The sequence below is a fragment of the Leptopilina heterotoma genome, unplaced genomic scaffold (assembly GCF_015476425.1).
Source record: "Leptopilina heterotoma isolate Lh14 unplaced genomic scaffold, ASM1547642v1 Lhet_47, whole genome shotgun sequence".
Lineage (NCBI taxonomy): Eukaryota > Metazoa > Arthropoda > Insecta > Hymenoptera > Figitidae > Leptopilina > Leptopilina heterotoma.
The window spans coordinates 2,107,507-2,178,870 of NW_025111098.1; the positions used below are offsets into that span (position 1 = coordinate 2,107,507).

At 27.0% G+C, this 71,364-nt stretch overlaps 1 protein-coding gene across 3 annotated transcripts; it reads left to right on the plus strand.

Moving 5' to 3' along the window:
• The first annotated feature begins 6,691 nt into the window (after window positions 1-6,691).
• LOC122507376 lies at window positions 6,692-57,783 on the plus strand. 3 transcript variants are annotated; one of them, XM_043620045.1, is made up of 3 exons: window positions 6,692-6,780; window positions 7,198-7,310; window positions 9,112-9,974. In XM_043620045.1, the coding sequence occupies exons 1-3, from the start codon at window positions 6,729-6,731 to the stop codon at window positions 9,337-9,339; spliced, it is 393 nt and encodes a 130-aa protein (XP_043475980.1). In that variant the 5' UTR covers window positions 6,692-6,728; the 3' UTR covers window positions 9,340-9,974. The 3 variants fall into 3 exon arrangements, with proteins under 3 accessions (XP_043475980.1, XP_043475981.1, XP_043475979.1); XM_043620046.1 differs by lacking the exons at window positions 6,692-6,780; window positions 9,112-9,974 and adding exons at window positions 6,953-7,029; window positions 57,589-57,783; XM_043620044.1 differs by lacking the exon at window positions 6,692-6,780 and adding an exon at window positions 6,953-7,029.
• The last annotated feature ends 13,581 nt before the right edge of the window (window positions 57,784-71,364 follow it).

Genomic DNA, 71,364 nt, shown 5'->3' on the forward strand with positions numbered 1-71,364 from the left:
TTAACCAATTTTATATTTTTAGTAAAGAAAATCAAAATGCGCAACGATTTTTCTAATAAAGGACCCACTTTTCCAACTATTTGTACAGCAGACGTTTTATTCAATATGCGATTTCTTATAATTGCCAAAACACTTAATATTTAGTTGTTTACTTAGGAATTTCCTCAAGTTCAAATAGTATTTCAAAGGTGTCGATTTCATTACTATAATCCTTCTTAGAATCCTTTAGATTCATGAAGTTTATTGAGGGTACCCACACAGCATCGAAACTTTCCTAAAAGTTGAAATTACCTTGACTGCAATGTTCGGAATCTTTATAGTTACGAGGCTCTTTAAAGTTGAAGTTATTCTTTAAATTTCGACTGTTTTCAATGTTTGACGCGAAAGTTGACTGAGCATTGCATTAATTCGAGTTAGGCGCGACCGCCCAGACCCATTTTTATGATTCATTATGTGCGAATCTTCGATCTACGAATATTTTCCCTCTTTTCAAAATTGTAACTTCGTAAAATATCGGAAAGGTTCGGGTTTTTGGAACTTCGACAACAGCCTTCTTTTAGTTAAAACCAAAAAGGGAAAATCACTATCTTTCTGACCGTAATCAGAAGTTGAGCTCTCTAAAAATGGCCAACTTATATGTTGATTAATTTGTTAAAGATTGTATGTTGTTTTTCTTGAATAAAAATAAATATGTCTGTAGTGTATTAAAATTTAAATATATAACATTTTATTTCATTGAAACCATACCCACTACTGAATAAACATTACTTCGACATTACTTCGAAAATTGGACAAAATTACTTCTTTTTGGTAAAAACAAATGATATAAAACAAAAAGACACGCAAACTATGTTTGATAGCACCTACAAATAAATTTTGTATTATGGGACTGATGAAATTTTAACTTTTCAATATTAAAGTTATTAAGGTGCCTTAATTTTTTCTTGTATCATTTAGGATCTATATTTATTCTTCATAACTAAAAATTAATAGAAATTATTTTTGACACAATAATAGTAGAACTAGTTAAAGAAATAATTACTGACGCTATAGATCAACAGAACTAAACATATCAACATAAAATGCTAACTAAAACACAACTGCAAGACAATTCCATTTAGAAAAGAAGTGCAATATGAAGTTAACTGAAAGAGTTGTGCAAGAAAATTCTATTTCAATATTCATTACAAGACAATTCTATCTGAAAAATGCGTGCAAAATAATAAAGTAAAGCTGCGTATAAAATAATTCTATTCGAATCTTGAATGCAAAATAATTATAACTTCTGCTTTAATGTAAAAAAAATTAGACAAATGCGAGTTGCGCTCACACTGAAACGGCAGACCTTTAGGTGTCTCATATTTATTATGCAATTACTCAATATATATCAAATGTTTTATAAAGAGAATTATTGTTCCATGTAAAGAATGTTTAATAATATTAAAGGATGTTAGTTTTAAAATTATTAAATTATGATTAGTAATTAATACATATTTTTTAATATTAAAAATTAAGCAAATCAGGAGAGTCCCTTTAGGCACTTTCGGAAACATAAACTAATTTTATAAGTTAGCATTTTGATGAAAACGCATAAATATTCAAATTTCCCTCCATGTTGAATTCGCCATTTTGAATTTTTCAAATCTGACGTCAAATTCTGAATCAGTGACTACAAAAACCTAAGAATACCCAATGATAAAATCAAAGTAGGTTAAGTATTTTTTCGTTAATAGCACGTATATATGCATGAAACAAAGGTTTGCACGACTTTTTATGAGCCGTATATGTACCGTGGACTTTTAAGGTGTTAAGAAATTTCAAACTTTTATGCAATGTTCAGTCAACTTTCGCGTCAAACATTGAAAAACAGTGGACATTTAAAGAATAACTTTAATTTTCATTAGCTTAGTGACTACAAAGATTCCAGAGGTTGCAGTCAAGTGAATTTCAATTTTAAGGCAACTTTCCATGCTGTGTAGGTGGAAGTACACTTTTTATTGAAAGATACCAACTAATCTTTTTTGTTCTTAAATACAAAACTATTCTATAACCAGAAACTGGTTATAATAGCAGGACAATATAATCCTTGCGTGTAGATAATATCTGTTAATTTTTCATATTATAGCTTTATCATTCTTAAGTATATTTGTTCTTATACTCTTTTAGTATTGTTCTCTTCGAATTAACTTTATTTGTAAAATAAAATACACAATTTACTGTTCTTGAGTTCATTTTAAAGAAAATTTTACATGCTATTCAAAATGTGTCATTCTTATTAAACATTAAAGCGATAATTTTATCCAATCGAGAACGTAATATTTCTGTATTATAAAAACAATACTTCCTAAAAAGGTCGAAGGTGAAAAACAGGTACTTAAAAATGTTTAATTATTTAAATGTCAATATCTACTCAGTAATAGATATAAATAATAAAATTCTTCTCCGAAATTCAATTATTTTCAAAAATTTAAAAAAAAATTCTTGTCGATATTTCATAATTTTCAAAAAGATTCCTCAATTCAATGATTTTTAATATATCTACTATTTTAATAAAATTTTCCAAATAAATTCAATTACTTTAAAATAAATTTAATAAAATTCTACGCAAACCTTTAATTATTTTCATAAAAATATTAAAATTTCACAGGAATTCAATTATTTACAAATTTTTTATAAATTTATTCGCAATCATTCAATTATTTTCATAAATAATAAAATTTTTATAGAGATTCCATTATTTTCGTAAATAATAAAATTAATAAAGTAAGATTTTAGGCCATTTTTTTTTTTAATTTTAAAAAAAAGATGGTGAAAATTAACCTTTTAAAGTTTATACCAAGTTTAAATTTATAAAATAAAAATAATAAAGTTTCTTTTTATAACGTAAGTACGACTTTTTCCAGGTTTTAATGTTAAGCAAAACGAATGTTATTTTTTATATTTATAATTAATTTTAAAATTATTATTTGCAGTGTATTTATAAACTTGATAAGGGTAGCGGCAGCTACCGAAACGTTAAAAAAAAAAAAAAAAAAAAAAAAAAAATGGCCTAAAATCTTACTTTATTAAAAATACGTATTCCACATTAATAATATCAGAATAATAAAATTCTTTTTAGGAATTCAAATATTTTCATAAATAATAAAACTCATTGCAGAAATTCAAATATTTTTAATGGAATTTTAATTAAATTTCTCAAATTCTAAACAAATGAATTTGAAAATTGTCAAAGAACTTTTTCAAAAATTATTAAAAATAATGCATTTCAATTCTGTTGAAAATAGTTTCAATTTTTATAATTTTAACGCAATTCTTTGAACAAATTCAATTATATCTTAATAAATATTAGAATTCTTTCCGAAAATTCAATTATTTTCAAAAATTTGAAAAAAATTCTCGTCAACATAGCGAAATTCTTGGACAAAATTCAATTATTTTGAAGAATTTTAATAAAATTCTATGCAAAATTCAATTATGTTCATAAATAACATAATATACATCACAAGAATTTAAATTATTTTCAAAATTAATAAAATTCTTGGCAGAAATTCAAATATTTTCAAAAAATAAAAAAATAATTCTTCAACATTTCAATATTTATAAATGAATGGCAAAATTCTTCACCAAAATTCAATTATTCTTAGGAATTTTAGTAAAATTCTTTGCAAAATTCAATTATTTTCAAAAATTTAAATAAAATTCATGTCAAAATTGAAATTATTTTCAAAAATTTTTCTTAATTCAATGATTTTTAATATTCTACTATTTTAATAAATTTTCCAAAATAATTCAATTATTGTACAAAGATTTTGATAAAATTCTTCACAAAAATTCAATTATTTTCCAAAAAAAAATAAAAATTTCACATGAATTTTTATTTAAAATTGAATTTGCTTAAATTATTTCGAAAATTTCAAATGTTTTAAAATTTGACATTAAATTCTTAGCAGTAATATCAATTATTTTTATAAATTTTAAAATTCCTTTCAGGGACTTAATTATTTTCATAAACAATAAAATCATTCGGAGGAAGTCAATTATTTTTATAAATAAGAATATTCATCACAAGAATTCAATCATTTTCAAAAGTAATAAAATTTAATTATTTTTAAAAATTGTTCTTAATTTAATAATTTGTATATCTATTATTATTATAAAATTTTCGAAAATAATTCAATTATTTAAAAACAATTTTGCCAAAATTCTACACGAATATTCAATTATTTTCTAAAATAATGAAAATTTCACAGAAGAAATTCAATTATTAAAAATTGAATTTGCATAAAGTTTTCCGAAAAAAGTCAATTGTTTGCAACTTTTTTTTATAAAATTCTTCGCAATAACTCAATTATTTTTACAAATAATAAAACTCAGAAGAATGTCAATTATTTTTAATACATATATTACATGATTTAATCACTCGGTTGTTTTATTAAATATTTTTAATACAATTTTAATCAAATTTCTCGAAGAATGTAATTATTCTTAAAAATTTTATCAAAATTCGTCGAAAGAATTCAATTATTTAAAAGATTGTTGATGAAATTCTTTATGAGAATTCAATTCGAAGAAACAATCAATTATTCAATAAAATAATTGTTTTGTATTAAAATAATTGAATTCTGGTAGAATTTTCTAATAAAAATTGATTTAAAAATGAATTTCAATTAAAATTTTAGATAATTGAATATTAAAAGCAACTTATAGTGTGAAATTTCAGAGATAATTGAATTTTGAAATTAATTTTTTTTAAAAAGTTTAATTCAATTTTTTTTTATGTAATTTTTATGGAATTCGCCATTTTGGATTTTGAAAATCTGACCCATAAACCTATGATGAAATAATATATTTTGAAAACTTTTTTAATTTGTTTTAAGCCCACAAGCGATTTTCTAACTAGACTGCAAAGGGGTTGAACTCTAATATTGCATTATTGTATTACATATACGATAAAAATGTACTGATTTATCTTGCTGAAAACATTATAATAAAATAACTGATGAAAAATTATTTTCACGACCAAACGAATGTATTTATTTTTTGCCTCAAGATAACAATAAATTAAACAAGTTTTAGTAAGAAAAACGTGTTTTTTTTCTATGATAAAGAAAATGAAACCTTTTTATGCGACACTCATTCATTACAAGTGTCATGAACTGTCAATAATCATAAAGAAACTTTTCATGGTTAGAGATTTTTCGAGTAATAGTCTCAAGTCTTTCATTTTATGTAAAGTTTTATATCATTGGAGCAGTAAACTAGATACACAGGTGCACACTAAGGTTCGTATAAGTTTGTTCGTTTGTCCGTTCATTCGTTGCTGGAGTCATTTTGCTTTTAGTCTTGAGTGGCTAACGAGTCGGGGCCTGTCATTATCTGCTCTCGGAAACACTCTTCTAGCTCCTCCACGCAGATTATCCAGGAAACTTATTGCGGTAAACTTAGACAATAACGACAGAATCGAATGTACCGTAGGCCTTCGGGCCAGTGGCCTCATCTTCATTGCACCTTTACTTTTTTTCTCTTCCACCTTTTTTTATATATACCAACGAAGAAAAAGAAAGTTTATTCAATACCAGAAGCATAAAATTTATCTCTTTTTTATCAATGTATATACGTACGTTTTAAATCGAAGTTGTATTTTAGATTTTTAATTTTTCTTTTCTTTTAGTATATACGCAGAATCTTTCATAAAGAAATATAATTAATTTTTTGTAAACCTGATACATGCATTTCACGAGATTGTAATATTTTATGACTTTTTTAAACTTTATTAATTCTAAAAGTTTTAAAAACAAATTTATATTACGTTTCCGAAATTTAAGGTGGTCAATTTAAGGGACGTTCCCATTTTGATGTTTCAAAAAACCGATTTTTTATTGCACTTTTTGGAAACCATATATGATCATAGAATTTGTAGGGGTGAAGTGATAATTAGATCAGAGAAATATTTGTTTTTACAGCGTATTAAAATAACCAGTTTCAAGTCAATTTAATAAATTTATAAATAATTCATCCGCCATGTTGAATCCGCCATTTTGAATTTTGTAAATCTGACCTCAAATTGAGTAACCTCAATATGATAATTTTTGAAAACAGAAAAACAAGTTTATTTATTTATTTTATAATTTTTTGAGTATTATAGAGTACCCACCGTTTTATTTATATTTAAAAATCACTATTTATTTGATTCAACATATTTGACAACATTCAACATATGGAGTCATATTATAATGTTTCTAAAATGAAAAAATAAGTTTTAAAAATTGAATGATGTACTTAAATATATATAAAATAACTAGATCGCTTAGTCATAATTATTTGCTGCAGAAAGTTCGAATAATATAATTCATAGTCGGTTTGATCCGCTTAAAACTTGTTGTCACTAGAATAATTCTGAAGTTGATAAAACAGATTTTATGTCAGATTTAGAAACTTCAAAATTGCGGATTATATATTGGCTGGCATCATCTATAATATTGATATTCTTAAGTAAAACTAAAGAGCACGTAATCAGAAAGTAATAAATTACTTAATTCATTGAAAAAAATGTTTAAAAGTCCTCACAAAGTACGTGGATAAATTTTTCTAAAATCAATGTTTATATCGCAGGTCTTTCAACTTTTACGAAATCTCTGGTCTTAATGCAGTATTAACATGGCGAATAATGTCTGCAACGCATTATTTACCTGTTTATCGTGATTGGAACTTTAATTATTTTGCGTTCTATGAACAAAATTATAGTATGTGTATACCAGCTGCGATACCCGTCTTCGACAGGTTCTTAGTGCCTTTATAGTATTAAAAATTGATTGGTATTTAGACAATTTTCATTGAAACTAATTTTCTTCAAGTTTATTTATTTTAATTATTGCAGAAAAAAAAATTTTTAAGGAAAATAAAAAGATAATGTTTGGAATTTGTATGTAAATAAAGAAATGTTGGTGTTAAATGTAAAAAGCATAATAATGTGTATAAACAAATTTCTCCAGATTTGCAATTTTGTTATATGGAATTTTATAGAAACTGGTAAAATTTCATTATTGTCACTAATAATAAACAATAATTATTATAATAATAATAATAATAATTATTATTTTTTTTATTGATAGCTTTCTTCTTAATATAATAAACAATAATGTTGTAAAATAATTCTACAAATAATCTTTAATTTTGAATACTTATTCTGTATTCCAGTTTTTAAGATTACGCGGTATTCATGGTATGAGCGTGCAACGAACTTATGGAGCACCACAACAATAAGATGCGTCGCACGGATCAACGCGACCGCGATCACAAAAAAACTCATAGTAATTATTTTTTACACTAAATAATTTTTTTCACCAGTTAAATATTTTCATATAGTTGTAACTTTAAGACTATGTTAGGAAAAACTCTAAAAGAATTCAGAACGTTAAAGTTTAAAAAATTTACTTCCAAAAACGAATCTAAGGGTTAAAAATGCAAGTAGTTTTATGCAAGACTATTAAAACAGTCAACTTCAGTGTTATAAAATTACTAATATTTTTACCAACAAATTTTTTAAAGCAGATTTTGTAAACATGAATAAAAGTAAAAAGTAGCTCCTTATCTCCTTATCTTTTTTTTTTTTTACTATGTAATGGAAGGTCTAACTTTAATATTGAGACTAAAATTGGATTTTTCCACCTGAAAAGATGTAAGTGATTAAAATCACAGAAAATTCTTAAAAACTCAACATTAAAAGTAGAATTTTTCTCATTTCTACATTATAAAAGTAAAAAGTCATCAGCTCATCGTACAAAATTACATTGAGTATTAAATTTTTTTTAAACATTTACAAAATTAAAAAAAAAGTAATTAGAAGTTTTAAAAGCATCATGTACTTTTGAAAACAATAAATAGACGTTATTTAAAAAATATAGATGTTTCTGGCTCACCATTCGGATTATAATTAAGCCTTCAAAAATATTTTACTTTTTACCTGTATGATTATTATTTCTTATTTTTAAAACACTAGAGTATTTTTTTAACAAGAAAAAAGTTTTCGATTTTTATAAAGGTTCACAGTAGTTTAACCCCTTAAGAAAGTTATGACCTTCTTAAGTATTTGGAACGTATATGTGTCCCGTTTGCCGTTAACTTCTTTATTTTAGGTCGCATAAAGTTTAAAAATAGGTAATAAATGTTTTTGAAGCGCCCATACAGTGAATGCAACACACCAAAAATCAAATTTTTATTTTAATACCAAAAAACCGCAGAATATAAATATCTTTCTTCAAAATTTCCAATTTAAAAAATAATATCTACTTAGGCTTGTCTGGCTGTTTAAGATTAAATACTATATTAGGTATTATAATATATTAATTCAATGCCCTAAGAAAGTAAAAAAAAACCAACACAGTTTTTAGAAAATTTTTCTTCAATTATTAAGAAAAAAATATTCTTGAAAGAAATTTAAAACGTTAAAAACATTTCAATGATATCAAGGCAATATTACAAGCAGTTTATGTATTTAAAGAGAATTAATTGAGTTATTCTTCTGAAGCACTAGTTTATAATTGGTATTCTCATTATTATATTATTTGATTTTATAATGTGATGCTTTTCCACCTTCAACAAGTCTTTTACATAAAATTGTAATTAATTTATGGGTGAGGGCCTTAAGGTGGTCACTTTTTTTTAAACAACTGTAGGATTCAAACGGTACTATATATCGAGGTCATTGATACATCCCCTGAAACCTTATTATCTTATAAGCAAACTTTGCATCATAAATTATTTTTGATATTACAATTAAAAAAATTTAAGATGTTTTGAAAAAAGTGGTAGTTTTTATTTCTGAAAAAGTGTCCTCAAGATGGTCACCCTCCAAAAATTCACTAAACATTTTTTAAAAAATCTTACAAATAAAAAATAAAAAAAATCTCATAGCATAACAACATAAACAAAAAATTTTTATATCAAAATTTGTAAAAAAAAAAATTAAGAACTATTAAATTACATTGAGCTAAGCTCGTAAAAGATGACTACTCGCAGGTTTCTGTAATCTGAAGTCAGATTTAAAAAATTCAAAATTGAATTAGGCATTTGTTTTTAAAAACTGACTTAAATGTTTCTTTTTTTGTTAAGGTTTCAGAAGAGGATGCCGTAATGAAAAGTAAAATAGGACCAACACCAACTTTAATTGTAAAAGGCGCAAATTTATATGATGAAAGAAGTCAATGTTACGTATACATCGAAAATCAAAATTTGATTAAAACAACGGTTTTTGGGGTCGCTGATTACAAATATGTAGTCAGATTTTCGAAATTCAAAATAGCGGATTCAATAAACCCCCAAGAAATAAGTTCCAAGTGAATTTGGTCAATTTAAAAAAATTAATCCGCCATATTGGATCCGCCATTTTGAATTTTGAAAATCTGACATTATATTCGCAATGAACGCCCCCAAAAACCCCCGAGTAACAAGTTTCAAGTGAATTTGAGCAATTTTAAAAAATACGTCCGCCATATTGGATCCGACATTTTGAATTTTGAAAAACTGACCCCATACTCGTAATCAGCGACCCCAAAAACTATCTAGACATGACCCTCAAAGTATATTTCATTTTGTTGGTTAGACACAATTACATTTATTGTAAAAAAAGCTGCTTTTTTAAGTTTATTTATTTATAACAATTATTTTATCAACAAAACATATTTTCTTTTTTCTTTCTTATAGTAAGGAATGTCCCCTGATACATATAGTATGCATAAAAGAGAAGAAAAAAAGGTGACACTCAGGAGTGGCACTATGCTGCAAAGGGTTAATTATTTTTTCAGTTAAATTTTAATGAATTTTAAAATCTGGGTTATTCAATTTTCAACTCTATGTTATTGAACATCCAATATAATGCTATTGCATTTTCAATTCTACGTTACTTAATTTTCATATAATGTTATTGAATTTTCATTTCCATTTTATTGAATTTCCAATTACAGTTGTTATTAAATATTCAAGTCGCAATGTTATTGAAAGTACGCCATATTAGATCCGCCATTTTGTGTTTTAAAAAACTGACCTCAGATTCGTAATTAGTGACCTCGATGATCCTTAAATAGAATGCACGATACTATTTACATTATTTTAAACAAGTCGGGCATTAAAGGATTAACGAAATGATAAGTTTGTGTTATGATTATTTTAATTTATTATTAGTAATTCATATACATAATAATAAAGTATAAATTTTTCATTCTGATTGTAAACGTTTATGGCAAATTATTATTTGTTTTAAAATATGTAATTTACAACAAGAAAGGATTTTTCTTTAAATGCTATTTTTGAAAAGAATACTTTTCAAAAATGCATTTAAAGAAAAATTTTAATGATACTCAAATGATTTCTCTTCATAGGATTTTAATGTCGAAGAATTTAATACGAATTAACTAACATTGAAAAATTCTATAAAATGTTAATTTGTGTTAAATATATGGGTGATTCTCCCGAAATACTCCTTTTTGTGAGTTACAAACAGAAAAGAAAAAAAATTATTATTTATGGATTAATGCAGTCAATTATATTGAGCTTTCAAAAATCTACCACCTCTATAGCATGATCATGCTAACTTTTAGCTTTTAAACTATATATTTTAAATTAAAATTTTCAAAAAAATTAAGAGGTTAAAATTTGGCGCCGGCGTTTTTTATTATATATATTTTTCTATTTACAAAAAATTATTTAAAAATTATAATTTATTAATATTATCTATAAATTTTATAGATTTTGAAATACTTACAGTTATCAAAAATCTTTTTAAACAATTGTCAAAAATTATTTTTCATACATTTTAGGTTCACTTTTCACTGGCAGTTTGTAAACAACCGACAATCATATCAATTTTTAATTTTTATTCAAAAAAGTGAGAGGAATGACGGGTGAGAGGAATGACGATTTCAACATTTTTTTATTTTATTTAATTGACAAATAATTTTCCTCCAGCTTAGAATGCCCTATCATGTTTATAAAGGATAACTTTATGTGAAAAAAATTTGCGATCAATTTATATATATTAATATTGTTTTTATTAGGGGTGAGAGGAATGACGCTTTAGGTTGTGAATCTCTGCTTATGTCTCAATTTTAATTTTTTTAACGCAAAATAATGACATTTTTTAAAAAGTAACTTAAGAAATTAATATTAGAGATGTTAATTTAAATATTGATCACAATAATTAATCAATATCTCTACCCACAGCAAAAATATTGGATAATATTAAACGAGTGAGAGGAATGACGCGGTACTACATGACAAATTTCATTTTCTATATTTAAAAAAACTACACGACATATTTTATTTATATTTTTTAAAATTATTCTTAAATATCATAACTTTTAGAAAAAATTAATAAAGTACCAATTTTCATGTTTTAAATAATTGTTTTACCTATTGAAAAAATGAAAAGCACTTAGATGACAGGTTAGAAAATCGATTTTGAGGTAGTAAAATATTTTAAAAATGTATTAAACAATAAAATTTTACAACTTTTTCTTGCAGAACATTTAGAAAAAGTGATAAAATAGGGAAATATGACTTGGTATTTTCCCAAATGATTATAATTATTTAGAAAATCTTGATTACATGCAAAATGAGGTTTTTTGGAGAATCACCCATATATATCTTTGTAAATATTTAAATTGGCTAGCTAAAAGGAAAGTCGTCCGAAAAAAATAATGTATTTCTTGTGGATTGTTTTATAAAAAAAAAGAATTACCAAAAATGATTTTTTCGGACAATAAGATGCTTTTAACGGTCCAAAATGTGCTTTCTAATTATTAATTAAACAGGCGTAGCTGATTATTTGATAAAAACATTTTCTGAAAGTCATACTTGACATGATTATTATGTAAATAATAATTAAATAATTATGTACAATTCGAGATGTCAAAAAATTGAACAGTTAAAATTTCATAGCTAAAAGATTGCCTTAAAGGGGACGCGATCATACGAGAAGGATTATGTTTTTCTTATCTTTATCTCTCCTGTGCTTTCTTTCTCTGCATTAATTTCCCTCCTTGCATCCAGTTCTCTTTTTTTCTTGTGACCTGAGGCGAAAAACAAAGTCAGTAAAGTTACGTTGAAATGCAAGCAACACGAAACGAGGGTCAAAATCCTTGCGTTCGAAGGATTGGGGCATCAGAGGGACGATCGGGGTGTCGAGGGACGTCGAAGAGGTTATGGAAGAGATGTAGAGGAGACGCTAGCTGTGAAGTATCTTGAGGAGAAGAAAAAGAGAGAAGACCAACAAGAAAAGAGAGAAAGGACGTACGGACGGCGCATAAAGAGGCAAGAAAGAAACCACGAGTAAAAAGTGAACGTTACAAGCAGGAGTAACCGGGATAGAACAAGATGGGTGGAGGTGGAGGGAGGGGGAGAGGGGGTTTTAACGGGTAGTTGAAAGGGGGCAAGGGGAGAGAGAGAGTAAGGATACTTGGCTACTGCGTAGTACTCTACGCCACCTCCACCTCGACCAAGGCTCACCTGAAGACAAGTTACCCTGCAACAAAAACACCGAGAAAATTATATGCCTCTGGTCGCGCACGCCGACCAGCACTCCGGAGTGCAATCAAGCAAAAGAACTACGCTTTGGTTTTCCAACTACTGTTGAGAGTATAGAGCTATAAATTATACGACGCTATAGGCAAAAGGAGATCAGTCAACGGAGTGAGAAATGAAAAACCTTAAAGGATGTTTTTCTATAGCATAGGCTCTCGTCATCTCCTCTCGATCGGAAGCCGTTGCTACATAAATGTAACTAAAACATTCATCTTGCAAATGGTTTTCAAAGCCTACAAGCTTCAATTAATGCGTTACACAAACGCGCAGTGTACAGAGCAAGTAGAAAGCCACGAAACGTTTTACTCAACTATGTAATACTCATTGTAATTCTCCTTGTATTTCTGCGTAAAATAAAGAATCTTTAAATAACTCTTTATTCTTTAACTGTCTTTAACTAGAAAAGCGTTAATACATCGCGATTTTACTGCATTTTCATATTGTTATATAGTTCAATTACTGAAACTAACACTTGTGCTTCTTTTGTTTCCAACACTGGCATGGCGTGGCGGCACCAATCAAACATAATGCACTATTTTGTATACTTAATGGCTAAAGTTTATATTGCACGTCTTAGGAAAATAAAGATAACTGTTACCTAGATGGAAATTAGCAATAGACTCAGTTGGTACTAAAGATTGCATACTCAAAAAGTATCCTGGTAGAAGAGAAGAGTGGTTAAATGGGAGTGACAGGTAATTAGGAACACCAAAGTTTTGCACACTTTCCCACAACGTAACGCAATTAGATAACATGTGTATGAGGCATTGCATTATAAACCATAAGATTATCGCGTATACAACTCTTTTAATAAACTTTTTTTTCTCTCGATAAAATTATTCTAAATATCAAATATAATCAATCCTCTCAATAAACAATTTCTTAAGCTTTAAAATGATAGAGCCTTAAAAAAGTTTTAATACTCATTCATTAACAGTTTTTAGGGTCGCTGATTACGAATTTGAAGTCATTTTAAAAAATTCAAAATGGCGGATCCAATATGGCGGATAAAATTCAAATTAAACGAATTGGATCCAATTTGAAAATTTTTCCGACATATTGGATCCGCCATTTTGAATTTTTAAAAAGTGACATTAGATTCGTAATCAGCGACCCTAAAATCTGTTAAAGAATGAGTTACAGAATAATTTACCTCGTTTTTAGCTTCTAATTCATAAAAGTATTTTGAAATTTTTTGTGGCATCGAAAATGGAAATTTAAAAAAAAACCCATAGGCATCTTATAAAGTACAGGAATATAGAAAATCTTTTAAGCACTAGAACGTTTAAATCCATTAAAGCAATTTTTGTTTGGACTCTGTCCGAGTTGACATGAAATGTCCCTTATTTATTTATAAAAATTAACTTTTTACAGAGATTTATAAAGATAAATCTTTTTTTATTAAAAATAAATAATTTTGAAAAGATTTTTAATTTTTTGAATCTTTTATGAAGGTTAAATTATTAAGTGATCACTCACTATATATGTGAGTACGTCACACTGAATAACATTACCTTAATGTTAAACAATTATTTACTCAAACCACTATTAGATTTTGCAAATGAAAATGAAAATATTACTCAATGTAGGCTATTATAACAAAGTGAAATTGTAAAAGGTCAAACAAAATTTTTTATTTATTTTTTATTCGTTTTGACATTTATAAAGAGTTAAGTATGAGCCTTGTCAGTTCCACTCTATGCTAAAAGAAGCATCTTAAAATACATTGTAGTCACTTTTAAAGCATAAAATATCTTATTTTTTCAACTTATATCTTAAAAACCATAATGCATTTTAAGATGCTTTTGATAACGTTTTCGAAACAACTTTAAAGTAACTACCAAAGTATCTTAAAATAAGATGCCTGCTTCTTTTTTACAGTTCAGACTAAAAACTATAGTTATTGCTCACTCGGGCTATTTTCACACATGTTAATTTTTCTTTTACTTTTAAAACAAAAATACCAAACAGTAGTTTAAGTTTTACTTTATAAATAGCAAAAGTTAGGTATTTCTCGTATTTTTCAGTGCTGTTAATTTTGGGTTTATTAGTAAATAATTAGTACTTCTGTAAACATTAGAATTGAATTTTCAATTTTTTTATTTCTGTTTCAATATTAAAATAGAAAACCAAATTACAAAATAATATATTCTATTTCTATAATTATATGAATAAGCACCGAAATAAAAGTTCAATTTTCATATCCTTTTGGCTGGTTAATGAAAAACAAATATTAATTTAAATTTTACTTCTGATTTGACAATAAATAAAATTAACACAATTTTCGCTCTAAATCAACATTTAAACCCTCATTTGACTCACTGGCAATGAAATAGTATTATTTTATTCAAATGACGCATTAAAGTTAACAAATTTAAGTTTAAATTTTTTATGGTATCATCAATATTCGAAGTTGATTAAAATCATTTGAAAATAACTTCTCGGGGGTTTTTGGAGTCGCTGATTACGAATCCGATGTCAGATTTCGATAATTGAAAATGATGGATTCATAATGGTGAACGAGTATCTTAAAATCCATCGAATTCGCACCTACTATATCCGACATTTTTAATTTTCGAAATCTGACATCGGATTCGTATTCAGCGACCCCAAAAACCCCCGAGTAACGAATTTGAGACGAATTTAATCGATTTTTAAAAATTTGTCCGCCATATTGGATCCGCCATTTTGAAATTTGCAAAACTAACATTGCATTCGAAATCTACGACTTCAGAAACTCTTGATTAGTGATTTCAGTAACTTTAGCACTTAACCAAATTTTATTACTTGAATTTTTGCTGCAAATGTTTAATGGATACTAAAAATGAAGAATGTAGTTTCGTTCACTAAATTTAGTGTAGAATTGTCATTTTCAATTCAATCGAGGTCCACAAGGGCTCAAAATTTTTGTAATGATATAGTCTATCAATAAAAAAATTAAAACCTAAACATTCTTTCCTGTTTGATGTAGAAAAAAATAGTAGAAGTTACTCAAATGTCTAAAAATCATCAAAATTGTCATGAAATTTCATCTTTAATCGACTGTAACTCTCTCAATTCTTGTTGAATTTAATTCTGTGACCTATGGATCGAAAGGTAATTTAATAACCTTTCCAATGAAAATGCAAAATTTGAAGCTACAGAAAAACTGCGCGAGGGAAAAAAATTAAAACTATGATTTTCTTACTCAAAAAACACCTACTATTCGAAAAAAAATTGTTTTGTTCGATTGGCAAAAAAAAGTTTTTAATTTGTAAACCTGTGTTATCAATTATTTTGCACTGACTTTTCAGTCATTTTGGATCCGCCATTTTGAATTTTTCAGTTCTTAAATACCTAGTTCGAAAGCACAACTATTTTATCCACCTTTAGCATACTTGAGACCCATAAAAAATCTTATTGATGTGAAAAGCGTGTTTCAAGAAAAGCAGCGATTTCTTCGGTATTTTTTGCAATTTGGACGCCACATTGGATTTCATGATTATTAAAATGCCCTTTTCATCTCGGATTCAGAAAGAGTGGACCTCAATACCCCCTAGTACAAAACCATTTTCAAAAGTCTAAGCGTTTAGGATAGTTCAATTTTTATTGCTATAACATAATGCAGAAACAGTGAATTTTAATTTTGTTTTTACTCCGTGAAGGTTTCGTTTAAAATAAAATGTCCTATTCCGACCCCTTTATAAGAAACATTTCTTTACTTTATTTATAATGATTTTCATGAAGATTTACAAGATACAAATGAAGATCTACAAGATTTTTTAATTATAACATATGTAGCACGCAAATGCAAATTTCTGTGTAAATGAATAAAATATATTAATTTCAAAAGTTGTTTCATCATTATAATTTTGTCCCACTTAAAAATTTCCATGTTTACAGTTGTAAAATATGCTTCCAATAAAATCGCGGATATCAAGGATTGCTCTACGTTTACTTGTACGAAGATAATCACCCTGCATCTAACTGCTGAAAGAAGACGGAAACACAACAAACCAGTTCAACCAGCTGATGAGCCGGTTTTTCGATATACTTTTGTTTTGCCTTATTTCCCCTTCTTTTTTATTGCTAAAGTTCTCCTTGGTTACCCGCTTAGAGAGTATTTTTACTCGAGTCCTTTTAATACAATATTACTTATAAGAAAACGGACAGATGTTTTTTGATTTGACATTTTCTAAATACTTACGAATGTTATTAAAAGTAATTATTCTGTAATTCCTATAAGTAATAAAACTCAATGTAACAAGTAACAATACAAAATTATTTTTCCTATGAATATTTTTTTCGCCTCCCACGTAATGTCTATAAGAATACCTATTTTTAAACAAGAAATTTTTTAAATTTTTAGCTAAGTTCAAAATCTAGTAATCCATTGCCAACGATGGAAATAGTTTTAAATTATTTTTATCGTTGACCATGGCTTGCTAAATTTTGTCTACGGTTCGCTTGTTTTTGAATTTTTTGGATTTAAAATATTTTTGTTATTGCCCATGGTTCACCAGATATTGACCACAGTTAAAATATATAAATTTTTAGATTCAAATTATTTAAAACGATTCAATCATTTTAAAGAAATATTCCAAATTCAATTGTTTTCAATATTTAGTATTTTCATAAAATTACACAAAACAATTCAATTATTTAACAAAAATTGATAAAATTTATCATAATTATTTTCATAAATAATAAAATTTCCACAAGAATTCAATTAATTTAGAATAGCATTTTCAAAAAAATTTCGAAAAAATCAATTATTTACCATAATTTTTATATAATTGCTTTCACTAATAATTTAACATTTTTCATGAAAATTCAATTATTTAAAAAAATTTTTGATAAAATTTTAAGCAAGAATTCAGTTATAATTATAATAAAATTTTCATAATATTTATTATATTTCAAAAAAATTAATTATTTAAAACAATGTTTATAAAATTCTTATGAAGAATTCAATTAATTTCAAAAATAACAACATTTTTCACAGGAATTCAATTCTTTTTAAACATATTATGTTAATAAAATTTTTTGCAACTATTCAATTATTTTCATAAATAATAAAATTTATGGCAGGATATCAATTATTTTTAATATAATTTCACAGGAATTGCTCGAGAAATGAAATTATTTTTAAAAATTTAATTTCAATTCCTCGAAAAAATCAATTATTTAAGAAAATGTTGTTTTTAAATCCTCTGGAAGAATTCAATTATTTACAAAAATATTAGAATTTTTCGGAGTAATTCAATTATTTTTATAAATAATAAAATTCTTCTCAGAAATTCAATTATTTTTGTAAATTTCAATAAAATTCTTCGCAACTATTCAATTATTTTCATATATAATAAAATTCATTACAGGATTTCAATTATTTTTAATACAATTTTACAGGAATTGCGCAAAAAATATAATTTTCTTAAAAATTTAATTTCAATTTCTCGAAAAAATCAATTAGGTATTTAAGAAAATATTTTTTTTAATTCTTTGTAAGAATTCAATTATTTACAAAAGCATTAGAATTTTTCTCAGGAATTAAATTATTTTCAAATATTTTAATAAAATTGTTCGAAAGAAATGAATTATTTTAAATACAATTTTAATTAAATTTTTTTGAAATAATACAATTATTCTTTTAGATTTTAGTATAATTCTTCCCAAGAATTCAATTATATCGATAAGTACCAAAATTATTCCCGAAAATTAAATTATTTTAAGGCATTTGAATAAAATTCTTTGCAAAATTCAATTATTTTCATAAATAACAATATTCATCACAGAAATTCAATTATTGTCAAAATTTTTAATAAAAATCATTGGAAAATTTATATTATTTTTAAAAACTTTTCACAATTTAATGATTTTCAATATCTACTATTTTCATAAAATTTCCAAACAGAATTCAATTGTTTACAAATTTTTTTTTAAAAATCATTTTAAGAAATTAATTTTTTTCATGAATTATAAAAATTTTCTAGGAATTCAATTGTTTATAATTAGAATTTGCATAAAATCAGTCTAAAGAAATCAATTATTTAAAAATTTTTATAAAATTCTTCGCAAGAATTAAATTATTTTTATAAATATTTAATTCTTTGATGAATGGAAAAATTCGTTGCAGGAATTGAATTTATTAGCAGGATAAGAAAGAAGTAAATATTTTTGATGAAAATTAGGAAAAAATTAGGAAACTAAAATATAGAATGAAATTTTTGTCAGTTTTGTGAAGTGCCTAAAATAAGTTTTTTTGGTCGTCAAGTTTAATTTTTCAATAGTTACTTTTTTACAATTTTTTTAGTTTAAAGGCTACTTTTTGCTACTCTTTAAAAATTAATTATCGAGTGTAAAGTCTGTAATGTCTGTCTTTGGGGTTACCATTGGTCCGTAGAAATTAGAATATTCTTAGAATCTCTCAGAGACATTCGAGTACCAATACCTTGATGATATCCTATTTTCCGGATAAGCCTAGGACGTTTATAGAATATCCTGAATATCCATTACACTCTTATTGAATACTCCATACAGATTAAAATTCTAAAGGTACAACAAACATCTTGGGAGTACACCAGTACTCGGTAGTAATAAATCATGATTAGTACTCTTAATTATTATCCAGATAACCAGCGTGCTATTATGATGAAAGTTCGATTCGAGTACAGCGTATTAGATGTACTGGTACTATACTTACCAAGTACCTTCGCACTGTAATATACTAGTATTTCCTACCGTTATGCAATATTAGTATAATAAAAGTGCAATAAGAGTAAGGCTTTCTAAAAGATTTCAGTTATTTATTTTGTCGTACCATTATTGTACCATTTATTTGCGATAAATGTATTAACTTCAATTTCTTCTCCTTAATACTTTAAAAGCTATTCAGTAAAATATTTTTGAAACCTAGTCTGATTTCGAATTTTATTATAATAATTGAGAATTCATTACCTAAGAATTAAATTAACGTTCCTGGTCAATTTCCCGAAACCAATCTCCCGAATGGCGAAAATCACGAATAAATATGTTCCCGAAAATAGGAATCCAATTTTCTATTGAGAAATATAAATTATTTATTTTATAGTTTGATGTAGTAGTAAATTACAGAAGAGTTCTATCAAATGACAATTCGTGTACTGAGAGACCTTTTGTTTTGCAGCAGACTTTCGATATGCTGCTGTTGACCATTCCGGTGGTAAACTATGAAATTCCAAACGTAATAGCTTTTAAACAGTCATGCGACAAAAATTCGGAACGTGGCGCACCAAAACTAGTAATGGTGCTGCCGTTCAACACAAAGCTTCGCAGCAAACCAAAAGATCTCTCCATGCGGAAATAGAAAAATTCTGTTGCCTAAATGATATTTCTGCTTAAATTAAAATTCGATCACACTAGATTAATTTTAAATAAAAAGGTCGTTGATAAAGAATTTTATCAATTGAAATTTTTTGGTAGCGTAAATTAAAAAAGTTTTTCCTTACAAAGTCACTCCATTTTAGATAATTGATTAAAACATAGTTTCTTTTAACAATACAATTAAAAAATTCAAATGCTTTTACAAATTCGTAATTCACAGTTCAAAATCAAAAATAATTTAACCCTTTTTGAATTTCTGAAATAAAGGAAGTCCCTATATTTCTCCTTCTCATATGACGGTTGTTGTATATTACACTTCCCTATTATGGTTGGGGTGCTCTATAAAATATTGATATACACAGGGGAGAGATTATGTCCACAGTTTGGATTTGTTTTGATTTACGTTCATAATTCAAATAATCCGCAAAAAAGACAACGAGAACAATGCACATTGTTCGCTGTTTAAATAGAGGTTAGATATTAAAATAGTCATCAAAGTTACTAACACAAATAGAATCTGCAATGTACATTATTTTAAAGACGGTTCTGCCTTGATGCTCTTCAAACTAATTACCGACAGTTTGTACGGATAAACTTCTAAACCGCGTATACCTCTGATGTAGTTCAGTAAGCAAATAATTAAACTCATAAAAACACACCAATGTTAACAACAGTTGATCATTTATTTAATAATATCAACTAAATTATGGAAGGATTTAACTCTGCTTAATTATTAATGTTAATAACAATTTATTCTCAATATTAGATTCGATATTTTGAATATAGAAAATCTGATTCATAAACAGGTTGATTCTGCAACAAAAGAAATAAGGTTCACGAGGTTCTTTTGATGTAAAACCAAGTATTAAAATGGGCATTAAGTTCGTTACAGAACTCACAATCAGTCTGTTACGGACATGGTTCGTGAGAACATAGTAACTTGTACATTTCCAATATTATTAATAAATAAGTTTTTACATTAATTATTATTGCACCTATATTGCACTACACTTCGTTTAAAAACTTGAACAAAAGTATTATATGATATTTCTGAAGCCCAATAAAGTAGCTTATAAAATTTCATGACTCCGTCCAAGTCATTCGTAAAAATTATTATCCTTGAGAGAAAATCTGGATTACGGCGATGCTGTATTAGTATCCACTTACAGAATCATACCCGTTGTTGAGGGTCCCCAGGGCATATATTTTGTACCTAGCTCGTGTGAAAGGCAAGCCATTTCTCCACTCTGTAGGATCTTTGCACTGTGTAATAAGAAAAATTTAATTAGACAGACATCCCCTCATCTCCAACTACAATTCCTTTAGGCTAATTCTAAGATTCTATTTTCATTTTGCTAATTTTTTGCTGTTACAGGGCGCCCCACTTTTCTGTGCTTCGGTATAACGCTTTTTGCTCGCAGTAAGCTAAAAACAGTAGCTTAAATTATTTTATTAGCTGGAGTCAGATCATCTGGATGTTTTGCTGCGTACTTATTTATGACATATGGCTGCAGCAACTACATAATTCTTGACTCCGTAAGAGAAAAACATTCAATATTTTAAGCAAATGTGTATATATGACCATGTCTCCATGAAAGATTATCAAGATAGTTATACATCATTTGTCATTTTCTTTAAATAATTTTTTACTAACAAGTAACAAACTCCATAGTTTCTTTATTACCTTATTCGTTAGTTCTGTATAATCAAATTGTCACTTAATGTTAAATGTATTTTTTAAGTAGTGCATAAACTAGTAATATTTTCATTTAGTATTTCTACTCACATTTAAAATTCAGTTAGATTTTTTAATACGTTCTTTTTATTTTATTAATAATTCTTAAGATTTTCAAATAATTTAGAGCTTTTATTTTGAGATTTTAACTTTTATTTTACCAAAATAAATTAAATATTTGACTAGGAATAGACGTTATCTACACTTTTAATTGAATGATTTTAAATTTAGAGAAAATATTTTATTTTTAGCGCCAGGACATTTTACTCGAAAATATCCAAAATATTAATTTATTAAAATTATAATTAAGTCAGACTAATTCAGAAAATTGTCGGTAAAATTCCTGAAAAACCGCAAAGAGGGAGAGGTGTAAAAAACAAAGTGTAATTTATTTTTATAAAATTAAGAATTCAAAATACTAATGCTAATTTTTATTTATATTCTGAAATATGAAATGTTTTTCGTTTTGATGGATCATTTTTCGAAACCAAATTTCAAAAAAAGACAAAGTTAAGAAAATTTTGTGCGTGGCAAAATGCCTCGTCCCAATACACATTGAATATTAAAAAAACAAACGTTATAACAGATTTCTGTGAGTAAGTATTTATCACTAAAATTAAAAAAGTATAATAATTATTATTATATGTGATTAATAATTATTAATTAATCCAAGTCAGATTAAAAAAGTTTTTAAATTCCATTTTAAATTTTCTACAGGTGGCAAAATGGTTTTATATTATAGGGATTGATAAACAATACTTATGCTACTAGTCTGAAAAGTCTATAGGCCTACAACATATGTGCAACTGTATCATTATTGCTTGAAAATGGTTGCTGTTTACAAAATAAATAATGATCTAAATTTACCCTTGGAACTTACTGTCGAGAAATTTATGATAAGATAGTCTTTCATAGAGAAATAACAGAGAAACGACTACACTCTTTTTTTTCCTGAACCACAGGATTCGATTCGCTACCTTCTTTGTACGGTAGAGTCTACTCTAGTGGCCATGACATCTTAAATTACCAACAACTGATCGTAAAATTATTAGACGTTGCTTTACACTTGCTCGAGCAATTTATATCTTACTTCAATAAATATCTATATGCGTAGTGTAAATAAATATTCATATAATATAATATATATTAATATATAATTATACATCAATATATAATATATAGTATAATCAATATATAATATAATATATGTTTATATATATTAATAAATTATCATTCGAAAAAACTTTAGGTAATTAAATATTAAAAGTTTTAGATCGGTCAGTGGCTGAATTTCAATGGGGCCTTTTAAAAAATTCAAAAAATTTCGATCCATATAAGGACTGTCTTATTAAATAATTTTTTTGTAAATCTAAACAAAATTGCTTATAAAATTCTATTTTTGCAATTTTTAAAGTTATTTAAAACACTAAAAAGCAGTTTAAAAGTGACTTTATTAATAGAGTTTCAGAACTAGTCAAACTTTCGAGCAACTTTAGTTGAGACCAGCTTTAATACAAGTTGATCTTTCCACTGCAGAAAATTTTCTAGTTCATCTTTTATAGTGAATCAATTAAAACTTTAATTATAATATGAAACATTTCCTTCTAGCAGAATTAAAATATATACTGCGTATCATGTTGTGTATGAATGGTTCTTCAGAAAATGGTCCTTTTTGACAATGGTACCTACCCGGTAAGAAGCGAGGAATTGAAAAGAATTCAGAAGTTCATTTCTTTTGAATGGGCGAATTTCCAAAATAATTCAATTCCTCGGTAGAGCAAGAAAAAGTAGCAAAATCTATTATTCTTAATTGACTTCACCAAAATATGAAACGCGCATTCAAAAGAGTGAGAGAGTACAACAAATCAGTAGAAATTTCTATTTCACTGCATTGCTTTACTATCACTCAATATTTCACTTGAAAAAAAAGTTAGGTTTTAAAAACTTGACGTTAAACATTGAACACTTGGAAATTTCTTTCATTTATTTCAATAAGAGAATTTTTTATTTCATCGTAAGCACTGCATTTTTAACCATATTTTCACTAGTTTTAATATTTCATTTTAATAATTTAGCACTGAAATCACAATGAAATTCACACGACGCGAAAAATAGCTGTCACTGCGTTTTATTTTAAGACAATAACTAGAGGAGCTCCTACAAATAATTGGAAAGATTAGGCTTTTTCAAATTGTTTGACAAAAGTTCTATTCCTTTTAATTCGTTTCGAAAATTCGAAGCAGTCAATTGAAAAGAATAAACAATTTCTATTCGTTTGAATTGACTACGTAGAATTGCTTAAAGTCGATTGAAAAGAATAGCTATTTCTTATTTTTTTTCAGTTCGCTTTTACAAGATTTACTTTGTCGATTCAAAAGGATAGGATTCTGTACTTTTTTGGAACGTTGAGAAGCAGAAAAATTTTGCGCATTCAAAAAAATGGAAACTCTTAATTCTTTTTTATCATCTCATTGACACGAACAATAGAGAAGAATTAATTTTTCTGATATTTTGCTGTTCACAGAGGAATTGAGTTTTTTTTTGGAAATTCGCCTATTCAGAAAGATTAAAAAATCCTCGTTTAACAGAATATTTCTAAAAATTTAATCTTTTTCTATTCCTCGCTTCTTACCGGATACCTTTTTAAAAAAAAACTTTTAATAAAATTTGTTATGCTAACTTAATTAATTAACATTAAAACAAATTAATCAATAAGTATTTGAGCTTTAATTTACCATACATCTTGTATCGTGACTACTTTACCGATAACTAGATTTAATACTAATAAATAGCAATTCAGAAAAGAAATAGAATTAATGATAACTTGAAATTTTTTGTAATTCTTTAGAAAAGCTTGTTTTGGGAGACTCACCTTTGTAAGTATATGTTTGTATGCATATCGTATATCATCTTTCTAACAGTTAATTGAATGCTTCTGTATGTGAACAATATATATCAGGCTTTTTGCTTCTGATATTTAAAGCTGTTTAACTGCTCCTGTGCTTGCTCCCAGAGTCATTGTTAACAATAAGGCAGTAGAGCAATGTAATCTTCGACTGTCCAAACTGCAATTATTCACGGCATTTGGCTAAATCTATGTTAGTTACGTGTCTAGATCAATAACAAGTCCGTTACAAGCTGAAATATATCTATATGTGCTGTGCAGCACTACAACGAGTCTAATTAGTGAGGCAAACAGTACGTAATTTCTCGATATCAAATAGTACATATAATTAACCCGTGAGAAATAGTATTAATTAAAAGTGAATCAAATTTATAAAACAAAAATTAATGACATTCTGATTTTTATTGACAGAATAGGATATAGGTAGTAAATATTATTTAAATTTTAATCATTTTAGGTGTATAGGAAAATATTGGTTCAGAAGTGACTCTTAATGTAAAACTGTTGCACAATACTTTTCACGCAATGGGGAGAATTATGTGTATCACACCATCATCGTCAGTTAATTCAAATAAAAGTATAGAAAGATTGCAAAAAATACCTCCAGCAGATGTAATTGGAAAATTTGGTTTTATTCTTTTAAAACAAATCGAAAAAGAAACTTCTGCTTTAAACAAATTTTAATTTAAAATTTAAATCATATTAATACGATTTCTAATGAAATAGATATGACAAATGTTAATTTATCATGGTTTTATTGTAAAACTACAAATCCACATAATACTGTTGGATGGAATGATTCTATGGGAATGTATTACAAATCAGATGAGTTTTGTAAATTCCATGTTATACCTCTGCATTTTGTCAATGCACCACCTAGTGATTACGATACCATTTTCATAGTTTAAATTAAAAATGAAATTTAATGAAAATTTTATAAACAAAAAACATGCTTTCTTATCTTTGACCAACCGTTATTTTACAAATCTCGCGAAATTTCAGCTTCAGTCAATGTTGATAATGATCCTTACAATTTAAATTCAGTAATTGTGCGTCTTGGTGGTTTCCATACATTAATATCGTTTTTAGTATCAATTGATTATATCAAGGTCGGTAGTAGATTAAGAGATGCTTTTTATTGCATTTATACTGAACCATCAGTTGGAAAAGTATTAACAGGGCATGCTTTTTTAGAGCTGTTAGAGGACACATTCTAATTCAAGAAATTTTAGCTGTTACTATAATTTCATCTTTAAACTTAAAAGAAGAATTGTTAAATGATGTTCTAAGTTAAATTAATGAAGAGAACTTTATAATTGAAGTTGAGAAAGATTAAATAAAAAATATTAGATAAGTTTTTAGAACATTTTGAAAAATTAAAAGAAAACGGTATAACAACTCAACTTTGGTTGCAGTACTTTAAAATTAATAGAAACAGAACGCACAGGCAATTGGAATTAAGCTTCACTTCATTTGCGTACAAAAAAGATACCATAATTCTATGTAACTGCTCATGGCTTATATGATAAATGAAGTAATTATATTTACAGAGCATGCTAGAATGAAATAAAACTGAAGAAATGGACTTGTTTGAGTATAATAAATTTTGTATATCGGGAAATTTCACGATTAGACGAACTGACAAATACTGGTCAGGAATATGGACAGAAATGAATATTGAGCAAGTTTTAATGAGGTCCATGAAAAGTAGTGGAGGATTAACACACGGCTTGGCAGAGGCATAACATATAGTGTTATGGCTAAATGGATATTGTTTCCGATTGTTTCAACAGATGTTTGTAATGTTCTAGAAGAGTTTTGCAATGTTTCGTATGCGACAAGTAAACAGCATGTTGATACTTGAATTTTACAAATTTCTATAGAGACGAATCAGGCTTGAAAAAAATCCGTTCATTTTTCAGAAATTATAATCTTTTCCCTATTACCGATCACATTAAGTTCCTTTTTTCTGGAGTTACAGGAGATAGTAAAATTAACTGTTACATAGCTTTGAAAGTATGTACCGTTATTTTAATGTAAAATTCTATTATTCTTATTAACGGTAATTTTCTTTTACTTGTTATTCGGGGGTTTTTGGTATCCTTGATGACAATTCTGAAGTTAGAATTTCAAAATTCAAAATGATAGCTTCAACCTGGCAAACAAGTTCTTAAAAAATCTCTCGAATTCACACAAAACTTGTTACTCCAGTGATTTTTAATATTTAAAGAAAATGTTAACTGAAAAACGAACGGAAACTTTTACAATACATACATTTCAATAACTAAAGAAAATCACGAAACTAAAGAAGTCACAAAGTTTTAAAAGTTATTAATAAACAAACAGTTCATAAAAATTAAATCCCTTATTAAATAAAGAATAATCCTATATAAACATTAGAGAACTGAAGATATTTAAATCTGATTTGTTTAAAGGAAAAATTCTCTGTATTATTTTGAACAACCCACAAACGTCTGACATCGCACGAAGAATGAAGAAACATAGGTCTCTTCTCCCTTAACATTTTCCTGTCCGTAGTCACCAAATGGTTTATATCACTTGTGATATAAAACATTGTTCTCTACTCTTTTTGCCTTCCCTTGTCTGTAATTACTATATGTTTTAGATTACTTGTGCTTTCGAGTGATTTTTTAAGAACTCATTCCCCATATTAAATTCGACATTTAGAATTCTGACTTCAAAATCAATAAACTTTTTGTCAAATGTTAGAAATAAAAAAAAGATAATTAAAGTTTTATGCGTATAATTGGAAAATGCGAGTATTCAAACAAAAGTAACGACAGAAAATTTAGAAAATCTAATTTTTAAAGCTGCTGTAGTATTAGTCTTAGAATCAACTGTTACAAACTATTTATATAACAGATAAATAAATTCTTGACCTGTAACATTGTTTACAACGGGAAACATATACACATTCATTCTACCGCATCACACTATATGAATCCACAGTCAGAAGTCAGGTATCAATTTTGTCAAAAAATGACGACCAAGAGGGTATACTTTTTTAACATTCCATTGTTATCACATCACCAGTCCTGGGACAGTATGTGACATTTCCCATTCCTGGATTGCTCAAATGGAATACTGAATCTAAATTCTTTGATTTCATTCCTAGCTTCTTTAGGATATTCTAAAAATGTTCTAAAATGTCCAGGTTTACTTCTCATGTTCTTGGGGTATGAGAAACCCAACCATAAGCGGACAATAGAACGTTCCATGTCTAACACTGGGACGTCCTAAAAATTTCTCTAGAATGTTCATAAGACAACCATGGACATATTTTAGACATTTTTAGGTTAAAATAAGAATATTTTAAGAACATGTTTGGGACGAACTTAGGACAGTTTGAGGACATATTTAGAACATTTTTGGGACATGATTAGGACATTTTTAGAACATACTTAGGACACACTTAGGACATGTTTACGATGTTTTCAAGACTCATTCTGGACATGTGTGGAACATTCTCAGACTCACTGAGAACATTTTTAGGACATGTTTGTGACATTCTCGGAACATGTTGAGAACATTTTTAGGACATATATGAGACATTCTCTGGATATGTTTAGAACGAGCTTTGAACACATTTAGAAATTTCGTTAAACATTTTAGGCGTTCTAAACATCTCCAGAGAATGTCTCATATATATGTTCTAAAAATGTTCTCTTCGTACCCTGAGAATGTCCAAATAATGTCCTAAAAATTTCCTCAACACTTCCTGAGAATGTCCCAAATACTTCCTGAAAATATCCATATGACACATTTGGACGTCTTCAGACCAGACATAGAATTTGATTAAAACGCCTTTAAGTCTGCCTTTGAGGCATCTTCAGGATATTGTTTTTAAGACATTGTTAAGATATCTTAAGTGCTTAACCTCAATGGTCTCAAGTTCTGAGTTTCACTACCGAACTATACCATCATTTTTCAAAGAAGTCATCAGGGATTACTTTCTGACTTATCATTAAAAACTTTAAGATAATTTTTTGAAAAAATTGTGCTATCAGAATATTTGCTCACAAGATTAACGTTTGCCAGGAAATCAACAATCTCTTTGTGCCCTTCTACGGTTAAAATTAAATAATCACTCATTGAAAGATTGTGACCTTTGCTATGGGTAACTTGTATTACACAAGTTTTCAATTCTGTAGAATGAAGTTCAAATAAATAAAGAAAAGAGCACTTACTTTATCTTCTTATCAAGCAAATTAGTATTTTTCAATGAAATTAATTCTATTTGAGTCAATATTATTTTCTACTGTAGAAGAAATTAAATGTAATTTATATAAATATTTGTTTGATAATAGTTAAATAGCTTCTTTGAGTCAAATCATTTCTTTTAACTTTGAACATTAAAAAATGCAGGCATTCACATAATCACAATCTAAATCCTGAATATATCGGAAGCGTTATGTGCCCCATATGCCATCTATTGCTAACTACTTGGTCGCGTGGTAGTTTGTGACGCTCGAGTGCGCACAAAACTAATTTACAAGAATAACATGCTAGGTTCACTTTTTTATATGCATCTCCTAAATAGAATAAACCTCAGCTTTTAAAAATATCAAGTCTTTTTCTGAAAAAGACAAACTTATTTTTTACTTTAACCCTTTAACGCCCAAATGGACAAAATTTTGGCATGAAGTTTCAGGACTTATTTCGGTACTTAAAAGTCAATAGAAAAATTTACGAATCATCATTTCTTATGTTTTCATATGCGCTCTATCGAATGGCGAAGAAAAAAAAGTCAAAAATTTATAAACAAAAAAGTTATTAATGTTTTTTTAAAGAAAAGTCCGATTTTTTTCCAATTTTTGTTTAATTTTCAATTTTTTCTACTATGAAATAGCGGAAAAACAATTCCAAATGTTACAAACAACGTGACATAGATATATAACCTAGAAGATAGGACTATAGAGAAAATTAAAAATTAAAATGGCGGCTCAAAAATGGAGTCTGAAGTTCAAATTTTTTTCAAAATTTGATTCGAAAGTACGAAATTGTTAAAAGTGTTTAGATCAGCTTGAAATTTGTTACTCGGGGGTTTTAGGAGTCGCTGATCACGAATCTGAAGTCCAATTTAAAAAATTCAAAATGGCGGATCCAATATGGCGGACAATTTTTTTAAAAACTCATTAAATTTGCTTGAAATTTGTTACTCGGGGGTTTTAGGGGTCGCTGATCACGAATCTGAAGTCCAATTTTAAAAATTCAAAATGGCGGATCCAATATGGACAACAAATTTTCAAAAACTGATTAGATCAGCTTGAAATTTGTTACTCGGGGGTTTTTAGGGTCGCTAATCACGAATCTGAAGTCCAATTTTAAAAATTCAAAATGGCGGATCCAATATGACAGTCGAATTTTTAGTTGAAATTCAATAATCACGTTCTTTAGCCATTAAAATACTTAAAATATTTTTAATGTTTTCCAACGTTTACCACGTGGAGGTAAACGTGAACTGGAAAGTCTTTTTTTTATTTTTAAATTTTATATTTTTTTTACTTTTTTATTTTTTTGTTTTTTTTTCTTTTTTCATTTTTATGTATTTTTCTTCTTTTTTATTTTAATCATTACTTATTTCAAGGTCAAATTGAAAAAAAAAAATTTTATCTCCAGCTTGCAGCTCTTGTAAAACCTTTCAAAAATTATTATTCACAGTTTTAATTCGATTAATTTTACTTATCAATATATTAAATAAAAAAAAAGATATTTTAAAAAAAGACTTTACAGTTGACGTTTGCCTCCACGTGGTGAAAGTTAGAAAACATTAATAATATTTTAAGTTTTTTAATGGTTAAAGAACGTGATTATCAAATTTCAACTAAAAATTTGTCTGTCATATTGAAGCGGCCATGTTTAATTTTAAAACTTGGACATTATAATCGTAATCAGCGACCCCAAAAACCCCCGAGTAACAAATTTCAAGCTGATCTAATCAGTTTTTGAAAATTTGTTGTCCATATTGGATCCGCCATTTTGAATTTTTAAAATTGGACTTCAGATTCGTGATCAGCGACCCCTAAAACCCCCGAGTAACAAATTTCAAGCAAATTTAATGAGTTTTTAAAAAAATTGTCCGCCATATTGGATCCGCCATTTTGAATTTTTTAAATTGGACTTCAGATTCGTGATCAGCGACTCCTAAAACCCCCGAGTAACAAATTTCAAGCTGATCTAAACACTTTTAACAATTTCGTACTTTCGAATCAAATTTTGAAAAAAATTTGAACTTCAGACTCCATTTTTGAGCCGCCATTTTAATTTTTAATTTTCTCTATAGTCCTATCTTCTAGGTTATATATCTATGTCACGTTATTTGTAACATTTGGAATTGTTTTTCCGCTATTTCATAGTAGAAAAAATTGAAAATTAAACAAAAATTGGAAAAAAATCTGACTTTTCTTTAAAAAAACATTAATAACTTTTTTGTTTATAAATTTTTGACTTTTTTTTCTTCGCCATTCGATAGAGCGCATATGAAAACATAAGAAATGATGATTCGTAAATTTTTTTATTGACTTTTAAGTACCGAAATAAGTCCTGAAACTTCATGCCAAAATTTTGTCCATTTGGGCGCTAAAGGGTTAATAGTTTTAGGTAAAATTTTTTTTGGGTTTAATTATGTAAGAAGAAAGCTTTTCTTGTCAAGAATTATCATACAATACTAATAATCTCAATTTTAACGGAAGTTTTCCAAAATCTTCGTCCAGGTCACTTTAGTAAAAATGATACTTTTTTTAGAAAACCACATTAAAAGAACAAGTCACAAACATCATAAAATTAAAGGACGAAGAATATAGGAAAGATTTAAAGGATTATTATATTTTAGTTTTTGTTTTGATAATATTAAGTTATTATAAAGTACGTACAATTATTTGTTGTGTTTAGTAAATATAAGTTCTTTCACTTTATTCATCATTTACGTGTTAATTTGCTTTATGAGTATGAAGTGTTGTGTGAGTTTTTTTCAGAGAAGCTATTAACTGTCAAGGTATGGAAAAATAAGCTAACGGTGTTAAAGCGACAAGAGATAGATGAAACAGTAAAAGACGAAGACATTCGCATAGATAGCATTGACGATCACGATGATGTAGATCTCTTGAGTAAGCAGCTGCCGTACGTACAGCATATAATGTCATAGTATGTCTATTTTACTCAAGGTCAATTGTACTACTGAGTATTACAACGGAAAATAAAGAGTTGCGCAATCAACTACACTATCGAGGCGACAAAGCAAGCGTGATACACTTCACGTAGCATAAAATTATAGCATTTATTTCCAGCAATGATCTCATGACTTTGTTGGGATATCAGTGATCTTAGTCGTAAGTCAACAAAGAAAAAATTTTTCACTAATAAAAGTGAAAACCAAATTTAATACGTTTTAATCTCTGATTGCTGTTCTGATTGTGAATCAGTTAAATTTTAATTAGCGACTTCAGAAGAAAAATCTTAATAAGCATGATGTACTTTATTTTTTAAAATTCTTTGATACAAAACGAGTGAAATGATTAATAACTTCAAAACATATAAAATTTACCAAAATTGTAATTGACTTTGAAACATTCAGTCGCCCGATTTCATGAAATTACACAAACAATTAAATTATTAAACAAAAATTGATAAAATTCATCTCAAATTTAATTATTTTCATGAATAATAAAATTTCCACAGAAATTCAATTAATTCAGAATAGCATTTTTAAAATAATTTCGAAAAAATCAATTATTTAACAAAATTTTTTACAATTCTTCACAATAATTCAATTACTTTCACTAATAATAACATTTTTCATGTAAATTTAATTTTTTTTAAATTATAAGCAAGTATTCAATTATCTTTATAAATAATAAAACACATCGAAGAATTACAATTATTTTTAATACTATTTTCAATTAATTAATCAAAAAATTCAATTATTCTTAAAAATAAAGGTTGCTACAAGAATTTGAATAGTTAAAATAAAATGTTTATAATATTTATTCTATATTGAAAAAATTAATTATTTTTATACAATTCTTATGAAAAATTCAATTATTTTCAAAAATAACAAAATTTTAAAGAGATTCAATTATTTTTAAATATTTTAATAACATTTAGTGCAAGAATTCAATTATTTTCATAAATAATAAAATTCATCACATGATTTCAATTATTTTTAATACAATTTTACAGGAATTGCTCAAAAATGTAATTATTTTAAAAAATTTGATTTCAACCCTAGTAGAAATTTGTCATAGTATCTTTAAGGGCACTGGACAGTTCCACTGGAAAATTTCGAGGCACTTTACAGTTAAACTGGCTAAAAACTATAAAGTGATGTCACGCTAATTTCTTCAAGTTATTGTCCAGTCAAATTTTACAGTTTCTGATCATCAGTCCTGTAGAAAAACTATACAAAATAATTCACTTGGAAATGTCAAAACTTTCTTTATATTGACGTTACGTATTAAACACGTACAAATTTGAAAATATAACGTTAAATTTTTTTGTCAACAAATTAAATAAATTAAAATTTTACGAAACTATATTTTTACTGTTGGTGTATCTATTGTTCCGTATAATAAATGATTTATAATAAATTATCTGTAAAATTATTTTTAAATAACTACATAATTAAAAAAAAATATAAAAATTACTGATTCTTGAACACATGTCATTTTTTTACATTAAACAACATTCACTTTTTCCTTTAATTAAGCACAACACTGAAATAAATATTATTATTTTATCACACTACAAACTTATAAGTAAACCCTAATATGAAGAATTAATTCAGTTCAAACGAAAAATATCTAGCGGTTTCGGGGAGCGAACTCGGGTCACACTGGGACGAAATACCTAAACGCACGCTTTACGCATCACGGCCGTTCTAGTCGATGGACGATTCCGGAAAAATAAGAACCATACTCTACCGGCAGGTAAAGCAGTTCCCTTTTTCATCTTTTCTAGCTCAACTGGCGAATTACTGGACAGCTACTGCATAACACTCTAAAGTTGAACTTATTGATTATTACTGTATAGAAGTTCTGTCTGTCCAGTTATTCTCATGGTACTGTCTAGGCGTTCCGTGAAATTATGTTTCAAAGTTTGTCGTGGCGTTAGCGCTACCGTCAGTCCAGCAACTGAACAGTGTTGTGTAGACATTTTCCATAAATACATCAGAGTATACACTGAAAGAAATAATTCGCGGGTGTAACTAGAATTATGTCTATTTTTTCCGTAAGGAATTAGTAATAAATTGTTACTGTCTACTGTCATTAATTATAGACAGTTCTGTTATTCAGATCGGAGAGCTATACATATGTCAACGTCAATTCATCAATGTAAAACATAACCTCACTTTATTGGACCAATTCTAACTTTTTGTATGTAACAGGTTTGTTAAATTAATATTTATACATATAATAAGAGTATATAATCTTGAAAAGAAATTGTCTTCTGAATTTAAAAAATTAGTTATTTTAATTAACTCAATTAATTGAAGCGAATTTTAAAAAAATTTTTTTTTTCTAAAGGAATTTTCATTAAAAATAAATTTTGATTGAAAAGAAATTTTTATTATTAAATCAAAATTTTAATATTAAATAATTTAAAAAATTTGTTATTTAGTTGTCAACAGTAAAATAAAAGAACAAAATTAAAATTATAAAAACTATAAACTGTAAAACCAAAAGATTTATTTTATAGAAAATATTTCGAAAATGTCAATACACAACTGTTTAGTTACTGAAACTGGCGGTAGCGCTAACGCCACGACAAACTTTGGAACATCATTTCTCGGAACGCCTCGACAGTGCCATGAAAATAACTGTACAGGACTTCTATGCAGTAATAATCAAGTTCAACTTTATATTTTCTTTAACAGTGTTATGCAGTAGCTGTCTAGTAATTCGCCAGTTAAGCTAGATTAAACTTCCATGACTAAAACTGTACAGTAACTTGAATAAATCTAGTCATGCCACGACAAATTTCTACTAGGGAATTCCTCGAAAAAATCAATTATTAAAAAAAAATTTTTTTTTGAATTCTTTGGAAGAATTCAATTGTTTACAAAAATATTATAATTTTCCACAGGAATTCAATTATTTTTAAATATTTTTAAAAAATTGTTCGAAAGAAGTCAATTATTTTAAATACAATTTTAATTAATTTTTTTTGAAATAATTTAATTATCTTTTTAGATTTTAATTAAATACTTCTAAGAATTCAATTATTTACATAAATCATTCTTGAAAAGAATTCAATTATGTCGATATATAATAAAGTTATTCCCGATAATTTAATTATTTTGAGGCATTTTAAAAAATTTTTTTGCAAAATTCAATTTTTTCCATAAATAAATATATTCATCACAAGAATTCAATTATTTTTAAAAGTAATAAATTTCTTCTTGGAAATTCAATTATTTTAAAAAATTATAATAAAATCATTCTAAAGAATTCAATTATTTTTATAAATAATATAATTCTTAGCAACTATTCAATTATTTTCATGAATAATGAAAATTTTCGCAGGATTTCAATTATTTTTAATACAATTTATGAAGAATGATGTTTAAAAAATAAATGTAATTATTCTTAAAAATTTAATTTCAATTCCTCGAAAAAATCAATTCTTTAAAAAAATGTTTTTTTAAATTCTTTGGAACAATTCAATTATTACAAAAATATTAGAATTTTTCACAGGAATTCCATTATTTTCAAATATTTTAATAAAATTGTTTGAATGAAATATATTATTTTAAATACAATTTTAATTACATTTTGAAAAACTAATTCAATTATGCTTTTAGATTTTAATATAATTCTTCCCAAAAATTCAATTGTTTACATAAATAAATCTTTGAAAGAATTTAATTATGTTGATAAATAACAAAACTATTCCCGAAAATTCAATTATTTTGAGGCATTTTAATAAAATTCTTTGCAAAATCCAATTGTTTTCATAAATAACAATTTTCATCACGAGAATTCCATTATTTTCAAAAGTAATAAATACCTTCTTGGAAACTCAATTTTTTTTAAACAATTCTAATAAAATCGTTCGCAAGAGTTAAATTATTTTCGTAAATAATTAAATGTTTTTTAGGAATTTAAGTATTTTAAAAAAAATTTAATAAAATACCACACAGACATTCAATTATATTGTTCAAAATTTTAGTAAAATTCTTTGTAAAATTTAATTATTTTTAAAAACTTTCCGCAATTCAATGATTTTTAATATCTACTATTTTCATAAAATTTTCAAACAAAATTAAATTATTTATAAAATTTTTTGTAAAAATCTTCGTAAGAATTCAATTCTTTTCATGAGTAATAATAATAATTTCTAAGGAAATGAATTATTAAAATTAGTATTTGCATAAAATTAGTAGAAAAAATCAATTATTTAAAAACTTTTATAAAATTCTTCGCAAGAATTAAATTATTTGTATAAATATTTAAATTCTTTGATGAATTATAAAATTCGTTGCAGAAATTCAATTTATTAGCAGTATAAGAAAGAAATAAATATTTTTTTATGAAAATTAGGAAAAAGTCGGAAAAATAAAATATATTTTTGTCTGTTTTGTGAAGTGTCTAAAACGAATTTTTTTGGTCGTCAAGTTTAATTTTTTGATAGCTTCATTTTTACTACTTTTTTTTATTTTGAAAGCTACTTTTTTAAAATTAATTAATAATTGCGATGTTTGCATGCAGTACAATTGTTATTTCACAGGTATACCTGTGAACCTTTCAACTATAGTTGAAATCGAGTAAAAATTATATTCTTTTCTACAATTAATTGTTATAACTATAAAAGGAAATTAAAATTTTAAACAGATTCTACCAATCTGTGTAAGCCAATTGCTTGATCAAGCATGCACCATCTTGCTTTATGATGTGTAACCGCACCCTTACTCAATGGTCGTAGAGCGAAGTGGTTTAATCTTTAATTTAATTATAATTTTAATCTTTTCACTTCTGAATTATCAATATGAGAATGATATCGCACCAACGCCTACAACTTTTTGTAATGAATTTACTTTTTAAATTATTTATTCAAAAAAGTCTAATGTTAAAACTTTAATTATGCATTAAAAATTCCCCATCGTAAAATAAACGATTTTTATTAATTTCCCACCTTTTCAGCAAGAAACTATCGATTTATTGAAAGGTTCAAAGCTAAACCCTTTCAACGGGAGACCATCAAATTGTAAAAACTATTATTTAGATAATCAACGAGAAACGTCATTTCTAAATGTTTCAAACTTTTCTGTATTAAAATTTTTCTAATATATTTAGAAATTCGAAGCTTACCCACACTAAAAATTTAGCTAAATCGTCCAATGAATTTGACGATAAACTATAATGGTTTAGAAAAATTTCTCAGTTCCCAAGATATTTATGAATAATACAATTTTTAGTACAGTCATTATCTTCAAAAAATGTCGAGAAAATGTTGAGCATAGTTCTAAAATGTAATTTTTGTTCTACTAGTTTAAACCCATACTTTTATAAATAGCATGCAATACTCACATCAGTCAGGGGTGTTTCGTCGATATCACTGGCATTTTTATGTTTTTTTCTGCACTTATTTTTTTAACTCCATCATAAAGACGAACCCGTAATTGGGAAAATCCTGCGTAACACACCTGACACTCGTAATTTAACCCTTTGCATCAAGAAATACACTGGTCTAACACCTATAACTCTGTAGCACTTTGCAGATATACCAGACAATTATATTTTTAAAATAAGATAATAATATTGAAACATAAAAAATAGGTCTGTATTAAAAATTTATCAGAAATATAAATTATAAGTATAAATATAAAAATAATGAGAGCAAATAAAAATCTAAACAGCAAAGTTTTTTAATATTCATAATACAAAGTAGGTTATTCTATCCAATAACCTGGATACAGAATTTTTATGATGAATAAATACATAAATAATTATTCTTCGAGAAGTGAAGTTAACTAAATGTTGCTTTTGTAAATGAACTGAAGATATCAAAACAAAAGTTACATATATTTTTGAAATATAGCAAAACTATGTTTTAATTGAAAAAAACTAGCATTCCCGCAAGTAGAGTAAAAAACTCTGGGTTGCGTATAAATTGAAATAAGCAAAAAGTAAGTTATCCTTTTATTCTTATATTTGATGTCCTACAACCTTCACTAGATATTGAATAAAAAGTTTTTCGTCTATTTATTTTTTTGGTAAAATGATGTTGTATTTCTTGAATATCAATTGCATATGATTACAGTAATCGAGTCAAGTGGAATAATAATAACGGTTGTTTTAAACCGATCTGTTACTTCATGTACAAGTGCACGTTATTCAGCATTGGAAGAAAAGATTCAGGTCGCAGCACGCATGAACGCTCACAATACGATGTTGTTACGAAAGGTCTCCGAGCTGTCCGAGCGTTAGACTCATTGCAATGCTTATAAAAAGTTGTTAGATGCAATATTGTAGTTAATATGTGCTTTTATGTCATAACATCTGAATACACTATAATAAATTCAATCTAGGAAAAATCTTTTATCAATTATCACTTTTCCTGTGATTAATAAATATAAATACAACTATAAATTCAATGTTATACTTTTTTGCGCACATTTAAAAAATATTTCACGCTATTATTATTTAATGTTTGTGGTTTAATATATTTACTGTGAATAATTTTCATTCTGGGAATAAAATTATATTCTTTTCTGAATTTCGAAAGATGTTTGGAAAATTACGCAACTTTTGATAATTTTTTTTTTCATCAAACAGTAAAAAATGATTAGGTTTTAAATTTTTTATTGATAGTCTATTTTATTACGAAAAATTTAAGCTGTTGTGGATCTCGATTGGATTAAAAATGACAATTCTACACTAGATTTAGTGAACGAAATTACTTTTTTATTTTTAGTATCTCTTCAACATTTGCACAAAAAATGCAAAGTGTAAAATTAAGTTAAGTGCTAAAGTTATATTTGGTGATTGTTTTGGAAAATGTGTCCGCTATATTGGATCCACCATTTTGAATTTTGAAAATCTGACATTAGATTCGTAATCAGCGACCCCAAAAACCCCCGAGTAACAAGTTTCAGGCAAATTGAATCTATTTTTAAAAAAGTTGTCCGACATATTGGATCCGCCATTTTGAATTTTTAAAATCTAACTAAAGCGACCCAAAAAATCCCTGGATATCAAAATTTCATAAAAAATTAATATTTTTTAAAAGACATCTTGTCACTTTTCATTTAAGGGTTGTTTTCACCCCTAGAAGCCACAAACGACTTGACCTAGCAAAACGGCCAGACACGGATATTTTTTTTGGTCCTAGTTTCCGAAAATGTTTGATTTTTTTGTGATACCATACTAACAATCATTATGATAATAATAGTTAACAGAAACCGCCTTTTGTGCCGTATTCGATAAAATTTTAAAAGAACTCGTCCGCCATATTGGATCCGCCATTTTGATATTTTAAAAACTGACGTTCGATTCGAAATCAACGATTCCAGATACCCTTTATCAGCAACTTTAGCGCTTAACTTAATTTTACAGTTTGCATTTCTGCTGCAACTGTTGATGGGATACTAAAAATGAAAAATTAGTATCGTTCACTAAATCTAAACCCCAAAATTTTGTTGATAAAAAATAATCAATTCATTTAAGAACACTTAAAGAATCATTAGAGGATTGATACATGTGATTTTGCGGGAAACTATATGCCTTTGTTGTTCAAAACGTCGCATCAGGATTTCCTTGGAATAATAGTCAGGCAGCAATTTATCCAGTTGTAATTTATTACAGTAAAAATAATGAACTTGTTCACAAAAGTGTGGTAATCGTATCAGATTGTCTATCTCACTATACAGTTACAGTTCTTAAATCCACAATACATAATTACAAACACTTTTAACTGCGATATTTTAAAAATGTCAATGGTTTAAAACTTTTATTACAGGAAAAAGATGTGAAATGAAATTCTCTATGAAGATATGCATTAAAACTATATTTAAATTCAAATGTATTTTGAGTGTACATGAGACTTTTTTGTGCGAAAAAATACATGCCTTTCTACGAATCTCTGCCTCAACTATGGCTCTTTCAGTATGAGAGTAGTTGCATCCATTTAACATAATATTCAATAAATGCAAAATCATAATTTTTCCATTATAGTATAATAAAGAAAAATGTATGATATGTTCAGTGTTTTTCAAAATATTTTGACATAAACAATTAATTAACAAATAAATCATTACCTTTTGCTATACCAGAATAAAAGCCTAACTACATATCTATCACTGTGTTTAGCACGTTTTGTGGTATGACGTCATGATCATCATCACCAACTGTTTAAGGTTGAATCCACAATAGGGAGTTTTGGTTAAGTCGACGCGGCGCGTCGATAGCACGAAATGTGGTCAGTAAATGTGTGGTGTGTGCTCGACAAGATACGTAATATATAATGGAAGCTGCCCCACGTGCAAGTATAATCTTATATCTTTGAGGTTATTAGCGTGAATTTTGCAAAGTCGGTGTTTCATCCAAATAGGCGATTGTATAATGTACAATGTGGAGTAACAAAAAGATTAATATTAAAGGTTTTTCTAATTTATTCCCGAGGTTTTATTGGACGAATATTAACTGTCACGTTATCGCGACGAATTTATATTTTATATTTATAAATGATATTTTGTAAAGTTAAAGAACTGAATCCTTATTTTCTTGGAATCTAAACTATATTGATCCAATTCTTCACCTAGATAGCAGATACCAAATATGGACATCTATGTCACCCTTCTATTGGGTCCTCACCTGTCCGAAACAGAAGTCTAAAAATTAAATAAATAATAACTTCTTGACCCCAAACCCTTGATGAATTTTCCAGTCCAGAAATCAACTTTGTGTCAGTCCAGAAGTCACCTCCAAATAAACTGCCTGTGTTCTACGAGTTAGTCCAGGAATAGCCTTCAAGTTAGTTAGTCCACAAGTCACCACCGAATCAAGTTCTCGTCTCTTTCGTGTCAGTCCAGCAATCGCCACCAAGTTAACTAGTTGTGTACTGTCATCGAGTTTGTTCTTCGACTCCAGTCCAGAAAATCGTTTCAAGTACCAAGTGCCTTCTTCGAGTCTCGTCCTAGTCAAATTCATTCAAGAAGATATTTCTACTGCGAGGCACATTTCTATTTTCTAAGGACTGCATTACCTCGACATCAACGTCAAATCAATAATTCGGTCACTCTTAGGCTCAAGGGTGTTTTATCTAATTTACATCAATACCTGAACTCCAGACCTTTCACTTTGGCTGTCCCGAAAACAATTTGAGGAAAATCTACTGCATTCGCTGTTTCCACTAGACAAAGTCATTTCCTCAACCTCACACTGAAGGAGGTATCACTTGATGGGTCTACGACTCCAAGAATAATTTTGCAAAGGTAAGTAACTAATACTTTTTAATTTTGTCCCCATTTAAATTCTCGATTGATTCCACAAAGTTCTAATTTTGTTTCAGTGTCCCTGAAGACATCTGGATCTGCTCTTTCTCTCTGATTCTAATTGTAAAGGATTCAAATAAATACTTAAATAATTTAATTTCAATTTAACATTTACTCTTTTTTAAAACCTGTCCCTTAATATCAAATCCTTCCACTATTTGAATAAATCAGGTTTGAATCGCCGATGCCGGACAAAATAAATAAATAATTTGGAATATGTTTGTTTCGATCTGAGGCATAACATAAGAATATTACATGTGTGTAATATTCAAAACCCAGAGTGAAAATTTAATCAATCAAGCTCCTCATGGTGAAAGGATTGTTTAAATTTTTGTTTCAGAGTTTAGTGGCAGATTCGGATGCCGGAAATTAAACTTCAGGATATTGTCAGGGTATATAACCGCTCTTGTTCTGGTCGACCCACCAAAATTCACTTCCTTGTTTTTATCTGGACCACTTTTCAAATCTACAGAAACAACTTTCCCCACAACACTATTTCTGTTTAAGCAAAATATAAGATCAATATTTATATATGCCAATCCCGAGCTGATCCACTTCATCCTAGTAGATGACTAGAACAGCAAGTTTAATTCCTCGCCTAATGGGTCCTAAGACCAACAGTTTCTTGATTTTTGAAAGCCTCTTGTAACTTCTGCTGCACCTCTTCTTCCTGGGTTAGGCAATCCAAATCGCGGATTTCGAGAGTGACTCTTCGATCCATAAATCTTGCTATTAGCTACATATGCTTCCAACTGTATTGGTCATCTTGGCGATGAAAGTCTGACCCCTACAACGCAGGTGCAGCTGACGTTTGATATTACTTCCCTACAAAGTTTGCTTAGTACATCAATGTACGTTTTGCTTGAGGCTACTCTTAAAATTAGCTTTATACCGCTCGTCGAATTCTCTTTCCTCTTCTGCTTCGATGCATCAATTGCTTTAACAATCTCTTTCTTTCGAGGTGCTTCCTCTTGCTTCACTTCGCATTTTTCGCGTTCTTCGTTGATAGCCTCCGTATCTAACTCTAAAGGCACCAGACTGTTAATGCTGCCCCTGACACACACTAGACGTAATTCTTCTACTTCTTCTCTTTCTGTGATAATCTTTAGATCTATTCTTTTCACGACTTCCTGTGGCATTACCAGAAATTGAGTGTCCCAACAATCCACGAACCCTTGAGAATCAGTAAAATGACCGGCAAAATCAGTAAAAAGTTCAAAACGGAAAATTTAATGTGGCGGAATTTTTAAACAAATTATCAAAATATTTTTTAATTTCATTAAAATTTAGTCAGAAATGTTACTCGGGGGGTTTTGGGGTCGTTGATTACAAATCTGTTGTTAGATTTTAAAAATTTTAAATGGCGGAAGAGATTTTTGAAAATTGCTTGAATTTGCTATAAAATTGTTACTCGGGGGTATTTGGAGTCACTGATTATGAATCAAATGTCGTACTTAAAAAATTTTTCAAAATTCAAAAATGGCGGATCCATAATATGGAGGACAAGATTTTCCAAAATTTCTTGAATTTGCTTTAAAATTGTTATTCGGGGGTTTTAGGGGTCAATAATTATGATTCAGATGTCAGATTTTTAAAATTGTCAAAATGGAAAATAGCGGATCCAATATGGCGGACGAGATTTTCAAAAATTGTTGCTCAGGGGTTTTCGGGTCCGCTGATTATGAGTAAGATGTTAGTTTTTAAAAATTCAAAATTGCTTCCTGCAATTGTAATTTAAAATTCTATCCATAATTAAGGATCTCTAAAACTTTAGTATTAGAACCGACATTTTTAATTTTTAAAAACTGAAATTGGATTCGTAATATAATCAGCGATCTCAAAAACCCCCGAGTAGCAGTTTTGAAGCAAAGCGAAGCAATTAAATAAAACGACCGCCATATTAAATTTTATAAATTTGGAAAATCTGTCATCAAATTTGTAATCAGCGACCCCGAAAACTCGAAATAGCAATTTCGAAGCAATTTTTTAAAATTTAGTTAACCATATTTTATCCGCCGTTTTAAATTTTGAAAATTTTGAAAATCTTATCGAAATTCTAATTACAAATAATAAAGAATAATCCAAATGCTGCAAAAATATATTCACCCTTCGACCTTAAAAAAATTCTGATTTAAATAACGTTACTGTTATCTCACTTTTTTTTGTAAAACTATGAATTTTAAAAAATCATATTTCATAAGACATACAGTATTTATGGTCCTCTATTTCTTCATGTAGATTTATCTTTGTCCATGACCAACGATGCACATCGATAGCGATGTCAATGTTTCGGTGAGTCGTCGAAAATCAACCCAGATTGACCATCAACAAAGAAATCTTCTACTGTCACGAACGAGGATTAAATTCGACAAAGACAGATCTTGATGGATGAGTTGGAAGGGCAGCAATGACCAGCAAAATACTACTGTTTTTCAGCAATTGTTTATTTGTCAAACGTGGACCCTAATCTTAACGACACAAATAAATCTTCTAATCAATAAACAAACTAATTATTCACATGTTCCAGATAGCAAAAAACTTTACATACAATATTACAGACTTATCTGAAAATTTTATAAATTATAATTATGTTATATTAATTTTAATAAAAATGTATATTAATTTTTAATACTGATATTGCATATTTGTTTCATATACAATTTATTAAAAATTGAGATTTTTCTAAAATTTGCTAACTTACAAACCCCATGCCAAAATTAAAATATCCTTTAATCCATTGATAAATATGAAATAGAAATGCAAAAAACTGAAAAGGTGAAAGGGTTAATTAATCTTAATTTAATGGCTGGACATTAAAATAGCTAAGATAGCAAGGATTCAGCTAGTTTAATTAGATTGATACATAATTTTAAGAAGTGACAAATGACAAGAGGGATGTAGGAAAGTTATGAAATCGAAACTCCCTTAATAATAATAAATTTATATTGACTTTGATCAATTTATCTTTAGAATTAGATAAAATAATTCTTTATGAAGTGTTTTAAAATAAAGTATCAGTTAATGGTTAAAGAACTCGAAGCACAGGGTCTAAATTTCGACGCAGCTAAAAATCAATAGAATCCGTTATATTTGAAAGACGATTATATCAATATAGTAGTTTTGTGCATTCATCATAAAAAGAGTTTAAGCAATCTTCTGCTCTTGTGTATCATAGAAAAATTTTTTTACGACCTATCGTCTTATTTTTGTTGAGTGCGAGAGATGTGTATTGTAGCTAGGATCCCCAACTGAATTTGCAGGTGTTCCACCTTATTTCCCTTATAAAAGAACAAACCTGAACAAGCATGCTACGATGAGAAACGGTTACACCATGATTTTTTCTCTCAGCAAGCATTACGTTATTTAGGGGACTGACAGAGGGGGAACTTTTCGATGTATGAGAATCACACAGGTGCATGGTTTTCTAAGAATAGAATCCTCAAGCAACGCTTGGCTGTTGCATGTATTAAACGAATGGCGTTGGTGGCGATATTAAAACACAATATCCCATTCAACGACCGTAGGGTGTGGGTCGTACTAGAAGGCGATGACACTGCTTGAATGCACGTGCATGGGAATTCGATAAGTGTACCCACTCCGGTGTCAGATCAGATGGGTCATGAAATCTTAGTGGCTAAAAAGTGAACTTCACTTATACGTATTATACATATGTGTGCTTGTGTATTTCACTATGAATCATCAAGGTAGGGAGAGATTATATCCAAGAGACTGAGAAATGGAAGTAATTTATTTTAAGCCGAAAATTGCTAGACAATAAATCAAAATTTATTACAGCTTATTTTCATGTATTTATCTACCCTAATTTTTTTTATTTTTTTTATTTTTTTTATTGTATCATTTTCTCACAGTTTGATAATTTATAACTAAATATATAAAAATTTAATTTAATATATATCAGTCTAACAAATGTATATCAGCTAAAGCATCCAGATATTCAGGATATCTTGTTGACTTGTGGATATTACTCGGGGGTTTTTGAGGTAGCTGATTACGAATTTGAAGTCACTTTCCAAAAATCCAAAATGGCGGATCCAATATGGCGGACATTTTTAAAAATTTGGTTGGATTCACTTAAAATTTATCACTCTGGGGTTTTTGGGGTCGCTGTTAACGAATCTGAAGTCACTTTTTAGAAATTCAAAATGGCGGATCCAATATGGCGGACGAATTTTTTTTTTATTTGATTAGATTCGTTGAATACTTATTTTTCAGAGGCCTTCTGAAAATTTACTTTAGATTTGTAAACATCGACCCGAAAAACCCCAGTGTAATAATTTTTAAGGAATCACATCAAATTAAAAATTTTTTCTCGCCCTATTGAATTCGACATTTTGAATTTTTAAAAAGTGACATCGGATTCGTAATCAGCGACCCTAGAAATTCCCGAATAACAAGTTTTAAGTGAATCTGATAAAATTTCAAAATTTGGAAACAAACTATTCATTTTGTTTGTTATAGCATTTAGGTATTTATTTATAACGCTATATTAGGGAAAAGAAAAAAATATATATATAAATATAAATAAATAATTTTAATAATATTACATTTTAATAACTTAAAAAATAATATTACAATATAGATGTGTAACGTGCCAAAAAAAGTGGATAAAGCGGGAAAAAATTAATTAACTAGAGTAGTTAAGGAATCGACCACAAGTCAATTAATGATATTATCGGGAAACATAAATCAAATAAAATAAAGCGTCTGTAAGATATACTGGTAACCTCATTTTGTGATGAAGGGGAGAAGGGGACTTGAACTATCCACCATGAAGTGTTAAATTTTAGTGTGTGTGTCGACAAGGGAGGCTATTGAGTTTGCTAGCTTTTGTAAAGTATACAAGAAATATTGAATACAATATATTATTTTCTTTGAATTAGTCTTCAATATTTTTTAACAAATTCAGGTGACAATTCTATACCCATTGACTCTTTACTTCTTAAAAGCAATTGAAGGCTTTGAGTTAAAAATTACAACAAATGAAATTTAAATATAATTTTCAAATTATAAAAAATTAAAAATAATTTTTTTTAACATTAAATATAAAAGAGAGTTGAGAGACTGAAAGTAAAAGTGGTTTATTCTAGCAACGGGAGAGTAATTAAGATAAGTGATTTGGGAGGAAAAAAAGGGTTAAAATGATTGATGAATTTATCGACAAGTTTATTAATACTAATGATTACTTATTTACTTTTGCTCCTTATTAACCATCTGTTGATCAGTTATGATTCAAAAGTAAAAAAGTAACTTATTTTTTATAAATAAACAATTTAACTGAAATTAAGTAGTTTTAAGTTGTTAAATTTTTCTCCTCGAGAAAGTGTAACGCTACAAGAGGTTTTTTTAAACGAAAAAAACGAGTGTTGTCATACTATACCTTATAAAAATATTCATAGACGACGTGCACACGCATTACATTGTGTGAATCATATGTTTATCAAAACTAGAAAACTTGACTCATACATAATTTCATTGTAAGGTCTCATCCTATAGAAAATTGGAGGGTACGATTTCAAAAGGCGACAAAAGATAAAATCGCAATTTTACAAGAGAGAGTAGTGGAGAGTATTCTATTGCATTCAAATGTTGGAATTGTTTGCAATCAAAATTTTTTATGAATCTTTTTAATACTTGAGGAAATCAAAAAATATATATTTATGGATGAATTTCTAGAACTAAACATTTCATTTATGTCTTTGCCATAGTTTTTTCTTAAAGCAATATAATAAATACAAATTTTAAAACACCCTCTATTTTCAGAGCTTAAACCATACGTTCCCCTTCAAATCAATTTTTATGGATGAACGTTATGTATTTCATTTACTTATTTCCGTACTTTTTTTTATTATTTTTTTTATTCAGAGATAGATAACAATGTCCTTAGCCCTTATAAGACGAAGATATTTAGAAGCAATTGGATTTTGTTAAAACTTGTTACTCAGGGGTTTTTGGGGTCGCTGATTACGAATCTGAAGTCAAATATACATAAACTTGAAAATTCAAAATGGCGGATCCAATATGGCGGACACTTTTTTCAAAATTGCTCAAATTTGCATAAAACTTGTTACTCGGGGGTTTTCGGGGTCGCTGATTACGAATATGAAGTCAGATTTTCAAAATTCAAAATGTTGACCCCAAATAACAAGTTCACCATTTTGGATTTTAAAAATTTTGAAAATCTGACTTTAGATTCGTAATCAGTGACTTCGAACCAAGAAATAAATTTGTCCGTATGTAGTATCCGACTGAGAAGTGGACGCAATTTATCATCTTCTAAAAGTCGAATATTCAAATTGAAAGTTCCAAATATATTTTTTAAAAAAATTAATAATTTCGATTTTTAGAAAATTTATTCTATTTTGTAATCATAATAATATTACGAGTTGAAACTCTGAAGTAGCCGAGAATAAGATTATCGGTTTTGTATTCGTCATATCCGATAACAGTAAGTCTTATGTTTTCCTACAACTAAGCCAAAGTGATTGTTCCACCCTTCACTAACATTTGCTCTTTAGATGACGCTCAATGTGGCTTAAAATTGATTCTGTAAATGCATAATACAATAGCAAAGTAACACAGAAATACGATTGAATGGCTATATTATAATAACTTTACATAACTCTTCACAGAAATCAACTACTGACTTGGTACTGACACAATACTAACTACCCATGTGGGAGTACTTCATACAATACTGTTAGCTAGTATTAAGTCAACACTGACTCGAAATGATGTGCAGTAACAATTTTATACTGTGTATAGACATCAGTTCTTGTGAGGGAACAATATATTAACCAAACTAGCAACCATTTTACTTTTATAAATTAAATTAGTAATTTTATAATAATAGAATTTAAAAATTTTTAATTCAAATTTTTTTTCATAAAAATAAAGTAAAAATTAAAATATAATTTCAATAGTATTATAACCATAACAATTGGAAATTATAATAATCAGAAAATATATTTTTAGATAGGGAATTCAGGGAAAAGTCAGGGAATGTTATTAAAAGTACTGGACAAAAATAAATTTACAGAATTCTTAAGGAAATTCTGAATTTTTGTGACTTTTTTGTTTGCTTCATAAACTATGACATTATGTATCACGAATTCTAGTACAAAACCTACAAATTTTTCTTCATATAGAATTTTAGTTAAAAGCATAATTATTGTCAAAATTTTAATTATCTTTATAAATAATAAAATTCTTCTCTGAATTTCAATTATTTTCAAAAATTTTAACAAAAATTCTTGGCAAAATTTTATTATTTTCAAAAATAATAAAATACTTCTTTAAAATTCAAATATTTTCAAAAAGTTTAATAAAATTCTTGTCAAAATTTCAATTATTTTCCAAAGTAATAAAATTCTTCGCAGAAATTCAATTATTATCAAAAATTTTAACGAAAATTCTTGGCAAAATTTTCATTTTTTCAAAAATAATAAAATCCTTTTTTGAAATTTAAATATTTCCAAAAATTTTAATAAAATTCTTGTGAAAGTATCAATTATTTTCCAAAGTAATAAAATTTTATCTTCTCTGAAATTCAATTATTTTAAAAAATTTTAATAAAATTCTTGTCAAAATTTCAATTATTTTCAAAAGTAATAAAATTCTTTGTAGAAATTCAATTACGTTAAAAATTTTCTAATAAAATTCTTTGCAAAATTTAAATTATTTTCAAAAATAATAAAAATTTTAAAATTCAAATATTTTCAAAATTTTTTTTAAAATTCTTGTGAAAATTTCAATTATTTTCCAAAGTAATAAAATTTTTCGCAGAAATTCTATTATTATAAAAAATTTTAACAAAAATTCTTGGAAAAATTTCCATTATTTTCAAAAATAATAAAATCCTTTTTTAATATTCAAATATTTCAAAAAATTTTAATAAAATTCTTGTGAAAATATCAATTATTTTCCAAAGTAATAAAATTTTATCTTCTCTGAAATTCAATTATTTTTAAAAATTTTAATAAAATTCTTGTCAAAATTTCAATTATTTTCAAAAGTAATAAAATTCTTTGTAGAAATTCAATTACGTTAAAAATTTTCTAATAAAATTCTTTGCAAAATTTCCATTATTTTCAAAAATAATAAAAATTTCAAAATTCAAATATTTTCAAAATTTTTTTTTAAATTCTTGTGAAAATTTCAATTATTTTCCAAAGTAATAAAATTTTTCGCAGAAATTCTATTATTATAAAAATTTTTAACAAAAATTCTTGGAAAAATTTCCATTATTTTCAAAAATAATAAAATCCTTCTTTGAAATTCAAATATTTCCAAAAATTTTAATAAAATTCTTGTCAAAATTTTAATTATTTTCAAAAGTAATAAAATTCTTCGCAGAAATTCAATTACGTTCAAAATTCTTTTAAAATTATTGTCAAAATTTTAATTATTGTCAAAAATTTTCATATTTAATTCTTCAATAAATTTTTTACTTTTGTAGTTAAATAATTGAATTTTTGTAGAATTTTCTAAAATTTGTTATAAAAAAGCATATAATAAACAAAATGGATAGGTATATTTCTTTTATTTGTTAATCATAATTTTTTTAAAATTTTCTAATTTTAAATATTATTTTTTTTACAAGTCATGAAAAAATACCTGCTTATTTTCGATTTGTCAAACAATATTTTTTAAGAAAAAAAAAACAAAAGCAAACACATAAACTAACTTCAAAGTGTGGCGACAAACAGAAAAAATAAAAGAATAAAATATGAAAAGTGTTATAGTTAATTGTACATACATGAAAAAATGAAATTTCATGTTTAGAGGAAAAGACTTATTAAAACAATTTTTTGGAGCTTTTGATGTCAAAATCATTGAACTAATGTCTAATAAATAAATTTATCAATTAATGTAAGTAATTAATTATTAATCATTAATTATATTTATCAGGAAACAAATTCAATAATAATAAACAAATTTATAACGTCGCTGTTTGACTTAATAAAATACAGAAAATAAAATATTTTTTGTAATTTTTACCTTTCGAGGATCAAATTTGTTTCCTCTCAATATATAAAAATTTGTAAGGGAGTTTTCTGCCTTTTTTGAATATTAATTATATTTATTTAATTAAAATCATTCAATTTAGTACATCAGAATAGCTTTTCAAAAATATATCTATAGACAAACTTACATCTACTAAATCACTGCTCTCTTCTCGCATTGTAAAATTACTTTACAAAAATCTATTTATTTATTATTTTTTAAACAGATATTTTTATTTAAAATTTTTTTTTTGTGTATATGTAGCAAGTAAAAGGTTTTATGAAATTTCGACTTAACATAATCAAGCATTATTTACAATCTAATACTTCTTTTGACTCCCCAGCTATAAAGCGGCTTTTACATATAGTTTTAAAACTAACGATGTACCTTATAATCCGCGGTTAGTATGCAAGGACACACACATTATGATTCATGCATCTTCATTTCAGATTTAAGGCTATTATAGCCACCTTTTACTCTCTCTAAAAATCATCTTCCTTACACTCGTCTAGTTTGATTATTTGCTGTCATCTAGAAATAATTATCATCCACTTTAATTTTAAATCTAAGTCAGCATCGTCATAAATATATATTATTCATTTTAACGAGAGTAATGAAATGGCAGTTTTAAGAATTTTATCATAAGAACTAAAGTTAGATCGTATAGTCATTTAGGATAAAATATCAACGATATCCATCTAGAAAGCACATGACTAATAGTACTAACTGACTACTGCACTTCGGATAAGACTTTTAGAGAACATTAGCGCCTTCGTCGACTGCTTAGCTGTCGAGTACCTTTCTTTACATATTTTCATTCAACGTGTCAATTTTATTAAAAAATATATTATGTAATTCAATTATGTAATTCTACTTTTTCCACGTTGTTTTCCTTAAGTTTATTCAGATTATTATATTTCAAATAAAGTTATTGTGGACTAATTTCCTACGCCGTCAAGGTAGATTAAACGTTTTTAAAAGTTATGAACAAAAAAAGTTTTTAAAAAAATTGAAAAATGCAATATGATATATTTCTATCTTAATAAATTAGCTAAAAATACATTTATTTGATGTCCTGATTTGGTCCTCAACCCTTTCTTGCCGCAGTTTTTATATAGGTAAAACAACAAACATTCGCACCACGGGCGTAAAGGTGAAAGCAACTCCAGCGAGATTAGAAAAAACGTCGCGTCGACGACCTGTTTTCCCCCCTAGTCTTCATCTTAGGTGTTTCAAGTCCCTTTGGGGCTTTGAATTCTCGCCTTTCTCGTTAGGCACCTATTTTTCGCCCCTAATACCTACTAAAATAACTAATAAATACTTGATAAAAAAAAGAACTTTTTAAAATTTTTTGGTAGGGTAAGGGGCCTTAAGGTAGTCATCGAAGGGGAATTTTTGTATATTTTTCAGAATTTTTTTTTTGCAACACAAAGATAACAATTGGTTTAGTAAATTTTGAGTTATAGTAAAATCGTGGCTAATTTGTCGCTTTATCAATTAGTAAAGAAAACTAATTAATAGTAACACTAATTTACTAACCTAATTACTAATTAACTTACTAACTTAGTTACTTATTTTAGTTATTAACTAACTTACTAACATACTAACTAACTTAATATCTAACTTACTAACTAACCTTCTAACTATCTTACAAACCAAATGACTAATTAGCTTACTGACTAACTTACTAATTAGGGAGCGTTCACAAATGATATCACGCAATTTGTTGAGATTTTAAACCCCCTTCCCCCCTGTCACGCAATTTCATGCAATTTTATATGTGAAAAAAACATTGTGTCACGTTTAGTAGAGACCCCCCCTTACCACAAAAAACGTGACATCATTTATGAACGCTCCCTTATCTAACTTAGTTACTAGCTAACAAACTAGTTAACTTAATTACAAATTAACTAACTAACTAGTTAACTTAGTTACCAACTAACTAACAAACTTAGTTCCTAACTACCTTACCTTAAAACTTACTAACTAATTTACTAACTAACTTATTAACTAATATACTAACTAACTTACAAACTAACTAGCTTACTAACTTAAGGGGTAACACTACCCTAGAGTCAGAAAAAGAGACCTATATCTTTGATGATTTGTTTTGAGAAAATGGAAACTAGAATAGGATTTCTTTTTGGAGGGTTTATTAAATACATATTGAAAAGTAGAAAAAAAATTTTTATTAAAAATTTTATAACAAAATGGCGGCGGTAAATTGCATAGGAAAAATCGACTATTTTTTTCTTTACCAAAACGGCCGGAAAAGTTTCTTGAAAAGTTTAAGTCCTGGAACAGAAAACAAAGAAATTTTATAATCTATATAATATAAACTTGAAAAGTACATAGGAGTTTTTTTTTTATATCAATTTTTGTAGAAATGGTGCTCTTTTTTAGTAAAATAATCAATTTTTCGACAAAAAATAAAAAGTAAATTGTTTATAAAAATTAAAGTTTACATCCAATTAAAAAAATCCTATGTAATTTTCAAGTTTATATTATATAGATTATAAAATTTCTTTGTTTTGTATTTCAGGACTTCAACTGTTCAAGAAACCTTTCCGGCCGTAAAAAAATAGTCGATTTTTACTATGAAATTTACCGCCGCCATTTTGTTATAAAATTTTTAATAAAAATTTTCTTTCTACTCTTCAATATGTATTTAATAAACCCTCCAAAAAGAAATCCTATTCTAGTTTCCATTTTCTCAAAACAAATCATCAAAGATATAGGTCTCTTTTTCTGACTCTAGGGTAGTGTTAGCCCTTAACGACAAACTTACTTACTTAACTTAGTTATTAACTATCTTACTAAATTACTAACTAACTTAATAACTAATCTACTAACTAACTTACAAACTACCTAACAAACTTAATTATTAATTAACTTTCTGACTAACTTACTTACTAACTAACTAACTAGTTAACTTAGTTACGAACTAACTTACCAAATAAATAACTTACTTACTACCTTACTAAGTTAGTTAGTAAATTGGTTAGTAAGTTAGTTAGTAAGTTAGGTATTAAGTTTGTAAGTTAGTTAGCTAATTGATTGAATTTTTATGTTAAAAATATTATTTTGAACAAATTTTAAGCTCTAATTGTTATAGTTACGAGTTTTTTTTGACATTTTTACACAAAGCTGAATACTTGTTTAAAGAAACATTTTTGTTATAAAATTTTTATTTTTTACAACATAATAGAAGTAATCTACATTATTATAAACATTTTCCAGAAACTTTGATAAATAAATTTTTAAAACTATTTTTAAACCGGACACGGGAAAAGTAAGTGTTCCAAAACTGTGTATAGTCATAATGGTTTAAATGCCCTTAAGGGATATTTAATGAGAGTATTTTAAACCCGGATACATAGAGTTTAACTACCTTCTTTTGCACTTTTCATTTTGTAAAAAAACAATGCTTGCCCATACTCTCTATATTTGAATCAGCGATGAGTATACCACTGATTTCAATTAGCGTATATTCGCTGAGAGATTAGTGAAATTTCAATAATTTGTCAGCATGTATATAACATGTATTATATAGCATCTACCATGATTAACTATTACGAAATTAAAGATGTTTTAAAAATAGAAATTTTTAAAACTTGGAATACATTATGTAACCTATTAACTATATCATAATAATCTGGCCCCTTTAAGGACCAAATGCACACAAAATTTTACCTGAACTTTGGCAGAAATTTTTAGCATGAAAACGGAATGATAAAAATTTTGCAATATACATTTCTTAAACTTCAGAAACCGCTCTTTCGAATGCTATAATAAATAATATTGCAAGTCCATTAATAAACCATTTACATTATAGTTTTTTAATAAAAAAAAGAATTTTTAAAAATTTTTCCTTAGAAATCAAATTTTTTTTTAATTATTTATGGTGAAGGAATACGTCTCAAAGAAATATAAATATCGCGTCAAAAATTTCCAAACTAAAATATAGTAACATAAAAATTAAAAAAAAAACAAAATGTCGGGTTAAAAATGGCGTTCAAAGTTGACTTTTTAATAAATAATATACAGCAACTGCACATTTTTTAAAAACTTAATAGATTCACATAAAACTGCGGTTACTTGGGAGTTTTTGAGATCGCTGATTACGAATATGATGGTAGTTTTTAAAAATACAAAATGGCGGATCCAATATGGCGGACTTTTTTTCAAAAACTGGTTATTAGGGGGCTTTTGGGGTCGCTGATTACGAATCTAATATTAGTTTTAAAAACTAAAAATTTCGGAACATATAAATTATTTTGATTAATAATTACAGCAATATAAATCGTGTTTTTGTTTTCAAATATTTCTTAAAAAATAAAATAGTAATATTGATATTGATATTAATAGTAATACCAATTATAACATTTTTTGTTGTTATTATTATTATTATTATTATTATTATTAATAATAATATTAGATTAATTTAAAAGAAATTTTAAAATTAAATCAACATTTCAAATAACCCGTTAAAATATAGTTTCCAAGAGTGTCAATAGATGGAACCGTTTTTTACAAGAGACGTGAATCATATTCGTAATGGGCTACCTAAAAAATTCCCGAATAACCAGTTTTAAGTGAATCCAATGAAGCTATGAAAAAAGTGTCCGCCATATTAGATCCGCCATTTTGAATTTTTGAAAACTACCATTTCGTTCTTTTTATTTTTATGCTACTATATTTTACGTTGGACATTTTTGACGCGATATTTATACCTTAAAGACGTATTCCTTTCGCCATAAATAATAAAAAACTTTTGATTCCTAAAGAAAAATCTTAAAAAAATCGTGTTTTTTAATAAATAATTGTATATAATTTGTTTATTTATGAATTTTCCATATTGCTTCCTCATAAAGGAAGCTTTGTATTAGCAAAATTTTGGATTGTCATTTTTTGACATATTTATAAATTTTTTTTTATTATGCCTAATACTTTAGTACTTTATATATGCACAGGAACTCCCCGTATAAATGTTCTAAATAAATAAAAAAAAATTTCGACGTATTTTGAACTCCGAAGTCCAAAAAACGGATTTTAAAAATTTGTCCCGATGTGTGTGTGTCTGTGTGTGTGTGTACTAACATTACATTTGCCTCAATATCTCAGAACGAGAAAGAGCTAAAGGCCTCAATTTTTTTTTAAATTGTAGGTCTCCCCGGGGGACATAAAATGAGAGTATTTTCAGCCCGATTCATGAAGTTCAACTATTTTTTTTTTGCATTTTTCATTTTGTAAAAAAACGTTTTTTGGACATAACTTAAAAAAATGTTAGAACACTTATAAATGTTTTTCTTTAGTTTTGTAGAGTTTTTTCACAGGCATCTTTTGAGCCCTAATTGAAAATTTTTCGTCTATATTAACCGGAGATATTAAACTTTAAAAAATCAAAAATTTTAGAAAATAAGACTTTTTTGAAAATTTTGTTAAAAAATGTAAAAGTTTAGTTTTGTTTTGTATTTAGTTTTGTAGAGTTTTTTTAGACGCATCTTTTGAGCCCCAATTGAACATTTTTCGTCTATATTAACCGAAGATATTAAACTTTTAAAAATCTAAAATTTTGAAAAATAAGACTTTTATAAAATTTTTTTAAATTATGTAAAAGTAACTTCAAAAAATTATTACCAACTTTTGAAGAGCATTAAAAAACGCTTCGTTTGACCTATTTTTGAACCTGATTCGGGCAGAAATTATGAAATTATTGGTATTTGAAAAATCAAGAATTGTGGAAAATATTATTTTTTCAACATTCTTGTTTATTAATTTATGTGTAATTATTAAACTATTATTACCATCTTATAGAATATATAAAAACTCATTTTTTTGACCAAGATTTAATGATTTTTAACCCTTTTATAAAAAGTAATTCTTATATTTCAATTATTATTATTTCTATGAGGAAGCAAAGTGTTCATGAAATGAACACCAAAATTATAAAAATGTACAACTTGGCAGCGGTTTTTTTTATTGCAGCATTCGAAAGAGCGGTTCCTGAGCTGAAATGTATATTGCAAATTATCATTACGTTTTCATGCTAAAAATTTCTGACAAAATTAAGGTAAAATTTTTTTACAAGTGGTCCTTAAAGGGTTAAATGTAGCTGTTGGTTTTTTTAATTTGACCCGATTTCATTATAATAATATTTTGACTAATATAAGTTTCTTCATGCTGCGCTCAGTTTATTTAGTTCACTTAATGACAAACAGGGTGAGCAAACATCATCTCTTGTTGGTTACAAGATATCTCATGAATTATAAGTTATAAGAAGGCAGGTTTGTCATATCCTTTCAAACAAATTTTTTCTGCCCGTCGACTTTTTTATATTTAAATATAAACAAAATTTTATTTTTCAAACAAAATATCATAATTGTGATATTCGTTTTATAATAATCGTTTTTAAACCAATGTTTTAGCGAATCGAAAACTATTATAAAAATTACTTGCTGCAATGCGATGTCAGACAAGGAGCGGTCCATATATATTACGACGTAACGGTAAAATTTTGAAAATGTTGACGAAATGATACATACATTAGAGGCATTTTTTGCCTATTGTGACAAATAGCTTGACCCCTTCCTTCGCCCATTAAGCATTACAGAATATACGGATGATCCTCAAATAATAAATGAATAAATTTTACAGTCCGTACAATATTGTATTTAATATATTTTCAGTTATTTGAAAAAGGCATATTTTTGTACATATATGCAAAGGATAAAAATTGTTATTAAGCTTGTAAGAAAATACTACGCAGCTTAAAATTCTGCAAACAAGTAATATATTTAATTTACATCTTTCTCTAAATGTATTTTCTTTTTCACTCACACTCTTTCTTTTCGCTTACTCGATATAATGATAGAGATATAGTGAATTATCGTATGGTGCAGTGGTCAGGGGATGCAGGGACAAGAGGAGAGTAGGGAAAACGTGTTCCAGACAGCACGAGTCTGTACGTTCTCAGTCAAAAGTTTCAACCATAACATTATATATCTGTGTTCGATGCAAGATCCTATATAAACATTTTTAGCGTCATAGTTTAATAATTTACAGTTATTTAACTTTGCATATTAAGCTGATTCAATTATATTATATTATGTTAATTTAATATTTTTGGAAGCCATAAAATTATATAAATAAAAGATGTTTTAGTTTTTTATTTATATTATATTATACCCATATTTTAAAAAATTTAAATAAAGATTGTTTTCTACAAAATAGTCAACTAATTGACATTAATTATTTACGTACTCATTACATAAGTTTTTTTAATTACAATTATACCAATATTTGAGATTTTTAGTTATTATCGGAGTTTTCATATAAAGATAAGCATTAAAAAAGGATTTTTGTTACTGTATTTTTTTTCAGATAAATTTGTTTACTATTTACAAAAAATAAGACTAAAAATTACTGACATATTTATAATTGCAATATTTATAATTGTAATTTATTATAGTCTAAAATAAATGGATTTAATTTAAGGTCAACTGTCCTGCATTGGCGAAGAGTGATAGGAAAACATGATATTGTATGCACTTTGCTTCTGATCAGGTCGTCATGCATACAAACAGAATTTTTTTTACGGAGAATAAGAGGAGAGAGAAGTTAGAAAAGCGTGTCTCAGCTGGCAAGAACGGGTATAGTCTATGCAACAAGTTTTTATCATAACATTCAGCACAACCTGTTTACAATATTTTCATGTTTACCTTTTATTAAAACGATATATTATATTATAAAACAGAAGTAAAACTGTTTTAAATGAATATTTATAAATATTTTCTTAATATAGTAGAAAATTATTAAGAAAAAGCTTGAATATGATTATTTTTAAAAACATTTCGTTTTATTAATCAAGTTTTTATAAATAGCATTTTTTTGTTAAAAGGGCGTAGCTTCTTTTATACGTTTATGAAATGTATGCATATAATGTAACTGCAGGGTACATGTTTTAAAGAAAATAAATATTATCCGAAGCTGTATTTTTTGAAAAACTGATTTTTTGGTCAAATGCGCCTTCTTAAAGCTTAAAAAACAGGAATACTATGTTTCGATATTATAAATCTTTTCCCAGACTTACCTAACAAATATGATCCTTAGAAAGAATAAAATAACATAATAGTTATATATTTTTATTTATATTATTTTTATTTAATAAAGTATCAAATTAGATAAATGTCAATGACTTGGTTCGTCATCATCATCAGGTTTATCCGAAGTAAAAACCAAATAAAACAACACCATTAGCAAAAAAATTGTACACAATAATAAATAAATCCTAATTAAACTTTTGTCATATCACAATTACAAGAACGGGTTGCATTTTTTTGCACAGTTTTTAAGCTGACACGTGAGATCGTAAAGAACATTTCATCAAGACTAAAATTCAATATACACAAAAATAAACCTGTATATAAACAGGAGGAGTCATTGAACTAAGATGTAAACAGAACGTATGGTAGTGACAATGTTTCGAGAGGAATATTCAATCAGAAATTTAGTTAACTTATTAGAGATGAAGACTTTATTTATGTATTTTATACTCGATTTTATACTTTCTTTTTTATTAATCTATTAATTTTTATATGAACCATTTCAGAAAAACAATGTTTTTTATAATTATTGATGAGCGATTCCAGTCAAGTTCATGATTCCATTCTAATTGCAGACATAAACAAATATAGATTTTATTTTATTCTTATTATTTTTATGTTCATTGGAACGTATTTAGAATAAAAGCTTTAAGTCACTAATACAATATTTGCCGAACAATTTCTTCCATTACATTTTTAGACAATGTTCGACTCCTCAAATTTTTCTATTGAAACTACCGAAGGGCAGCCCAAATAACAAATAATATTTGACAAGAAAATTGCGTCAATAAATAAATTTCTTATATTTTACCTAACTATAGTCTCGAACTTTTAAAGTTTTTTTCAAGGGATTAAATTTATAGGTGCATATAGGCGAAATACACAAAAGGATGATGGAAATAATATTCTTTAGAATCGTCGAATATTACTTAAAAAGTTAAATGATACAAAAATATTTTTTAAGAAAAACAAAGATATATTGTTTATGCCTGCTGATAAGGGTAACATTATGGTTGCAATTAACAAAAATATAACAGGAAAATAGAACTTCTACTTTTGTATGACGATACATATATAACTATTGATGAAAATCTATTAATTAAAATACGTACAGATTGTTATAAATTGTTAAAATATCTAAACAACAACGAATTTCTCTATAGGGTTTATAACAACAAAGAAAGTAACACAAACAAATACAAACTTATCTAAATTCTATGGTCTTCCTAAAATTCATAAAGATGGTTACTCTATGAGACCCGTTGTATCCATTATTGGCTCCCCCACTTCCTTACTGGTGAAATCGTTACATAAAATACTTAAAAATCTCGATTGCTTTTTTAAATTCACATATAGAGAATAGCTTTACATTCATTAATAAAATAAAAAATCTTATTATTCCTGCCGACCATATTTTTATAGGTTTAGATGTGAAATCACTTTTTACGAACGTTTCTTGTGATTTAGGAATAAAAAGTATTGAAAAGTGATATGCTTCTATTTTCAAAAAGGTTAACATCCTCTTGATTGATCTTAACAACATCATACGATTTCTTTTTGACAATACTTTTTTCCAGTTTTATGAGAAATTCTATAAACAAACCTTTGCAACTCCCATGAGTTCACCCATTTCTGGACTTTTCGTAGATTTATTTATGATTGATCTTGAAGAAATATTAATTCATTTAACAATAAATTACAATTTACACATGAGATTGAAGCTAATGATTCTATTATTAGTTTCCTCGATGTTCTTGTCATTAGACAAAATAATATTTTAATAACAGACTGGTTTCTGAAACCTACATTCAAAGTGAACTAAATCAAAGGGACTTCTTTTCATTTCTTCTCCAAAATTGACTAAATTCAGTTAATTTTATATAGAATAAGAAGAAAATACATCAATTTCTTACAAATAATTAAGTTTTACTCTAGAACTGTTCAGTATCTCTAATCCTTGCAAAATTATTCACAAAAGGACCAAAATTAAATGAATTATTAAATTTTATTTTTTAAAAAGCAACAAAATAGATAAGAATATGTGAGTTGTAAAAATAATCAATTTTTACAACGTCACAAAGTATTCTAATGTCACGAATTATTTAATTCTTCCTCTTTTCTTATTTTATGATGACTTAGAAACCGGTAACCAGTTAGGGAGCTATGTTGGAGCAAATAAGTTTATAAGTTTGGCGCCTTATATGCTTTTATTGCATGTCTGTCCCCACATTTTACTTCTGGATTACCTTCAATATTTTAAATCTACACTGGTTCATACTTCTGACAAAAATAAAAGTTTCTAGGAAAAGTTTTTAGAAAAATTATTCATGAGATAAATTTCTCGCATAGTGAAGGCATTCACATACTAATAGATAAAGTTTCTCGATGTGTCAAATTTCATTTCATGTTGATTTTGGTTAATAATTTGTGACTTAATAATATTTTCGACGTCGTACACTGAAAAAAATTTGGTCCAAATCTTCAACTACCATTACCTAGTTGAGTGGAAAGTTGTTAAATTAATTACTTTTTTAGTTTTGCTAACAATTTTCGTGTAGATGATTTTACTACTTTTGACGTAGTTAAAGAATATAGTTCAGATGACTAAAAAAAGTAGTTAGTTCTTAGCTATTTTTACTACTTTTCGGTAGCCAATATAACTTTTTAAATTCAGTTGAGGACCTATTGAATCACGCAGAGTAGTTAAAAATTAGTCAAACCTACTAGACATTTTTTTCAGTGTAGAATCATTTAATGCAAATTCATTTTGTAGAATGTGTAAAGCATCTTTAGAAGAAACGAAAATGATGACAGTAGAAGATAAGACCAAGTTGAGAACACTGAAAAACTATGACGAGGGTGTTAAATTACATCTAATCCATCCCTTATTACTGACATTATATTTTATTATCACGAAGGGCTATTTAGTTAAAAAGGTGAATCGAAAAATTTCTATATAATTTTGACTATGCAATCTTTAAAAATGTCATTAAAATTATTTTAGAGAAATTGAACATAAATCATTCTAATTTGTAAGAAATTAATATTCTAGCTGTAATTCTTTAATATAATAGTGATTTATTTTCAAGTGTAAATTACGAATTTCTCTTAAACAGTTTCGTCAGACTAAATTTTGAATATCTGGTTAGTTTTAGATCCTCCATCAATTCATTTTCTAAAGAACACAGAAAAGTGTAAATTTTATTTGATTACATAAACGTTTCATTGACTTTACACGCTGCCAGATAAGTGAAAAATTAATTTAAACTAATACAGAAATTTTTTACTTTTATAATAATCTTATAAGAAACAATGAAATCTTTAAAATATCTCCTATTCTATTTCACCAGATCTATTTGAATATAGATAGTTTTTGTTAAAATTGAAGTCGCATGAAAATTTGGTTAGTATCCAGATTTCATCAGAAATCCAATTTTCCTGTTTTCCAGAAACCAATCTAAGGGTGACTCTGGCGCACTGATGTTTATATCCTGTTACATTTCTTTGATACTTTTGTATTATTAAGGTAAAAGATCGAATTATGAGACACTGTTTATGATAATTTACAATAATGTATTTATAAAAATAAAATTTTATATTTACACTAAATATTTAATTAAATTATAATATAAAACTGAAATCATATTTGTAATTAGCTTCCTCGAAAACCCCCGAGTAACAAGTTTCAAGAAAATGGTGTCATTTTTAAAATTTCGTCCGCCATATTGGATCCGCCATTTTTAATTTTTGAAAACTGACATCATATTCGTAATATCCTCTCGCATATTATTTGCCAATTATTATTATAAACTGATAAAGAAAAGCAATGCTGATGCACTAAATTAAATGTTTTTAATTAAATAAATACACATAATTATAATGATTAATAGTTCAGTATTTACATTAATTAATAAATTTATTTATTAATTTATTTGACTTTAGTTCAATGTTCTTAATATTAGAAGCACTAAAAATTGTTTTGTTTTATTATTAACCTCCAAAAAACGCCTAGTTGTTTTATTAAAATTAATTTTCGATAAAATCTGAGAATAATTTATCTTAATATTTATTACTTTAAACAAAAAAATCTTATCAGTGAAAACGAATCAAGAAGAAATTTTAGGTATCCAGAATTTATCACGCAGTTCTGTGTAATCATGCGAAAAAATGTCGTAAGCAACCCCAGCCGCTTGACAACAAAACGGAGAAATTTATCCTTACTCCTTTCCAGGTCTACAATTTGCATGTTCTGATAAGGAATCCAAATCACCGATGCATATTCTATGAATAGATCTTTCTACTAGTGCAAAATAAACGACTATAAATGTAGATGTATTTTTAAATCAAAATACTAGATCTACTTAAATATAGTACTTCTTGAATATCAAACTGAAGTCGATAAAATATAGGTTTCAATTATTACTGGATGTGAAGTAATTTACTAATGAATAATAAAAATTGTTTTCTTTGAATATAAAATATTAACAAATCAATATACAATAAAATTGATAACACAGTAAGTTTACGTCGATTATATGGAAACTTGTTAAGGAAGAATGCAACTTCATTTTTCTTATTCTGCAATTTTTAATTTTTTAGGTAAACAATTTTTATTTTTAAATTAAGTTAATTCTTGTAAGTTCCAAACGAAGAATGCACAGAAAATGTTTTGGCGCGGAAGAATACATTAGTTTTCTTAGATGTATGAGTGGTTTCATATGAACAGGGGGACACATTGGTATCCTTATTTCCATTCCATTACCGACCACCGCCAGTTATCACTCTCCCTTACATCGAATGACTAGTTTGTTTAATGAAAATTTCTCAAATAATACTGAAATCGACTTTTATAATTCTGCACTACTCAAATTCAATAATTATTTAAAACACATATTTTTATCACTGACGTATGTATAAATCAAAGTACTCTTTGATAAACGTATTTAATTGTAAGCACTAGTGCCTGGTATGGTCATCTGATTGTAGGCTATAATATTTTGAAAAATAATAAAAAAAAAAATTCACTCGATTTCTACGATGAGTAATATTTTTGTCAATTCTAATTAAATATTGAACAATAAAAGTTGTATTTTTAAAAGCTTCAAGAACTAATGGAGAATTTTCGAATTCAATATTTAATTAATTTTTACAGGATTTGTTTTATAAGAGCTTTAAAACAAATAATATTTCAGGAAAGTATATAATTTGTATTTGAGAGTTTGTTTAAAAGTACAAAAATATTTTAACCCATTTTTGATGAAATGCAAATCTTTTTATCTTCATACTTATAGTTATAATTTTTTGAAGTAGATATATAAAAAATCTAGATATATCTACTTTAGATACATCTAAAAGCTTAAACCATGAAATTCACTAAGGTCTTATTTTAAACAGGAAGGTGAGAGTAGCACATACAAAAGCATGCCATAAAAATAAAACTACCCTTTCTGAATTGCACCCCTTCAGAAAAAGCCAAAAATCATAAAATTTGAAAAAACTATGAAATTTAGAAGAAATTTTTTTTAGCTTTTATTATTATATATACTTAAAAATATTTTATGCATTATCGAATTGTAAACTTGAAAAAAATAACAGTTGTCATTTCCAGAAAAATCACTGTATATGTATTGTAACGTTGTTTTTACTTTTTATTATTTTCAAATAATTATTTTAAGACATTTAAACAATTTAAATATTTATTTTGAGATTTTAATCCTTTAAGAGTATATTCTACAAGTTTTAATTCTATTTTAACTCTTTTATTTCACCTGAATCAAATAACTATTTGACAATAGGTTAGGAATCATCGTTATCTACACTTTGAATTCAATAATTTTAATTTAAAAACAAAATTTTATTTTCAGCGCCAGGATATTTTACTCGAAAATATCCAAAAGATTAATTTATATAATTTTAAACATTTTCCAGATTAATTAAGAAATTATATTACGATGTTATTTTGTTTGAATTTGTAATTTTAGTGAGATCTTATTTTGTTTTAGAAAAAATCCATTAATATAATTTTGTAACTATTTATTAGCTTTCGCCCGTCGACGACAGGCATCCTCAGATAATTTTAAACTGAAAATACATACAATTATTATTGAAAGAAACATACCGAAAAATATCTGGAGGAACATAACCTACAAGTTACCAAGAAGGTTTCTTTGCGGAAAATTATTGAATATATGTATACGTTAAAATTCACCCATCAATTTGTCAACAAGGACACATTAATCAGTCCATATTCCAAATGGCAGGTTAAAACTTTTTGGTATAACCTCCAAACATCAGTAAATCCTCATAAATAACGTATGAACTCAATTGTCATAAATTCCAAAGCAAAAAATATTTTTTGCATATGTATTGGATGTTGATAATAGTCAATAATATATATTACGATATTATTTTGTTTGGTTTTGTAATTTTAGTGAGATCTTATTTTGTTTTGGAAAAAATCCATTAATATAATTTAGTAATTATTTATTAGCTTTCGCCCGTTGACGACAGGCATCAGGCTTAGATAATTAAGAAATTGTTAGAAAAATTCCTATAACGAACCGCGGAGAGGAGGAGTAAGGAGATCAACACATTAATTATTACACTGTCACTGAATTTAGATTTATGACAAATAATTTTATTCAATTTAATTTACTTTAAATTCTAATTTTAGCTCAACAATTTATTTATTCGCCAGAAGGCCGAATTTAGAATTTAAATACCACATGACAATGCGGCGACAAGCATCACTCTCAACATTCGAAAATTTTTAATAATAAAAACATTTGCCAATCTGTCAAGAAAACAACGATTATAAGTCACTGGGACTCACCGTCTACTCTTCGACGAACCCGGAAGCTTTTTTTACAAGTTTTTAATTTGTTTTATGGCTGATGCGCCTTACTTTAGCACCAAATAAAGAATGAATTTAAATGGCCGTTCACTCGGCCATGAACGCGTCGCTACACGTTCGCTTCGTTTTCCTAAGGTGAGTCCCAGGCGTACTACTATTTTTATATTTTTCACTTATCCGTGCTAGATAATATCTTCGGCCGATAAAACAGAACGCCTTATTATCTATAGTTATTAGCAAGTGAATGCTTAGTCTTTAATTCAAAATGGCCGCTGACAGTATTTTGACGGGACCAAAACAATAAATAATTTTCGTCTTCCTGGTGCTCTTGAATATTCGGGAATCACGTCCGAATATATATGAATAAAATTTTGAACTTGTTGAAATTGATTACATTTTTTAAAAATTTTTATTCTTTCCTCTCACAATAAATTATAATAAATATCTCCTGCCCTGCAGACTGTCACTTTAGTCAATTAGATTCATTAATACGAGGAGATAAGCTTGACTTTAAACTTTAGAAAATAACATATATTTTACTACGTTTTATTGTGGTCAATATAATAGATTATTATATGTTTAATTCTACATTATACATATTTTAAGAATTTTCTGAGTTTAATATAAGAACGGGAAAAACGAAACGAATTAAATTAAAGTATTTACTTCTTATTCTATGAGACATTATAATAGCAATATTGGATCCCTGATCAGTCATTTCTGATGTGAGTGGAACATAAGTTGAAATCTCAACCAATCATGGAATTTGCGGTCCAAGCAAAGGGTCGACAAAGATTTTAATCAGCATCGAATCATTTAGAAGCTAACGCTTCCTCGAGGGGTAATCAGAGTTACAGTCGGAATTTTGGTCTGATTGAATTAACCCTGTATTCGCTGCCCTCATAAACTCATACTAAAGTCAAGCCCCAACTCCTCCCGTCTCATGTTCTCAGATTTTACCGGGAAAAACGTGAAACTAATAATTACATGTTATTTGCACAGAATAAACTGTGTGGTACTATCAACAAAAAATTTATTATTCCAAACAATATTGTATCCTTAATTCTGTAACACAAAATGATTAAAACTCTTTGAACAATAAATAGTTAAGAATTTGTCATTTATAGGTACATTATACACAGGAAAACAAATATGGGTCAACTTTTGAACCCGGAAATGTAACAACGTTTTTAACGTATTTTTCACGCTGAATTCGAATCTGTAGTTAGATTTTCTCTAACACATCAAATTTCAAAATGGTAGAACCAATATGGCAGAAAAAAATTAAAAATCAATAGAATTTTCTTAAAACATGTTACTCGGGGGTTTTCGAGGTCGCTGATTACGAATCTGAAGTCGGATTTTTAAAATTCAAAATGGCGGATCTAATATGGCGGTTGACGAATCTTGAAATTAATTGGATTTGCTTGAAACTCGTTACTTTTTACATTGTATGATTTATTTATTTTTATATATATTAAAAATAAACATGTAAGTAAATTTAAAATTAAGTTCCCAGGAGATGAAACAAATTGTTATCTTTCAAATTTCATTTTTTATATAATTTAAAAGATAATTTACTAGTGTAAAAATAAGAAATTTTTCTGTTAAAACCACTAATAGTAAATAAGGGTTAATTTTATTAAACAAAAGAAATATTTATTTAAAAATTTCATTACATTGGTCATTGTTTATAAGGGCGTTCGTTTTGAAATAGAATGCCTCATGTGTTACTGTTGAAGTACATAATTGGTCAAATTTGCACATTGTTGGTTGGGGAGTGATAGGGAGGTAAAAAAATTACAGGGAGGTCTACAGGTTAAGACACGTTGTGGCACGAAGGTTGAAATGCGCAGTCGAAGAGTTAGTGCCTTTGGGTATATTTATTTCTAATTCACAATTTTTGAGTAATTAACACGTTCTTTTTTTAAATTATATATAAGTAATATATTTAAGCATATATAACGTCTGTTTTTTTATTTGTCGTCAATTGTTTCTTATAAATATTAAAACTTAAAATTTTATAAAATTAGAACTTGAAATTTTACAAAACATTAAATTTTTTTACACTGAACAAATACCAAAGTTTACAACTATGGAACAAATACCATTGGAATATTATTAACTAAAGTTGTGAAAACAATAGTTTAAAAACGATTTTATTGTATTGTTGCGGCAATTTTGAAATTCGTAATTCCGATAATAATGAGTTCGTAATCAGTGTCCCTAGAAATTCCTGAATTATACCACTGCATCTGTAAAAATTTTCATTGATAAAAACAATTTTTTTAAATTTAAAAATGTAACATAGGAAGTTTTTAATTTAAATTTTTTTGACCTCTATACAAACAATAGACCACTAACAGGATTACTATACACACCAGCTTGAGAGTAGATAATGATTTTCCTATAACACGTTTTTAATATCAACCAATATGTACAGGTGAATAAATGAATATTTTGTTACACTATCTACTATGTTATAAGCTTCGAATAATGTAAACGCTTTTTGAGAGAACCACGAAATGGTGTCTGATAGAATATATATACTACACAAGTTGCTCATTTTATGACCATTTAGCTTTTTCATGTTATAATAAACAAATTTCTTCATAAAAAAGCAAAATAAAATGTTCATGATATGAATATAATTTTAAAAATGTTCTACAAATCTTTGATGAATCAAAAATAATAATTTGTCACATCGCACCGTAACATATTTTCAATAACTAATAATAATAAAAGGTATGTATAATAATAATTAATAATAATAATGGTAACAACAATAATAAAATTAATAATTACAAATACTAATTATTATTTACATATTGTTAATTATAATTGTTTGAATAGTTCTGTTGCATAATCCCAAATTGTAACTTTTATAATCAACTAAATTGTAATAATAAATAATAATGAACAATAATTAACAAATAATAACAAACTGTAATAATTATTAATAATAAATAGTAATTGACAAATAACATAGTAGGCTCATTGACTTATCCTTATCCCAAATTATATTCAATTCTGAAACTAATTTAAAACGAGGAACATAGGTAAAATGTATACTTTACATTATGTTTATGCTATGTATTGTAATATTTCTGATATTATAATTATAATAGTAATTATAATTAATCATTCATACAATTATTAATACCCACCTTCATAACATCGTATTCTAAAAGAGTTTCCTTAAAACAAGAACGTCTCTGTGAGTATGAAGGGTATGGAGGGTCGTTTTTGCTCAGAATGTTTTTATCAACTCTTACTGGCAAGATATTTATCACCCATTTTATCTATTAGTCTTTTACTTGTATTACTTTGCATCATTCTTCCTGACGAACATTTCCCCATTCTTTATCTTTCTCTAGATAAAGTGGAAAAATATTGTATATAATTAATTAAAAATATTTTTAATAAACTGTTACCCAATGGGAAATTAACCATTGTTCACTAATTGGCCATGATTGGGAGCCAGAGGTGTCAATGTTGGTACAATAATAGAAACCAATATTGGACCATTGCTGCTGAAGTCTTGGATGATCACGATTTTGTCAATGATTGGTAGCTAATAAAGTATGAAAAATTCTATCCCTTTACAGAAAAGGATTAAAAACTAAATATAACTTGCAGTGCAGTCAGTGAAGAGCAATCATTTCAATATGGTCAGAAACAACTAATGAAGACTATCTGGATATTAATTTTGGTTTAGCCCTTGACACTATCACTGCAGGAATCGATTATTCAACAATAGAAGAAGCATCATAGCCGTATCACTCCAACATTGTAATGTTCCAGGGACTGGAACTATAAGCGACGCGATATGTAATTCGAATTTTAACGCAGATGCACATAACTAAATGTGAATATTTAATGTTTTTAGTTTGAAATGAACAGTCGGTAACATTCGTTGATAATTTTAATGATATTCAAGTGTTAAAAATAAATTCACTAGATGTCGCGTCTTTAATACCGAGAAATCAAAAATGGCTACCAACAGTCTGTATGTAAACAATATTCTCACAATCAGTACATTAATGAGATTCCTTATACTTTACTGACACAGCAATTGAAAATTTTTGTTTTTAAAAATATATTTAACAGCGAATGCATAAATGATTATTATAACATCAATTAAAAATTATATTTGTGACTTCTACTGCCATTTCAGATTTTTCTACACTTCTGTCATTTAAAGAATGTGTTTATTTACTTTTTAATGTGTGAGTAATTATATAAATTATAAAGTGCTAAAATTTTGTTTACAACAGAAAAAAATATTGAAAAGTATCTGTTACAAAGGGGAGAAATTTATTTTTTTTGTTTAAAGTGACTTCCTATAAAGAGTCTAAATTGTAAAAACTAGCATTTTTAATTATAAAATTTTTTACAAGAGACTATCCAAACAAACAAAGAATTTTCTTTCTGACATTTGTCAGTACCAGAAACTTACGCATCTTTCTTTAGGCCACCGTGAGCATCTCAAAAATTAGATTTTCTACTGTTTATCGCGTAAATGAACATATATTTAGCAATATAGATGAAAGTGTTTAATATTAATTAGCTTACAAAAAACAATTGTTCTTTTTCAGTTTTCTAGATTGCAGTTTATCTTTTCCAGAATTCTGTGCTTCTGTGTAGTTTTCATGTTTTATCTTCTTTAATATTTAGTATTTACAATAAAAAATAATATGTAAAAGAAGAAACGATATTTGAAATTCTTTCAATCAGTATATGTTCTAAGAGAAGACAAATTATAGTTACGATTCATATCTTAATGTTGACTTGGACTTACAATTTACAGTAAAATCTTCAGACTTTTAACGAAAATTTGTTTTATGATAAGATTTTTTATATGAATTTGAGTAAATGCACCAATTACGGCGCGATTTTGGTTTAGCCGTCTTTGTAGTAGGCTGACTCGTTATCCAGAAATTTGACTGTTTGTTGCCCTGGAACTTTGGCTTCTTTGTTAAGCTTCTTTTATTTGTCCTCGTTGATCGAGCTGTCAATTTAACGAAATGACATTTATCCGAATTGCCATTTCAGGGCTCGAACAAGTGAAAGTATTTAAAAATACGGACTTTACGGACCAAAAATGAAAAATTACGGACCAATTACTCGGAGTGATCGATTTCTTCAAGTTTTATAATAATTAAAGATGACCGAGTGATGAAATCATTACCAATTCAATTATTATTTTCAAGAAATTTTTACAAAATTTCAATTATTCGTAAATTCTCCAATTAAATAAATATTAGAAAATAAAAAATTAAAATAATATTTAAAAAATTCAATTAAACTTTTTCAAAAAAATGAATTTCAAAATTTAATTATTTTTAAAAATTCACGCTATATTGATTTTAATATTCAATTATTATCTAAAATTTTAACTGAAATTAATTTTTAAATCAATTTCTTTAGAAAATTATACTAGAATTTAATTATTTACATACAAAAATAAATAATTTATTGAATAATTAAATGTTTCTCAAAATTCAATTCCCATAAAGTATCGTTATCAACAAATTTTCAAATAATTGAATTCTATCAACGAGTTTTAATAACGGCATTAAACATTAAAGCAAATTGTTTTGAAAAACGAATAACTTTTATCCATTTATTAATATATTTAAGAAGTTATCAATTTAGTTTTATCCATTTAGTTAGATTTTGTTTATATTTTAGGTAATAATAGTTGATTATCTAACAATTAAATGTGCAATATTAAAGAAAAAAATCCAAAATTTGCCCGGAAAAATAGTCAAAAAAATTTTGATTTCATTTTTTCGGGCATAAGCACTCCTTCGATTTTTTTGTAACTATAATATTTGGATTCGTTGTCTTCTCCAGAATTTTTTGCAAAAAAAAATCCCTGGAGACTTTAAAACTAACCGAAATATCGAATTTTTTGTCTCGAGGTGCACAGATATCGATCTCGCGTAAACACGCCTGAGATGTGCACCAAACGTTCTTAAGAGTAAATTTTCGCATTCTAATATTTCTTTGTTAATCTTTAGTAAGAAAGGAAGGTTTGAAAATCAAGTTTTGCAATTATAAATTTGTTTTTAAACAATTTTGAATCTCAAAATGTGTATGTAATATATAAGGGGCAAATTTTCTCAAGTGTACCAATGTCAAAATTGCAAGTTGTTAGATCGGGCTAATATTTTCACAGTATTTAGAACTATGAATGAGTACTTAAAACCACCAAGTAATTATGAAATTTTATAAAAAATTGTAGGGGGGAAGGGGTTGAAGATTTTGGTTAAGTATAAACAGTGAGTTTTATAAAAATTCGTAGCTTTT

What these genes read in the sequence shown, in the direction of transcription:
- LOC122507376 (XM_043620044.1), top strand. Translation starts at nt 6,969, where the DNA reads ATGTGTATAAACAAATTTCTCCAGATTTGCAATTTTGTTATATGGAAT. An exon ending in ATGGAATTTTATAGAAACTG is followed by an intron (nt 7,030 to 7,197) that starts GTAAAATTTCAT and finishes TCTGTATTCCAG; the next exon opens with TTTTTAAGATTACGCGGTAT. An exon ending in CGATCACAAAAAAACTCATA is followed by an intron (nt 7,311 to 9,111) that starts GTAATTATTTTT and finishes TTTTTTGTTAAG; the next exon opens with GTTTCAGAAGAGGATGCCGT.